We start from the raw sequence: 72,089 nt of genomic DNA on the forward strand, positions 1-72,089 counted from the left end.
TGCAAGTATTTGGTTACAATTTGTTGACCTCTGTTTGTTGTTTTAATCATCGTTGTCGATTAGTATTTTTATTGGACTAAAAATACTACAACAAACATGTCCAGAGCATTTGTGCGGACTGATCGATCGAATTCTTGCTGCTGTAGCCGATGGTGTAAGTCATGCCGCCAATAAAGTTGCTGAAGCTGCCGCAGTTAAGACTTAATACGACCGTTTAAAGACTGTTTTAGAATTATTGGCGGATTAGTCACGCGATTTTCTAGTATTGTAGATGTCGCCGTAGCCAACCCACCGTCCTCCCTCCTCCTTCCTACCCTTTTCGGTGGCCATAACGAGCCGTTAGTCTAGACTCGGCTACAGCTTCATTCATGCCATACCATGCCATGTTGGACGTTATGAAAGTTGACAAATGATTTTATTAAAGTTGAGTTTATTAACTCAAAACTAAAAGTCATGTTCCGGGCTTTGGTTTACACAATTCCAATGTTCTGGCCATGTAGTCGGGCGAATGGAGACAGCAGTCAATGTGTGCGTGTATGTGTGTGAGCCAATAAATATATTGCGGTTCTAGTTTCGTGCGTGGCCTGCACTATTTTTGTAGTTTTATTAATTATGTTGTTAACAAAGGATATTTAATATCTGAGAATGCCAACGACCCAGCCAGCTCTCTTGTCACGAAAGAAATAATAGCAACATCCAGAAGAGGAATGTGATCATGTGTGGGCTACATGTATTAGAGTTTGCTTTGTGGAGTGGGCGGTTAAAAATATACCAAATGATCTTCAATGTTATTTAAGGTGACAATGGATTTTTAAGACTATTTCCACTTTGTGGTGTTTTAATAAGTCCTCCCCCTCTTAACCCTACCTTTGTGATAATGCATGACCCATCCATCCAGACATTTCGCAAAGATGCTTGTCATGCGTAAAAAAGATTTCATGGGAAATTGTCTCACCGATATGGTGTGATGACAAAAGTTTACAAAGTTTTGTGATTCTCGCAACGGACGTGTATCGCATAATTAATTTTTGGATGTGCAACAAACAGTCGAGATCCAGCTTCCAGATGAATGAAGCGACAGATGCAATGATAAGTTTAAACTGCAGTATAAAATGGTCAAGGTCGACCATTTAGAGCCCTTTTAAGTACCACTATATTTCTAGGAGAGATGCGATGAATATTCGGTGTAATACATTATTGGATTATCCGAAGAAATATCATCTGGTTCAAGAATAAGATTTATGAACCGGGAAATGTTTAGGTTTTTGATTGAATATCACCAATTTTAAACATCTGAAAAATTTTGTCTGTTTTTTACACCTTTCAAACTCAAAACTTTGCGACACTTTGCAATTGGGAACTAACGATGTCCATGCTAACTCAGATCGACCAAACATAAACTCTTACCGCACAACCGACACCTAAAGAGGCCAAAATTCTTGCCACAGAATTTCGACATCCCCACATTTTTTCCTCCCAGCAAGATATCACATCACCAAAAAAGCATGGTTGACTTTAAAATATTACATAGCCAGTCAAAATGTTCTACAAAATTTATTTACCTTAAAGTTTGCTATTGATGGCAAAATATAGGGTAAGATAAAAAAAACTGCAACAAAGTCAAATGCCATAATTTTTACATTTCTTTCTAAATTTTATTGAATGCAAGCAAAAAATGTCGGAAATAGCATCAAATTTTAGAATATTTTTAGATTTGTTCGAATTGGTCACCATTGGCACGAATTATGGCCTTCGAAAGGCGAATGAAACAGTGACACGCTGCCCGAATGTTGCTCTGCAGTATTTTGGTCCATTCCCGGCGAAACGCTTGCTTGAGGTGATCGACACTTTGGTATTTTTTAGTGCCAACCTTGCTTTACAAAATACTCCAGACACAATAGTCCAACGGATTGGTATCCGGAGATTTTGGTGGCTGGAAATACAGCTAGGAACCTCATTTTGTAACCATTCTTGGTTGGCTCGTGCTGAGTGCGATGGTGCTGAGTCTTGTTGGAATGTCCAAGGTTTGGCGCCAAAATTGTTGTGTGTCCAAGGCATTACACACCCTCCATAATATATTCGGTTTAATATTCGGAATTTATTCTGATGCCACGGGCGGCCCACACCATCACCGGCGCTTGAGTTCTGGTGGCCAACCGAAGGTGCACACTTTCAGCTGATCTCTTTGGCAAGTAAACAATCATTTTTATACACTCCACCATAGTATGGAGGGTATATAAAGTTTGTCATTCCGTTTGTAACACCTCGAAATACACATTTTAGCGATGTTCGTCCGTCTGTCCGTCTATCCGTCTGTGGGAACCATTCTAGCTTCCGAACGAATTGACGTAGATTGATAAAATTTTACTTAAATGTATGTTATGTCTGCAGGACTTTTGGTATTGAAAACAGTTTGGTATAGCCCCCATATAACGGTACCTCCCGATATTTGGTATTTTGATAATTTTATCGAGACTGTTCACCGGAATTGTTTCAAATTTGGTATTTGGAGTTCGTAATGGATACTACAGCCTAGGACAAAAAATTGTCTATGCAGGTCCAAGTCTTCGTATAGGCCCCATATAATGGTACCTCCTGATAATCGATTTTTTTTATGATTTTAGCGAATTTTTTCACCGGAATTGTTTCAAATTTGTTATTTGAAGTTCGTAATGGATACTACAGCCTAAGACAAAAAATTATCTATGCAGGTCCAAATCTTCGTATAGCCCCTATATAACGGTACCTCCTGATATTCGGTATTTTGATGATTTTAGCGACATTATTCACCGGTATTGTTTCAAATTTGATATTTGAAGTTCGTAATGGACTTTGGAGTTCGTAATGGATACTACAGCCTAGGACAAAAAATTGTCTATGCAGGTCCAAGTCTTCGTATAGGCCCCCATATAATGGTACCTCCTGATAATCGGTATTTTGATGATTTTAGCGAATTTATTCACCGGAATTGTTTCAAATTTGTTATTTGAAGTTCGTAATGGATACTACAGCCTAAGACTAAAAATTGTCTATGCAGGTCCAAGTCTTCGTATAGCCCCTATATAACGGTACCTCCTGATATTCGGTATTTTGATGATTTTAGCGACATTATTCACCGGTATTGTTTCAAATTTGATATTTGAAGTTCGTAATGGATAGTACAGCCTATGACAGGAAATTGTCTATACAGGTCCATGTCTTCGTAGAGGCTCCATTTAACGGTACCTCCCGACATTCGGTATTTTGACGAGTTTAGGTACAATACCCACCGAAATTGTTTGAGATGTCGTATTTGAATTTCGTAATGGATGCTACAGGCTATGACAGAAATTGTTCTATGCTGGTCCAGGTCTTCGCACAGCTCCGATATACCGGTACCTCCCTATATACGATATTTTGATGATTTTAGCTACATTATTCAGCGTTTATTTCAAGTTTCGAATTTGAATATGGTAATGACTTATGACAAACAATGCCTATGTAGGTACATGTCGTATAGACACCAATATAACGGCTATATTCGGTATTTTTAAAATTTTTACAAAAATTTTTAAGGATTTTATTTTTAAATTCGTTCCAAATGGGGGAGGGTATTCAAAGTTCGGCCCGGCCGAACTTACTGCTTTTTAACTTGTTTTTTTTTATAGCATGGTACTGGGTGGACCTTCAATGTGCTGTGTAAATATTTATAATATATTTATATTTTCCTGGAATATCTCTTCTTGTTTCATAGTTGGATATTTCAATACTACATCAAATTCCTATACTGGTGACAATTGAATAAGTATTTGGTTTACTTTAATTCGATCTCTCTTATTTTCCTTATTTATCGATCGGAAAAATCTTCCTAGGGAATGATTAATTTCATAGTGTAGGGTAGTTACGCTTTTACACATATAACCCTCATGTTTCGCTTAGCAAACACGAGCTTAAATAACAATTGTATTGAATACCCAACACAATACAAGTGGAACAAACAACACAATACAAATAACAAGCTACTCGTAGTGATGTACCTTCGTACGAGGAATGCTGGCAACTCCAACAAACATTTCATACAAATACAGCAGAAAACGTGTGGCGTCTGCAATTAAGTATCTAACCTTTATTGGGATGTACAGCCATGGATTTATTCATCACAACACTGGGGAACTAAGGTTTATGCCACTGCCGGTGAGGATGATGATGACGCTGACCAAAAACAAAAAAAAAACAACAAAAAGCGATGGACAATATGTTACGCTGCTGAACTGAACTGAAACGTATGCGACAACAGTAACGAAACATATTAAAACATGACATATAACAACAATTGTCTTTTAGCACATCACTTCTTGCCAGCCAACCAGCCATCCAGCCAACTCCAATAGGACCCAAAAGGAACCCTTGTCTCCAACTCCAAATCGGTGATACTCATCATTATGGTGGAAGTGTGAAGTAAAAGATATCCATAAAGAGATGGAAATGGCAAACCAAGGGGATGTAATGGAAACCAAGACACAGATGAATTGTTACACTCACACAAACGCAGAAAACTTCTCATACCAATGATTTTTCACCAAGGAGTGAACAGGGTGCCAATACATGGGTGTCTTGGAACGGCCTTTGTGCAAAATATGTTACGCACGCTTGTCTATCTCGTAAGTCTATGTGTATGCGTTGTTTTGTCCATCCTGACCATATAGAGAGATGGCTGTGGCACGTAATCAATGCAGCTCAATGCGCGTGCGCATCATCATATCATCCAAATATGACCATGAAAATCTAAGTTTGTTTCGCTGATGGTGGTAATCTTTAATCCACATTAGTTGCAAAACATTTTATTGGGCAGTTTCACCATTTCCAGAGAGAGGAGGAGAGAGAGAGACGAAAGGCCGTGGATCAGTGGCAGAGGCATCCAATGGGTGAGTGTTAAAGGGGAGATGAATTTAACCTGGAAAATCCTTAGAAGGATATGCCTAATTGTTTAGGGAACGCAGATAAAGTATCTATGTTATTTAGAGATTGTAGATAGAGTGTCTACGATATCTGGAGAACATGGATACGATATCTGAAGAACGTAAAATATCTACGTTATGTGAAAAATAGAGATAATGTACCTACGTTATTTAGAGATCGTAGGTTAAGTATCTACGTTGTTTTGGGAACGTTGGTAAAGTATCAACGATATCTTAAGAAGGTGGATAGAATATCTCCTTTATCTGAGAACGTGACTGGAGTATCTAAGGTAGATAAAGTATCTACTTTATCTGGGGAACGTGGATATAGTATCTATGTTATCTGGATAGCGTGGATGAAGTATCTACTTTATCTGGAGCACGTGGATACAATATCTATGCTATCTGGAAAACGTGGATAAAGTATCTTCGTTCTCAGAAAAACGTGGATAAAGTATCTACCCTATCTGGAGAGCGTGGATACAGTATCTACGTTATCTGGAGAACATGGATAGAGTATCTACGTTATCTCGAAAAGGTAGATAAAGTATCTACTTTATCTGGAGCACGTGGATATAATATCTATGTTATCTGGAAAACGTGAATAAGTTATGTCCATCTTCTGGAGAACGTGGATAAAATATCCACGTTATCTGGATAACGTAGATGAAGTATCTTTGTTAGAGTATCTACTTTATCTGGAAAATACGAATAAGGAGTCTACAATACCTGGAGAAAGTGGACAGAGTATCTTCTTTATGCGGAGAGCGTGGAAAAATATCTACGTTATATGGTGAACATTTTCTGCAGAATAAGGAGAACGTATCTATGTTATGTATCTACGTTATCTAGAATACGTGGATAAAGTATCATCGTCATCTGGATAATGTGGATGTAGTATCTACTCTCTCTGAAGATCGTGGATAGAGTATCTACTTTATCTGGAGAGCGTGGATACAATATCTACATTATCTGGAAAACGTAGATAAAGTAACTACGTTATTTAGAGATTACAGATAAAGTATCTACGTTATTTAGAGAAGGTAGATAGAGTATCTACTTTATTTGAGAACGTGGATAAAGTGTCTACTTTATCTGAAGAACTTTGATAAAGTATCTACGTGGATCATGTATATACTCTATCTGGAGAACGTGGATGAAGTATGTACGCCATCTAAAGATGAATTGTCCACATTACCTGAAAAACGTGGATAAAGTATCTACTTTGGATAAAATATCTACTTTATCGGGATAACGTGGATAAATTATCTACGTTATCCAGAAACCGTGGATACATTTCCTACTTATGTGGCTTATGTGTTGTTCCATACCTCTACGCCTCTGCCCATATCCAATATTCCGACTCAGACAGAACCACAGAAGGCGACAGGCCACAAAAGCTAGACCACGACCATCGTCGTCGTCGTCGTCGACATCGTCCGCATCAACGGTTTTGACGCCGTCTCCTGGCTTGGAAAAACAAAACAACAATTGTCGCCTGGCTGTTCCATATTTGTTGCCATTGGCATTTGTGTCAAATTCTCGTCTCCGTATCACCTCCGTTTCCTTGTCCAACACAACGACAGACTGGCATACATACAGAGAGAAAATTGACACAACCATTGGCTACACCTCTAGCCGTCCAGCCATCCATGCATTCGTCCAGGATTTTAATGGTGCTTCCATCATTGTACTTTGGCCGCCGTTGTTTGTTGGTGGCATTATTCGCTTTGGTGTTGATTTGATTATAAATCCCAAATGATCAGCGAGCCAACAAGAAAGTATTGAATTTTCCTGTCGGGCCACTCAAAACATTCGACACGTTTATGGGACTTTTCCCCAGATCATCTTTTCTAAGCCTCATCGTCGTCGTCATTGCAAGTTGTTGGTTGTCCTGATATGCAGCATATTTTTCCAATTAATTGTTCAGCATTGTCAGATGTCGTCGTGGTCGTCTCTATTGTTGTTGTTGTTGCCATTGAGCACAAGTGCGCCAGTGTGTGTTAATTAAATTTAAGGTTAACATGACCGCAACATGTTGGCAACGTTGTTTTACCTTCTGTCTGGGGAGAAATTAAAAACGGTTTTGTGCACTTTGGTCACTCTTTCCGGGATGGTGAAAATGCCCAGTCCAGAAGAAGAAGAAGACGACGCATTAAGACATAGAAGACATGGGCCGATAGATGCCTGAATAATGGATGAACAACAAAGTCTCATTAGAGCTCATATTTTGTGTTTTTTTTTTTCTAAGATTGGCTTAAGTATCGCCAGTGATACCTGGAAGTCCATTTACGTAATGCCATTCATTCGCCAAATAATCGCCACAATTCGAAATTGTGGTATTTCTTGCAACATCACATTTGCATTTGGTATGACTTTAAATGTAGCACCCGAAGGTATTTGGTGGGGTGGGGAGGTTTAATTGAAGTCTCTTAATGCAAAAGAAATGAAAACAAATTTTTGCAGATAATTTGAGATATTTGTTGGCTGGATTTTACAGCAAAATTGTCATTGCTCAATGTAGGAGGGAATTATTGTTCGCACAGTGTTTTGGCGAGAGGATAAAGGAGGAACAACACGAATATCTAATCAATACTTCAATTCCTATGGGAGAATACGGAATAAGCCGAAAGGGAGGTATATTTAAAGATGGATTCATATCGAAATTATTATAAAATGCATGTCCTTCTCGTAATATCCCGACCATTTTGTAACCCTTATGGCTGCTACTCCAAAATGTCCACATTCAAATAGGCATCAATTACCCCATTACATTTAGTCATTGGAAATCTTCTTATGAAAGTTATTATTAAAAATGTTACCCTTTGAGGAAAGGGTACCAGAAGGTAGGAATCGACAAATCACATTTTCATGCGAGATCTTATGTTGTCTAGCCAGGGTATACCGAGTTAGAAGACAATCGGAATTTGATTCACATTTTAATACATATTTAAAATTATAACCTTTTGGGAGAAGGTACTAGAAGCAGTGCGCCAAAACTTTCCATAATTCCCTTCCATCACCATCGGACCTACATCTTATCTAAATGTTATGATGTCCCAAGTTCGAGCATTATCGAGTATTCTCTTTCCTTTTTTTGTGGGATAGGCACCTGAGGACATTCCAACCAAACTCAGCACCCACTACCCAAGAATGGTTACAAAATGCGGTTCCTCGTTTCATTTCCAGCGCAAAATGACCACCAAAATCTCCGCATACCAATCCGTTGGACTATTGTGCCTCGAGTTTTTTGGAAAGCAAGGTTGGCACTAAAAAATATCAAAGTGTCGATCACCTCAAGCATGCGCTTCGCTGGGAAGGGACCAAAATACCGCAGAGCAACATTCGGGAAGCGTGTGACGGTTTCATTGGCCGTCTGAAGGCCATAATTCGTGCCAAAGGAGACCGATTCGAACAAATCTAAACTTATTCTGAAATTTGATGTTATTTCCGACATTTTTTGATTTCATTCAATAAGAACCATTTCTGCTGATGTTGCTGTTTTCTTCTAAAGAAATCAAACTATCACGCTTGAATTCCATCACGAATAACATTATTTCTGAAAATCCTCACCAAAATCCTTTTGTACGCTTGTAAACAACATAATGAGCTGTCACTGGAATAATTTTAACAGCTGTCGGTCGAATGGCTTAGAAATGACAGCAGTCTGAATTTGGTTGCAGTTTTTTCATATCATTTGATACGGCCAAAACGTGCATCATCGAAAAAACGGTTTAAGATCACAGATTTCTTTGGACCAAATCCGTTCCAGTGCATTCTAGTTGATCTAGGAATGTCCGTCTGTCTGTCTTCCTCTCTGGTTGATGCGCACGATAACTCACGAAGGAATTTGATTCAAACTTGTCAAATATCCAGATGGAGGGGACAGATAAAAGGTCAAAATTTTCACAAAAAATAATTTACAGAGTAGAACACGAAAGGATCATCCATTTCTATGTAAACTTTGCAAATTCCAAAAATTTTTATTTGTTCTAGTTCAGGTGCGAAAATTGATAGTATCGGTCCACTCAAGCATGTGCCTTCCACACACGGGGTCAAAAATTTGTAATAATTAGAACTCTCATAAAATACAAATTAAGCATCCGATTCTCTACAATTTTCCCACATCTCAGTATTTAGACTAACATTTTCTGGTGTGAGTATGTAATATGTCGGTCCACTCCTTCTGGTACCTCCCCCACAAGGGGTCAAAATTTTGAAAAATTATATTTAATTTGCGAAATAAGCATTATATTCTCTTCAAATTTTACACATCACAATGTTTCTACGGCACACAATCTGGTGTGAAGGTAGGATATATCGGTCCACTCCTCCTGGTACCCCCCCCCCCCCCCAACAACGTGACAAATTTTTGGATAATAATACCTCATAAAAAGGTATGATGTGTGAATATAGAGGATTTGTCGGCTCACTCCTTAGTGTACCTCACCCACAAAAGGTAAAGTTAAGGTGAAATTATGATTAACAATTATTTCCAAAAAAAAATGGTTTTTTTTTTCAAAATTTGTGCATCTACATATTTTCATCAGTATTATATATAATATAGTCCAAATCGGGCACGATGTAATATATAAATTAGAGTTAGTTCAGATGGAAAGTAGATAATATTGGTCCACTCCTTCGGAACTATATTAATAAATTGACATAGGCTGAGGGTATTCATCTGAGGCTGAGGTGATGCATTTTTAAATTCTTTTTCATAAGAGTTATATAATATCCTTTACTTTTTATTAAATTAACAAAAAAATATCGGTGGAACATGGACAATGTGGCGACAAAACAATCATCGTATTTGAAAAATGAAAACAAATATCATCACGATCTTCTTAAATTCAGTTATTAAATTTTTGGTGATATTTCCAATTGAACAAATGTACACATCGTCTAATTATCACCCAAAGCCAATCGATTGCCATTCATCGCATAATAGTATTTCCAATATTTGAATAAATTGCTTTTTCTAATTCAAACCAAATGACCGAAAAGATTTGCTATTCAATTTCAAAAAATAACCAAACTTGTTTTCGGGCTATAATTGAGAGCAATGATATTTTCTTCTTTCAAATGTTCAAATTCACAAACAGTCAAGCAGTCGGTTTGTCTGACTTTTGGGTTGTTTGGTTTGTTCATCAGTCATTGGGACAAGCTGTTGATTTGCTAACCCAGAGGTGAAGTGTGGAATTATTGACTGTCAGTCAGTCATTCGGACGGCCTCATCAGCGAAAGGCATCTTTATTGCTGTTAGCAGTTGGCTGGTGCTTCAGCCTCTGATACTGTCATTAATGTTTTTGTTGTTGTTGTTGCTGCTGCTGTTAATGTCAAAGTATTTCTCTTACATTGTTCGCAGAGACAATTCGCAATTCAAACTGTCAACAATTGCTACAGATTCCATTCTGGTCCATTCAAGCCACATCAGTTGACAGCCACTGATGTGGAAGAAAACATTTGCTTGTGTCGTCGTCTTCGTCTTGATCGCCGTCGTTAAGTCGATCGTGTCTGCCTTCTTTCGATCATCCGCTGTTGAGCTGCTCTCGATTTACTTACCTCGATGGCATAAGGTTTTGTGTTTTTGGTTTCACTCTGCTCTGATTACTTCTCAGGCTATTCTCCAATAGCTAAAATCAAAGTCAATGTCATGGCGTATTTTTGATGATATAGCCGGCGGGTAAAATATGTGAACGCGTGAAGAGGGCACAGTACTTTGATAGGGAATATAAAACAAGATAAAATATTTTTGGTTCCTATGCATCGCATATGTTTTGATAATTTTATTAATGCATTTTTATAAGCCAGGACAATTAATGAAAATGTACTTCCAAGGGTCCTAAAAATTGGGTTTCCATGATTAAATTCAAAAAGGTTTTTTAGAATATGGGTATCCAAAAATCGCTTATAAGTTGGAGATCCTTAGAGACCCTATGAGGCCTTTTCATTAAAGAAAAGACGTTTTTTTTACAAAATTTCAAATCATTCTACAAAGAAATGGTCGATTCACAGGTTTAATATTTAAATGTTCCCGACATCAGTTTTGAAACAAGAACTTTTTGTTGAAGGACCTTTTTAAAAGTCATTTTTAATAAAAGTTCGAATTTCCAGAAGCCCTTTAGTACATGTATTCAGCTCTTCATCAGTTCAGATTGCTAGTTCATTTCTTTCTTTCAATACAAGATATACAATTATTTGTACATTTTAGTACTTTTCGTAAAAATTTGGAAATTGGTCCTTAAATTTCCAAATTTCTTTAACATATTTTTATTAGAAAATGCCTTTTTGGAAATTCGTCTTTAAAAGGTACGAAAAGTACTAAAATGTACTAAAAGTTGAATACTTTGTATTAAATAAATGGCATGAAATGGAATTCTGAATTGATGGAGTCCAGATTAGATGTATGTATGTAACTTTAACGTTACGAAAAGTTCTGAAAACGTACTAACCTTCTACAATTTGGTATTATGACAACGTGTGGAGCTGGAAACTTGATTTTGGTAGAAGAATTAAGGTTGGAAATTAAGTTATGATATATATAAAGGTAGTTTTGGACATGTGTACTAAATGTGCGAACTATACCAAATGGTACTAAAATTTGGAATAGTTTGGTTTAGGTTAAACAGATGAAGCGGGAATTTTGTATTGGGGTTCCTCTTAGTGGTAGGTTTGTGATAAAGAGGTGGTTTTTGGAAATTTGTACTACAAGTGTACGAAAAGTACTAGATTGTACTATATTTGGTTTGGCTGAAGAAATATTGCCAGAAATCAGAAATTTTTTTCTAGGCTCGCTGTTCATGTGAATCCTGAACATATGGAGGTGGTTTCAGATATGTGTACTATAATTATTCGAAATGAGTAGTATAAACTGATTTGTACTAAATTGTATATTGGGTGAAGGGAAAGAGCTGTAATCCCGAAATTTGATATTGGGGTCTCTGTTGGTATTCGGTTTGGTGGTTTTGCCAATGTGTACTATTGTTGAGCGAAAAGTACTAAATAGTACTAATTTTGGATGCAGAGATGTAAATTGTTTTGGATGTGCGTACTAAATGTTACTAAATTTGGTATTGGGAAGAAGAGATAGAGCCGAAATTCCGAAATTTAACATTGAGGTCACTGTTGGTATCTGGGATGGAAATATGACGGAGGTTTGGAAATGTGTCCTATATTTGTATGAATAGTGCAAAATGGTGCTTTGTTTGGTATTGGGATATGGTTGGAATTCTCAAATTTGATATTGAGATCTCTGTTGGTATCTGAAATTGAGATATGTTTTTTAAAAAAAAAAAGCGTACTATTATTTGGTATTGGGTGAAGGGATGGGGTTGGAATCCTCAAATTTGATATAGAGGTCTCTCTTGGTTTCTGGCATTGAAATATGGAATTGGCTTTGGAAATTGTACTATAATTGTTCGAAAACTAATAATTGGTACAAAATGGGAAGGAATAGAGCTGAAATTCCCGAATTTGATATTGTGCTCCCTCTCTCTCTCTCTTTGAAAGCCTGAAGATTTTTTTCGATGTATGTAGTTCTGCATAAAAAATTTTGTCAAGAAGAAAAAAATATGCATTTTGAGTACTTAGAGGCCTAAAACGAACTCTCAGATTGACTCTAAATTTTAAGGTGGACTTTTCGCTGACAAAGTGGCTGGCACTTGCTAGTGTAAAAACAAGTTAAAAAGCTGTAAGTTCGGCCGCGTCGAACTTTGAATACCCACCACCATTTGCAATGAATTTGGTAATTTTCAAAAAAATAAAATCCGTTAAAATCCTAAAAATACCAAATGGGCTCGTTATGTTAGGGACCTGCATAGGCAACGTCGTGGACCTGCATAGGCAAATTTTGTCATAAGCCATTACAATATTCAAATGCGATACCTGAAATGTGAATAAGGTGACTAAAATCACCAAAATACTGAGAATAGGGAGGTACCGATATATGGGGGCTTTACGAAGACATGCACAGACAATTTTCTGTCATAGGCTGTTATATCCATTAAAAACTTCAAATACCAAATTAGAATCAATTCCGGTGAATAATGTCGCTAAAATCATCAACATACCGAATATCGGGAGAAACCCTTATATGGGGGCTATAAGAAGTCGTGGACCTGCACAGACAATTTTCCGTCGTAGACTGTAGTATTCATAACGAACTCTAAATACCAAGTTTCAAACAATTCCGGTGAATAATGTCGCTAAAGTCATCAAAATACCGAATATAGGTAGGTGCGGTTATATGGGGGCTATTCTAAGTCGTGGACCTGCACAGACAATTTTCTGTCATAGGCTGTAATGTCCATTACGAACTTCAAATACCACATTTGAAACATTTCCGGTGAATAATGTTACTAAAATTATCCAAATTCCGAATATAGGAAGGTGCTATTATATGGGGGCTATAGAAGAAGCAGACCTGCACAGACAATTTTCTGTCTTGGGCTGTAGTATCAATTACGAACTATACCATACCGAATACTAAATTTGAAACAATTCCGGTGAATAATGTCGCGAAAATCATCAAAATACCGTATATCGGGAGGTACCATTATATGGGGGCTATACCAAAACGTGGACCTACATGGCCCCTTTTAAATGCCAAAAGTCCTGCAGACATAATATACATTTGAGTAATTTACTTAATTTCGTTCGGACGCTAGAGTGATTTCTACAGACCGACGGACAGCGCTAAATCGACAAAGATGCCTCCATACTATAGTGGAAAAATTACTTTGCAGGCACTGTTGAGAAAAATAATCGTACTTTTTAAACTAAGTCTACCTTTAATGACCTCTCTACGTTTTAGGATACTTCTATAGAACAAGAAAAAAGTCTTTCTTCTAAAGATGGTAAAGACTTTTTATATAACCAAGGGTTCTTTAGAAGGCAAGTGTTACAAAAAAAGTCACACATCTGTCAACGCACCCTTCACTTCCTTACAAAAAAACCAACTCTTTCCCAAACGAATCAAAGCACTGTGTCCGCTCACTGCTTTTTGGAGAATTTGAACCAATATGAACGATGCTCTGACAACAATCAACTTAAGATGATGACAGTTTTGTTTTCTTGGCGATCAATGAATCTTGGCTGAAAATGATCACTGGAGGAGTATGGATTTGCGAAAAAGCAGCAGCATTGTAATGCTCGCAACTTGACTGGCCTTTATTGTCAACATAATCTGCATATAGAAGTCACCTCCAACCCTCGCGCCTCTCAAGAGAACTGCCTCCTGTTTCTCTTCCCAGTGAAAAAAATTAAGCTCTTGACATTCCAAACTGCAACAGTTCGCTATGGTAATGGTTGCGTGGTTAAAGTCTCATTTCCCAGCAACTTTTCGCTGCCTCGTCCCGTCTCTCCTCTCTTGGCTCAGCTCCTCATACCCTGCTATAAATGTCAACAATGTCAACTGAAATCTGTTTGACATTACAGATGATCGCGCTTATGTTCCCGGCAAAAAGGTAATCATCTTAACATTTTGTTATCGAACCTTAAACGAGAACTTGTACGCAATTCACAGCCCAGCATTAGTCCTTTTCATACTCATATTCATGTTGTTTTGCCTCAGGGCAAAGCTACCACCGATCACCATTGAGCCATGCAGGCAGGTATGGTTCGTACATAAATATCTTCCTGTCTTCGGAATTGTCAAATATAATAACGTATGACTCGTTTAATTCGCTGTTAAACTATCTTAAAGCTAAATTAATTTCTCTCCGAACAAAGAGAAGCAAAAAACTAAAAGATTTAAGGGTCCCATCATGATCTCCTCTCCAATGGAGGGGAGACATTGAATGGTGGAGCTCCTTCTGTTTAGTGGTTGTTGTTTTTTCTAGTGAGGGCTTTATGGCAATTCCTTTTGTTACAATTCTTGGTGATGAGTTCCTGCTTCTTTGTCTTTTCGCCCATTCTTCAAGGCATTGTATTCATGTTTGTTTTTGCGTTTCAATGCTTCTTCTTTCCGGCTGATGGAGACTGGAGGCAGAAGTACTCAGTCCTTTTGTACTGACCATGAGCAGCATCAGCATCAGCCGAACTGTAAGGCAAGATGGATGTATACCTTGAGAGAGAGTGAGAGATCGTGGAATGCCTTAGCTTTTGTGTAAATGTCTGTGTTGACAATGAGTATCATTTTGTCGTTGTCCTGTCAAGCGTTACCATTCACATGACATTCGTACAAGACAGTCACTTATGTTGAAGTGATGTTAAATTAATGGTGGAATGCGTACAATTGCCACAGCCGATAGCCGGACAACGACAATGGATGGATGGATGCAACAGAATAAAATGGACTTGGTGCTTTGTGGCATTGCCAACTTTCGTGAGTAGTTGTTGCTCGCAATCCAGCTAATGAAAGTTTAAATGATCGATTATCTCCTCATCACCGTCGCCGTCGTCTTCATCGTTGCCGGCCATCGATCCTCTAATTTAAGTGGGAAATTGTTTAGCACAGATTTAGATTTAAATACCAGTTAAGGATTAAAACGACAATTTAATGAGAGGGAAACAGAGATAAAGCGGAGGACTAGGAACACGTTTCATTTCCGTTGTCATTGCATGGAAATAGTTTAAAGGGGAAAAATAGATTTAAATCATTTCTACACAGTTGTAAAGAGATCTATAAATAAAAAGGCTAAAAATCGTAGAGAAATAAAGGTATAGACGAAGAAACACTCAACAACTCCACGGTAAAGTGACTCAAAGACAAAAAACTCAGAATTATTTAAAAAACATTTCACGAAAACCTTTCAAGATTTAATATTTTATTTAAGGATGTAGTATCCAGACCTCAAATTTGAGTAAAGAGTGAAAATCGCTCGAATCGGAGCGGAAGCAGATTTCCTCATTTAATAAAGTTCCATAAAACTGTAAAGGGTAATCTTATCAGAGAGAGAGAGAGAGTAGCATTCAAGCAAATGCCAATACAACAGCAACATCGAACGGCTCTTCAATAAGTACAAGTATAAGTTGACGCTTGCCCTTGTAAAGAATTAATTTTCAGGGGGGGATAGGTCACAGTAGAATACAAAATGTCCATAGTTGTTATAAAATAAATGCTTACCAAGAAGGGTTTATATAAGCCCTATTTGAACTCTAAGAGATCGATCTTGGTTAATTTGCGGGCATTCAAATATTTGTTGGGGCTTTCAACCATATGCCTGGAAAAGTATCTCTGAGGCTAACAATGTCATGAAAATCATGGGTTTACGGCTAATCCATTCCCACGAGTTTTAGAGTTTGGTTAAAAAAAATGAAATTTAATTTCAATAATAACCTGCAATGCTTGGCGTACATAGACATAAGCGGGGCCCTGGATGATGAGTTCGTTCTCATCGAAGAACTACCGAAGAGCAACAGTATGATATGATCTCGTATTGTTTTAAATCTAAAAAATATTTAATAAAATAGTCGAAGGAGATTAAAATACATTCCATTTATCTTAGATATTGTGACCTTTATCTTGATTTCAACAGGCAAACGAACCTCGTTAAATCAAATAGGAACTTAATTCTTTATGAGGTTTCCGGCAAAGATTTCGAGGTGGCGGTTATATCTTGTAAATTTTTTAACTCTTTGTAACTCGAATGTCAAAATTGCTCTCTCAGCCCGCTCTCTTTTACTAGACTTTTGAATTGTCCAACTCTAGACGAAGAAATGCTGTAACCGTTTCGAAAAAAATCGGATCACCAGATGTTTCTTTATATCTGAATGAGTGAAAATATTGGATCCCCTTAATTCCAAACTTTAAAAAAAAAAACTACAACTGTAGAATATTTAACAGTTAAAAACTACTCCATAATAAGATAAGATTATACGCCATTAATTCAGTGGAATTCTTGAAAATCGATGAAATGTGTTTTCGAAGTCGAGTGGTTCGACTAAGTTACTCAGCATATTGAATATGCAAAAGTGTACTGAGAGTCACCTGGATATAAAGGCAAAACTAACTTTTCGTTGTCTATATATTCATTATTCAATAGATATGTTTGGCAACTCAATAAATTGTAACAAATTATATTTGATATAGTTGGACCCATGGTAGACAATGAACTGTCAAGGCAATTTTGGAATTGAAAATTTTGAATGAAAAATTATCCAAATTCGTAAAAATTGTTGATTGGCGTTTTATAAGAAATCATGTAGAAATCAACTTATTTTTGAATTTTTTTTGGCAAATCAACATCCTTAAGCGTTGATGTATTCTTCTTCTATGGGTCCAACTATATCGAAAATAATTTGCACTATCTTTTGAGTTGCCAAACACAGTGAATGATTACACCAATGTTGCTATTTGTCACCAGGGGTCGTTAATTATTTCCACTATGGCAATTATCAATAGATGCAAGATTCGGACAGCTAATATTGTAGCACAAATAATTTTAACTTTAAGTAATCCAAAAACTAAATTAATGACTTCAAAGCGTTCTAAAATAAAATGGGGCTCAATTGATTGTCACACTAACTGAACCAACTTTCTTTTTTGACATGATGTTAATGAAACAGAAAAGCCGATAAAAGAGTGATATGTTTCTATACCTTCATATGTTTGGCTACAGAGGGATATATGCAGAAATGGGAGGTCCCTAACTCACAAACTTTAACTTTACCATGTAAAAATGACAAAGAATTGCCAAAAAGTAGCTGTGGAGTGATATAGCCAATATACAGTTTTGTCAAACCTTTTCACATCCTAACATATTTGACGACCCCTAAATATATTTCGAACCTGTCCAATTTTCTCGACCTAAGAATCGAACTGATTCTCTTTAATAATTTCTATAAAAAAGTCATTTGCAAAAAAGTAAGACAAGTAACCACATCTCAAGCTTAAAAATCAAGGGAGAACATTTCAGTCCTTGTTCCGTAACAAATGAACCCCAGCAATTAACCCCCTTTTTTAAATACGTATACGTATCTTAACTATATCATGTCAGTGCGAATTTTGCAATTTGCGGAATTTGAAGTGAACTGGGGATTATGATTGCATTTTATAAAAATTATAATTACATTGTGCGAAAAATAATTACTTGAAAAAAAAAACAGCGGATTACGGAAGTAAAGTTAAAAGAGGGAGACACGTGTTTCGGCGTTTTTAATGTTTACAAGTAACCCTAAATAGAATGGACAGATTACCTCTCCTACAGATTTTTTTTATTTTTGGATCAAGACTTCTTAAAAGACCTTTTATTTTAGGAATACAGTACCTTCGACAATATTATTCTGGTCGAAAATTTTAACATCCAATCGAGTCACACAAGAGGTTTTTTGATCCTTTATTTCAAATATTGTTGAAAATTCTACAAAGTTATTTATCATAAAATTTTACTGTAGATCTCAGAATACATCTGAACTCTAAATCTCAACTAAACAGTAGGAATTCATATTTGCTATTTTTTCCTGAAATTTTCTTCGTGGATTTCAGTGATACAAGAATGTAACATAACATTTCGTTCCAGGCAGAAATTGTTAAAATTTCCAAATTTCTTTAAAATTCTTAGAATAATCTATATATTAAGTGTAGAATTTATATGTCTACGTTTGGGGCAGTTAATTGTTTACGATTCTAATCTCCCATATATCCCATAACACTATTTTTTATTTTTGTGTATTTTTATTCGGTGTTGATCAAATGGAAAAATTGTTATTGGAATGCCAACACTTTTGAAGTTTGTCTAATTTTTTTATATCCTCCACCATACGTAGTATGGAGGGTATATTAAGTTCGTTGTTCCATTTTTAGCTCATCGAAATAATTATTGTACACCTAACAAAGTGCATATATTCTTGATCAGCGTCTGTCCATGTGTTGTAATCACACTAGAGTCAAAACGAATTAAGATGGGAAGCTAACATTTTGTACAGATCAGTCTTTTCTCTGGAGACAAGTCAAGTTCGAAGAGGGAATATATTTGTCCACGAAATCGTATAGCCCCTATACAACGGTATAACCCATTGAAAATGAGATATGTCGGTTCACTTTTAAAAATAGCAGCCATATAATGATACCTCCTGATATTCGGTATTTTTATGATTTTCGACACATTTTTCCATGGATATGTCTAAAAAGTAATATTTGTAGTTTATAATGGGTTCTAGCTCCGGGTTTTCATGTAAAGATCCACGTTTTTGTATAGCCCCCATATAACGGCACCTTCCGATATTCGGTATTTTGAAGATTTTTGTCATATTTTTTACGGATTTGTATAAAAATTGACATATGATCATAATGGGTTCTAGCTCCGGTAGCAGAACATTGAATATTTAGGTCCACATATTACGATACCCAGCGATATTTGGTATTTTGATAATCCTAGTCACATTTACCCACGAAATTGTTTAAAATATGGTTTTTAATAAGATTTGGTAGATGACAATCCCTAAAGTACAAAATTGCCTATATAGGTTCCGATGAAATGTTATAAAAAATAGTTTTCTTTACCCAATGGTGGTGGGTATTAAAAGTTGTTTTGGTGTGGACGGGGGATGTTTACCAGAAGGACTGGACTGACTTTGCTCATCTCCGTATTCAAGCTATGTTTCTTAAAAATCTTATTAGTTTTCAATTTTGGATACAATTGCAAAGAATGATTCCGGATATGACTAGATTGATTCCAAATATTATAAAAGAGATTTCGTCCAAAGAGACCTGGAGCCTAAACCGTTATTTCTGCAGAATCAAGTGCTACATAACCTTTATATCTATAAAGCGGAAATAAAATACCATTTTGCATTAGATCTTGTGACCGGATCCAATTGGTCTCGAATTTCGAAGCTCTAAGTGATATGCGAACGTTTTACTTTGATACAGATATAATTTAATCAGGTTTGAGTTTTATGTTACAAAAAAAACGGAATTCTTCGATAAATATTCCAATATAGAACAGGTCTAATTCTCTCATTCGAATTTTTATATGGCCTAATAAGATTGAAATATTCGGTTGAAACGACTCAATATCGAATGTTAGAGTTGGACACCAGTTATTTCTACAAAAATGTTTACATTTTTTAATATAAAATGAGCAATGAGAAATGCATTTTCATTGAATATTTTTCGATATCGAATGCAAGAATTGGACCCCATTATGCCCAAAATTGCATTCAATCATAAAACTTTGTCCCTACCCATACAAACTAAATTCAAAGCCATTATTTTTTAATTTTATAGAAAATTTTTATTTTTTATATTTGTTTTTTTTTTCGATTTTCTTTTTTTCATTTGTTTTCTTACTTTTTTTCATTCTTCTTCGTCTTCTTCGTCATTTCAAAACTTATCAAAAATAATAATCTTAAACACGATGATGGTACAAAAAAAAAAATACTATACAACCAGAAAAACTAAAGTACTACAAATATAAGTCGGGAGTAATTTAATCAATAAATTATTAATAATAAGCAATTAAAGTAGTTACGATATAAATAAGAATTAGACTTATAAATTAAACATTTATATATAAATATAAATCAGAATGCAAATAATACAAATACACAAAATGCTTCGGGCTTGATATTTGACAAATGCTGTCAAATCAATTATGTTTTTTTTTGTTTAAATTACATTTAAGGGGGGAAATATTTACAGCAAAAAGGAGGGGGAAGAGGGAGATAGAGTAGAGGTTGCTTAATTTAATTATTTGTTTTGTTAATCAAATCAATTTCGCTTCTATTTTTTTCCAACAAAATTCAGTCTTTGTAATTATTATAATATTTATAATTATGTGAAAAAAAAATCAATACAGTGGAACATGGCTACATGTGTTGTTATAAAAAACGTAGTATTTCCAATAAATTCGTGGTAGCCATGTTTTACTGTAATTGATTGTTTTTTTTTTTTTTTTTTTTTTTTTGTGGTTAACCTAACATTTATCTTATTTATCTAATAAACTGGGATTTAAGGTTTCTCATGTGCCTTGCATGGGGTTTGAATGGCCTCAAACCCCATTGCTTCTTCTATATGTATGGGTGTATGTATTTCTATATATATATGTATGTATGTGTGAATGATTTATGTTTCTATTTAATACTGCTAAGAATGTTCTTAAAAAGATCAGCATTGCTTTTTTACAACTATTATTTATATATTTTTGTTTTAATTTATAATTCGATGTTTTGAAAATTTGAGCAATTTTTTTTTCATTTGCGGACGGCTAGCATTTTTCGAGTTTTAAGCAAACAAAGAAACAAAATTTAAAAATTAAACAATGAAACTTAAAATTAAATGCAAAAAATAAATAATTTTGAACCAGCGCTTAGTTAATGAAGCGTTTCTCTTAAATAAAGTTGTATGTATGTAGACCACACACACACGTGAATGTATGTATGTATGTGGCTTATTATTAATTTACAGTGACATTTACAAAGTATGGCAAATTAATTTGTTGTCAAATACAAGACAAGCCAACGAACAACTCTTGTGGGTTTCAATTTCCATTTCGATTTTTTTGCAAAAGTTTATTCGCAGCAAATCCTGCATTTTTGAATACTACAAAGTATGTCGACGATCTAAACAGGCGGGAGGGAGTGGGGATGGCAAGCTGGGGGAATTATTGATACGGGGCAAGGAGGAGGAGAAGTATATTTTATAAAAAAAAAAATAATAATAAACACTACAACAAATAACAAGCCTTGTGCTCTTGGACACAAGGTCTCTTCTCGACATCGTTCTGCTTTGACATGGCCTTACAGACACGTGTGTATCGTCTTTTTCGTTCGACACAATTTACACTTGACTTCACAGCACCAGTGGAATGTACAGGCACAACGCTCCACCACGACCACCTCTTGAGTACGATAGCCACGGCCACAGCACATCAGATCGCAGCCATCAACACCAATCGATGTGTCGTTGCACTGGCGTCCATGGGTGCCCTGAATGCCCAAACGCAGATTCTTTTCACAGAACGATGGTGAGGGCTCCAAGTAGACAATGTCCTTGGTGCCTGGTGGCTTGTGATCCGGATTGTGGGGTTTCAAAACAAAGGAATATCTAAAATGACAAAGAAAATGAAAGGAGGGAAATTAGTAAAGGAATTTTGAAAAAGATTTTAAATTTATAATTAAAAAAAACAAAAATATTTTAAAAAAAATAAAATTTTAAATTATTTTTAAATTTTTACTGCTTTTAATTCTTGTTATAAAAACTCCAATTTATTTAAATTAAAAATTTCAATATTTTCAGTTTTTTATAAAAAAAAAAAATAAAAATTTAAAAAAAAAATAAAAATTTAAAAAATTGAAATTTTAAAATAAAAATTGAAAATTAAAAAAAAATTAAAATTTTAATAAAACTGAAAATTTTAAAAGAAAATTTTAATTTTTTTCGTTTTATAAAAAAAATGAAAATATTGAAAATTTTATTTTTTTTTAATAAAACAAATTAAAAAATTGAAAGTTTTAAAAGAAAATTTTGATTTTTTTTATAAAAAAATGAAAAAATTACAAATTTTAATTAAAATTAAATAAATTTAATTTAAAAAAATCCAAATTATTTCAATATAAATTTATTTATAATTTTTTTTTTCTTTTACGGGTAGGAAATTAGTAAATGAATTTTGAACATGATTTGAAAATTGATGGAAAAAAGAATATTATTAAAGATTAAAAAAAGAATATTTGAAAATTACAAATTAAAAATGAATCAACAATTTTTTTTTAAAAAAATCTAAAAATTTAAATTATTTTTTTTTAATTTTCCACTTTTTTATTTTTTTTTTTATAAAAACTACAAATTATTTCAATTGAAATTTTAAATTTTTTTATTACAAAAATGTAATTTTTTTAATTTTTCACTTTTTTGATTTTATAAAAAATCCAAATTATTTTAATCAAAATGTTTATTTTCCTAAAAACATTTTTTTCTATATTTTTTATTTTAAAATTTTCCAGTTTTTTCTATTTTTTTATATAAATCCAAACTTTTTTAATTTAATTAAATTTGAGTCATTGCCATTTCTTTTTATTTTCTTTTTCAATTTTTTTTTAAATTTTCTAATCTTTTTTATAAAAAATTCAAATTACTTCAATTAAAATTATCAATTTTTCCTACTCCAAACTTTTTTAAATTAAAATTTTTAATTTTTTTCTAATTCAACAAATTTTCAGTCATTGCAATTTTTTTCAATTTTTTATAAATTTTCTATTTTTTTATAAAAAATCCAAATTATTTCAATTCAAAATTTTCAATTTTTTGTTCCAATATATTTTTTTTAAATTAAAAATCAACGAAAATTTAACAACACCTACCTATTGTTTTTACGCCCTTGCCGACCTTGACGACCACGCACACTGTTGCGCGACACACCGCTCTGATTGGGTAGACTATTTGGTGATGGCATATTTGGATGATGCTTGACGACATGTTCATCGTTGAGCATGCGTTCCTCATCATAGGCATTGGGACTGGCGGCATTCGGCGATAAGGCATTTGGCGAGACACCCACAGCATTGGGACTAATATTTGCACCTCCCACAGCATTGGCACTGCCGCTGGCCCTAACGCTATTGCTCATCATTACCCGGGAGGCACCATCGAAACGATCCTTGAGATTATCACCAATCACCCGGAAATTGGCCAAACGCATCCAGCAGGTTTTAACGGTACATGAGCCAGACATGCCGTGACATTTGCACTCTTGACGCATTTCAGCTTGTACATGCTATAATAAGAGAGAGAGAGGGAAGAGAGAAGGGAAAAATTAGTACAAAATGGAAAATAAGTTTATTTAGTTGTCTGTCTATGTGTGTGTGTTTGCTGCAATTCATAATTTATGTGCTGGGCATTTTTGACATTTTATGGCGTATTAAAAGCCACCCTTCTGTGCATTAATATGTTTTCCACTTAATTATTTTTAGCTTTAAAACGTAAAGATTTTTTTTTTTGCTTTTCTGGTCCATGGCCACCAAGAGTTTTTAAATTGAGAGGATATATGATTCCTGTTGGCCATCATGGTCTCTGGGGGATTTTTCTGTTGTTTTTTGTAACCAAACATGATGATGATGATGATCAACATCTTGCCCAACATTTGCAACATTATTAAAAAGCAATAAATGTTTTGTAATACCAGCAAAAAGCCAAAGCCTGGCTTAAACACCCGCCATCTCCATGTAGCCACCATCAATAATAACCCACCACAACGGCCAACGATTGCCAATCGTGTCGAAAAAGGACCCAGCATGAGGTCACAATTCCTATATAAATCTATATATTGATGTTTTGCTGTTGATATTATTACAACGCACCACACAATGGTGCAACATACAACGGCAAGAAATCTGCTTTTTTGTTGTTGTTGTTGCTGTTGTTATTGGCTTTATTGGATTTTTCCCGGTGTGTGCTTTTGGGAAAGCAGAGCTTACGAGGTGGTCGCCTGGCATTGCGTAGCCCCCACCACATGATGTTATGATATAAGCGTAACAAATGCCAGCTACAGAACCACCAACAACGTTAATGATAATCATCATTATCATCATCATGGTGATATTGACGATGATGATAATGACGACGACTCAATTTCTGGACCCCAATAAGGAGTTGAGTTGTTGTTGTTGTTGTTTTTGCTCCGACCATTTTTAATGTAAAGCAAAACGATCTTTGTATTAATTGCTGCTGAATAAAGACATAAGCTTAAGAGGGGCAGCAGCATATATTTTGTGGGAATTTGCGCGGCTCAGTTGGCTGTCTTTGCATGTTGCAGTTTGTTGTTGTTCTTGTTCTTGTTGTTGTAATAAAAATTGAAATTTGTGTTGTTTTGTGGAGCAAACAGGCCAGCAAGCAAGCATTGAGGATTAGTAGCAAATTTATAGACAATTTTCTTTTACTAGCATTAATTGTGCCCACTAACATTAATGGTGTGCCATCGCGTGAAAAGGGGCTATTGGGGGGAAGGAGGGTGGATCAGATTAGTTGTTGATCTGTGTTGTTTGAATTTAGCTGTCAATAGTTTTTAATATATGATTGCATGTAAAGTTAACAACTTGGAGGAAATATTGATGTTCTTAAGGTGGTCTGGGGTGAAATGCAAAATGGACTAAGTCAAAAATTTTCAATTATGGAAAATATTTTTTTTTCTGTTTTGATAAAATAAACTTTAATTATAAATTTAAAACGTTTTGTAACAACTGTGGTGATAAACCTAAGAAAAAAAATTAAAAATTATCAGAAAAAAAAAATATTTAACCCCACAAAGGGGTGAGAATTTTGAATATCCATTGAGCTCATAAAACGCGAAATTAGCATATAATTATTTTAAAACTTGACATAATACAATATTTCTATCAAGACAAGATCTGGTGTGAAAATGGTAGATATCGCTCTACCCCTTCTGGTACCTCCCCCACAACGGGTCAACATTTTGAAAAATTAAAACTCTCATAAAGTGCGAAATAACAATCCAAGTCTTTTCCAACTCGGCATAATACAATATTTCTATCAAGACAAGATCTGGTGTGAAGATGATAGATATCGCTCCACCCCTTCTGGTAACTCCCCCACAATGGGTCAACATTTTTGAAAAATTTAAACTCTCATAAAATGGGAAATAAGCATCCGATTATTTTTAAACTCGGCGTAATACAATATTTCTATCAAAACAATCTCTGATGTAAAAAATCGAAAATATTGGTCCACTCCTTCTGGTAGCTCCCCATACAATGGGTGAAAATTTTTGTAAAATTAAAAATCTCATAAATTGCGATATAAGCATCCGATTCTCTGGAAATGACAATATTTTTGTTAGTTACAGATCTGCAATGAAAATGGAGTATATCGGTCTAGTCCTTCTCGTACCTCCCACGTACTGGGTCAAAATTTTTGAAAAATTAAAATTCTCATAAAATTCGAAATAAGCATTCAACTCTCTTCAAATTTTACACATCTCAATATTTTTACTAACACAAGATCTGATGTGAAGATGGGATATATCGGTCTAGTCCTTCCGGTACCTCCCCCACAAAGTGGTTAAAATTTTAAATAACCAAAACGCTCATAAAACGGGAAATAAGCTTAAAATTTTGCACATCTCAATATTTTTATTAGCAAAAGATCTGATGTGAAGGTGATATATATCGGCCTAATCCTTCTACTACCTCCCCCACAAAGGGACCTCCATTTCCTATATTTATATCTCTGACATCCCAATATTTTTATTTTAAATATTTTTTTTATATTCAATTACTTAGCCCACTTTGCATTTTATTTCCCTATAACATTGTGAATGGCGAAAAAAATAACAACCCACATTAGGTAGTCCCCCTCTCTCAAAACACTGCGGGAGTTTCAATACTTTGCTGTAGATTTTTCTATTTAAGCTAAATGATCAAATGCCCATAAATCGACCACAAAATTGCAATCTAAGGAAGCTCATCAGCGACAGCAGGAGCAGAAACAGAAGAAAAAAATAACATAAAACCACACACAACGTTGTGGGCTAACAACAAATCGCGAAACGATCTTTCTTCAGGCCTTGCCTTAGAGAACAGCCGAGTCATTTGTCTTGACATTAGATTCACAATATTTTATGATCTAATAATGACGACGGCGACTCGGCTTGATTGCCAAAAGTCATAAAAAAACGTCTTACAGCCACATAAATTATTAACTACTTGTAAATTTGTTACCACTACCACTACAGCTACTGCCACTTACCGCTCTTCCTGCCTCATTGTTGTGCAAATTCATTTTCTCTCGCAAATTGCGGCCACGTTCACCGGTATCCACAAATTCACGTGAGAATTTGAAACCGAAACCAATGTTATCGGAACAGCCACCCCATTCCCAGTCGCGTACACCGGCCACACTGCCAGCCTGGGCATTGGCCTGGGGTGAGCGCGTCTGATGGCTATAGTCACAGGTGCAAGACTCAATGGAACCCTCGCTGCAGGCGCGGGCAATGGAATGGGTGACGGCGGCACTGGTTATGGCATAAATGAAACCAGTTTCACGGCATCCTGGAAAAAATAGAAAAAAAGGGAGAAAAAAACAAATTAATATTGTTAAAAAAAAAACATTAAAAAATGGAAAAAAAGTTTACAGCAATGATTGAAATTTGTCTTGAATTATTTGCCACCCATTAAGCCAGATTTTTCAAAATTTTATAAATAAAAATAATCTTTATCATCATCTTTATGAGTAATAACACTTGTCATGAGCTGGACTATTTGTCAAGTCAAGACTAGATGCCTTTTGAAAATGTCGAAGAGAGAGAGAGAGAGAAAGAGAAGGGGGAGCTATGGAAGGGAGTTGGTTTCCCATGTTTCTACATGGCTGGTCAATTATGACACTTCAAGTAATCACTGCCACCAAATGTTGTTCACTCATATTTTATGACAATGAAGATGATCTTGATTATCAAGTGGTCCGCCATCCACAAGAGCTACCAAACCAGCCAAGATCCATTCAAACTATTTATCTCTCTATGGGCAAAAGGATTAAACAATGAAAATTGACTTTTTATGTTTTTTACTCTTTGTGATTGTTCTTTTGTTATTGTCTGTGTATTGTTGTGCATATCGTGTTGCATTGTAGGTCTTCAAGTGGCCAAGATCTGGGAGTTATCAGATATTCTCAAGAGAAGCAAGAACAGAAGCCAGCAGTGATTTAGTTGACATTCTATGAGACATGTCAGGCCATATTTTATGGCAAATGTTAGGTAAATTTTGAACAAAAAAATTATCTTCTTAAAAAATCAAAGGAAAAAAATCGAACAAAAATCCTGGAGAAGGCTTTATGTAAATCCTTATCCTTCTTTTCATTTTTGGAAATAAATCCCAACATGTGCAATAAATTCCATGGCCAATAATTATGAGAGCGTGTGTGTCCGAGTTGAGTGTGGGAGATTTATTTAAATTTAAATCCCTGAGAATGTTAATCAGTCAGCCCAGGCAAAATTCAAAATCCAAAAAAAATACGGAGTCCTTGTCTCAAACAAAAGGGTCAATGGAAACGCAAAAGTAGATGCTCTCGATTGAAAAAGCAATTGTCTTTACACAAACAACACTCAAGGGTGCTCAAACAAAACCCTTCAAATAATTCAACTCAACGATCTGCCCAAAGAAAGAAAGACTGAACAACAAAAAAGATCAATTTCATATTGCACAATACAAGGATTTGTAAGGATCTTGAAAAAAAAGGGATCATTATTAAGACCCAATTCAATTCAAAATCAAACTGACCACGCCTCTTCGGGAACGGAAATCCGTTTGGTGGCAATTGAAAAAATATTAAAGAGATCAAATTTCCAAAAATTCAAAAAAAAAAAAACTCAGCAACGGAAGAAGGCGATATTTTCAACAACTGAAGATGTTTTCTTCTTTTTTTTCTTCTTGCGTTTTTTTTTTTTTTTTTTTTTTTGGTGTTTTAGGCAATGATGATTCACTTAACATACTTGTGATCGTTTCTTATCTTAACACAAAATCAAGCGAGTCTTACACACATCTATATATATTTTTCATATAAAAATATACTTTTTTTGTTAAACACTTCTTTTTAACGCACCCATATTTGTCTGGTTGGAGTATTTCAACTGTTTTGGCAATACCAACGCCCTTCTTTTTTTTGGTGTTGATTTAATGTTGTTAACTGATAACGAACAACAAACGTTGAAATAAAAAAAATCATTATGAAATTGTGTCCAAAATGTAAAACAACTCATAATTTGTTCTCCAAGTCTCCGGCCAAGGCGTGCAGGTATTTTCATACCGCACTTCAAGTGAATAGGTGTTACAGACCTAATTTCCATTCAATTTAGAAGACATTAAGTAAATAAAAATTACATGAAATTCTTATGCCTTATATCTATAGATTTCCTCTACACCTCCTGGGTGTTCTCCCGCTCGCGCGGCTATTTTAAATATTTACATTTTTGTTGTGAGGTTTGATTTCGGGCGAAATTTGTGGTTTTCTAATATTTGTGTGTGAAATGATAGGAATTTCTTCCAGGTTTACCTTAACCTTAGAGTAAACATTTAACTGGAATTTTGTGAGGAAAGTGAAAAGAAAACCCACGCCAAAAAATAAGTACCCTAATTTCCTGGTTTTCTCAAATCTGGAGTATTACATTTCCTGTTTATGGGCAAGTGTGAGATGACAGAAATCCCACTCTCATATGGGAATGACATTTCATCAATTGACACCACCAAACAAAATAATCACAAATTTTGAGTCATTAATCATGAGTAAAATGTCGAAGAAATGAAGAAAAAAATTAAGAATTTTCCACCAAAAATATCGCTTGAAAATTTAGAATTAAAAAATAATGTCAACAAAAAAATCTTTTAAAAAATAAGTAAAAGTCGGTTTTGCCGAATGATATAAAATTTTGAAATGTATGAAGTTTAAAAAGAATCACATGCCTATTTCGTATTTTATGAGCATTTCGGTTATTAAAAAATTTCGACCCCTTTGTGGGGGAGGCACCAGAAGGGGTAAATCGATATATTCCATCTTCACACCAGATCTTGTGTTGATAGAAATATTAAGAAAAAGCGAGTATTAAAGACATTGGATTTTTCTTACGCATTTTATGATAGTTACAATTATTCGAATTTTTTAAACCGCTGTGGGGAGGTGCTAGAAGGAGTGGGTCGATATATTCCATATTCACACGAGATCTTGTGCTAATGGAAATATTGGGATGAGTGAAATTTGAAGAGAACCAGGTGTTTATTTCGCCTTTTATGAGAGTTAAAATTATTAGAAATTTTTGACCCCTTGTGGGGGAGGTACCAGAAGGGGTGAGCCGATATATTTCATATTCATACCAGATCTTGTGCTAATGGAAATATTGGGATGTGTGAAATTTGAAGAGGATAGGATGTTTATTTCACGATTTTATGAGAGTTACAATTATTCAAAAATTTTGACTCGTTGTGGGGCAGGTACTAAAAAGAGGGGGCCGATGCATTCCATCTTTACACCAGGTCTTGTGTTAAGCGAAATATTGTCATGTGTGAAATTTGAAGTGAATCGGATGCTTATTTCAATTATGCAAAATTTTTACCCCTTTGTGGGGGTCTTAAACCATTATTTCGATGAGGCACATTTTGACCTTAGACATATGGCTGAGGGTAGGAAAATAAACCAAAATACTCAAATTTCATAATTATTTTTGATTTCCGGGAAAACATTTTTTGGGGTATTTTCAAAACTTAAATCACTTTTTTCATTGGCCCTGGACTTGCTCTCATTTTCCCCCCATATGTTTTATTCAAACTGACCCTTTTCTGCCCTGACCCTGGCCCCTTGCTGCTGTTCTTCATTCTGGTCTCCTTCTTATCGCACTCTGTTCTCTTATGATATAAAATAACATAATGCACATCTGTCTTTCGATTTATGCCACACATCGATCTTTTGATGGATTTTTATGAATGAGTGTCTTTGTGTGTTTTTTTTTTTTTTTTTTTTTTTTGGTCTTTGGTTTTGCAATTTTCCAGAGAACGCTCATAAACTTGAAATGTGTGGCATATAGTATTTTTTCGTATTTGTTTTTGTTGTTTTCGTATTGTTGCAAATTTAGGCTTATTTGTGGTGGGCCCACCGATTACTTGTTGTTGTATTGACACAATGACAGCCTGTCAAGTGTTGTGTTAATTAAATAAGACATTTTTATATGAAACGAAGAGATATTTTCAAAACAAAAACAAAGGAGATGAAGGAAACTGAAACCCCGTAAAAGGGTTTGTAACAAGTCAAAAATAAACAACAATAATAACAACAAGGAGTTATCAATCATTTTTTTGAATTGGAAAGAAAATATGCAAAAAATATTACCCAGGGAAAGGGGAAGTGCTACCTTATGTCAAAAGGGCCCCTTGAAGAGCCATTGTTTCTCAACAATTTTCAAATAATAATAGAGTTGTCATGAAAAACATATTTCTCTGACAATCTGTTTCCAAAAGGTTATGCGCATGCCCAGAACACTTGAGGGTTTTTATGATCAGGCCATACTTTTTTGTCTCTTAAATGAAAGAGGGAATGTGTGTGCGCGAGCTAAACTCACGCCTGCCTAACAAAAATTATTACAACTACCTGTGTAAGGCATAGTTCTTGTTCTTCTTCTTGATTTTTATTGTTATTATTATCAATAACAATTTGGGGTTTTTTATTTAGTTTCCCCTGGCAGGCCGGCTGACTGACTGAATGAAGCCTTCAAATGTGAATGAATTCAAACGATCATCACATCATATGAAGGCGATAACAGCCGAAACCCAACAAAAAAGAGACAATAACATAAAAAGTCCATAAACTCCAATTTTTATAACTTGTCAAGTAGTGCTGTTTGTTATCAGGCCCACAAAAACCATGAATTCAGGTGATTGATTTTTTTATTAAATTTTTTCGTATTTAAAAATAACGAAAGGAAACCTTTAAGGGAAAGCAAAATTTATGAGTTCTGATTTTGAAATTTTTATGGCCGGTGTTGAATAAATATCTGTTTTGTGTTAATGAAAAAAATACGGTGAGAGAGAGAGAGGGGGAGTTTATGTGATTTTGTTACGATAATTAACACCTTTTAAAAAACAATTAACACCAGAAAGGAGACATTAAATGCCATAACCAGCCAGCCAGCCAACAACCCTCTAGAAAAAGAGAAATCACCATTAAATGTCTTTATTTGTTACGTTTTTTTTTTGCTTGGTAATTCTGGAGAGCAGAGGTCCTTGCTTTCTTTCGTTTTCATGTCGAAGCCAGCAGGACATTTTTGCTGGCCACTTTTGTCTTTGGGGTGTGATCCTTTTTCGGCTTTACAATTTGTTATGCCTCAGACCGTTGTGCAAAACGTTTCAGGTGACATGATTACAAGAGGCTCTTTTGATGGCTCAATTTCTCTTTTTTCGAAAATTTGCCAAAACCATTAATTTCCTTCTTTTTTTTTCCTTTTTGTAATGATTAATTTTTTTCTCTCTCGCTGCAGAGATTACAAATCATGTTATGTATGTTGCCTTGGTAGGCGTTGAGTTTTGTGGTAAATTTGTTGAAAGCCAAAGAAAATTATTCTACCGGTGGCATGACCAATTGGCTTACGAGGTAAAGGGATTTTCAAGGGAAAATGGGATTCAGGGAAATTTTTGGAATCATTTGAATGTAATTTGAAGGAATTTTTAAATTTGAAATAAATCCTAATAGGATTCAATGTATTTTCTAAAAATGTAATCCAAATTTTAAAAAACTTTTTTTTTTTTGTTTTAAAAAATTGTCCTTTATATCCTTTCTTTTACAAAAAAAAAAAATATCTCAAACCACTACGCCAAGAGTTTCTTTCTTTCCCAATTTGATATTTTTGAATTTGAAAAAAGTCTTAATAGGAGTCGAGATAGATTTGAGAGGATTCAAAAAAAAAAAACTGCCCAATTTTAGTCCAAATTGGGCAATATTTCTTTTTCTAGAAAAGAAATCAAATTTTTAAAACTCTTCAATTTTAAAAAAAAAATCAAATTTTAATATTTTTTCAAATTTAAAAATTTCCAAAATATTCCATTTTTTTAAATTTTAAATGTTAAAAACCTTCAACATTTTAAATTTTACAAAACTTTTATTTTTTCTCATTTTTTTTTTCATTTTTTTTTAAATTTCCAATTTTTTTTTTCAAAGTTTCTAATTTTTTCAAAATTTCTAATTTTTTCAAAATTTCTAATTTTTTCAAAATTTCTAATTTTTTCAAAATTTTTAATTTTTTCAAAATTTAAAATTTTTCCAATTTCAAACTTTAGATTTTTTAAATTTTCAATTCTTTTTGGAAAAGAGTCCTGTACAACCCTCCATTCACAGAAGACCAAAAATATCTCAGACCACCACACCCTGCGTTTTTTTCCTAAGACGTAAAAGATGTTTAAACACTTGTCATTATTTGGTTTATGGTTGAGGGCATTCAAAAAAAATGGGAAAAACAACTTAACATGTTATCCTTTTAAATGGCCAGGGCAGACACATAAAACGGACGGACGAACGAACGGACAGACAGTCATACAAACAGATACCCCATTGTATAATAAACATGTAGATATGCATGTATTAATTTGGTTACTTCTTTTTTAGATCATATTACAAAACAAGCCAAGGCACTTGACCCACGGAGGAAATATAACAACAACAAAAAAACAACAACCACAGACATCAGTTATCTCTTACAAATAAAAGAAGAGAATAAAAAAAAAAAACAAAAATAAGACAACACTTGGACACACTATCCTTTTTGAATGGGGGGAACAACCCATTTTTTTGGAAATGGAATATGAACAACAACATTTTCAAGCGCCACTTGTTTTATAAACAGCTACAAAAACAACAACAACAATGTGTCTCCAATTACCAAGTGTGGGAAAACTATATGTTTATATTTTAGGACTTACCTCTATCCACAATTTTTCCAAATAGATTTTTGCCTCTTAGAAAATTACGCGTTGAACAATTCCAACGACGATTTCTAAATTGATGCTGGCATTCGCTAATAGCCAAATTGGCTCCCTTCACCAAGGCACCCAAGACCCCAGGATTGTCACGCACCAGACGACGTTGTTTGCGTCGCAATGTGGTGTGTATGGCCGGATCGACATACATGATACCCGAACTAATGGGTGAAATATTGTTGGGTTCGCCCACCTTGGCAATTCCCCTGGAAGAGAAAAACAAAAACGAAAAATTTTTAAGAAAAATGAAAAATTGTTAGAAAATGTGTTTATGCTTCAATAAGAAAAAGGGGGAGGGGAGAGGGAAAGGGAAAATAACATTACAAGTCATGCAGAAATAGGGGAAAATTATAGGAAATTATTAACAATAAAAAGAAAGGAATTAGAATAATTTAATATTAATAATAATATGAGAAAAAGAAAATAATTGGAGGGAGATCATAAATGCAAGGGGAGGGCTTTGGAATGAGCCCTCCAACTTTGAGGGAATAAAACTTATTTGGCTTGTTATTAACCCCTTTGTCTGAGAGTCTTTTTAATCCCCTTTTTTTCCTCAAAATTTATTTCAGATATTTTTTTAAATTTTTACAAAATTGACAGAGGCTCTTTTCGAATTTATTTTTAAATAAATGATTACAATTTTTTTTAATTTTTATAAAACCTAATTTTAAATTAAATATAAAAATATTAGATTCAATACTGCTGTTTCCATATCTCCTTGATTAATTTATTTATTTTTTTTTTTTTTTTAATTTCCAAACTAGTGGAGATTTTGTTTATAGTTGGCAAAATGTATTGCAATTATTTTTATTTTTGTTTTTTAATTTTACAAAATATAAGTTTAAATGGAATTTAAAAATATTGTCTCTAATTCTCCTCTTTCCATATCTCTCTCATTTTTTTTTAATTTTATATTTTTTCTTAATTTTAAAACTAGTGGAAAATTTATTTCTAGTTGGCCACACACATTGATTTGTATTTATGTCTTGCAATTAATTATTTATTGAAAATAAAATGAGAAAAAACGCCACTGTAATTTATGCCCGCCGCCAAACTTATGTTCATTGTGGTGAACGTTTAACTATTCACAAAACCCCTAAAGCCTGCCAGCCAGCCAGCCAAGCAGTCGGAGACAGCAGGCTGTCAATAAGCATTTTTACAATTCTTGATTATTTTACGTTTATTGCCACAATGAAATGTATGTTACGGCATACGGATTGACACGCTTACGAAACATAACGAACATTACTCGTCTGGTCTACAAAACAACAATGAGGCAAAAATTAATACTCCAGGGAAATGGAATGCAATTCATGATAGTCTAAGAGAGAGAGAGGACCACTTGTCAAAGGAATATATTAGCAATGGAGGTTATTGAGGAGGCTCAGAGAAAAAGAGAAGGTTTTTTTTTTGCTTTGAGTTTCCTGGGGGTCAGAAGGTTTTGTTACCTCTGGCTTAAATGAACTGTTTTAATCTCTAGATCGTCAAAAAAAAAAAATTAGTTCACATTTTCCCTGAACTCTAGGGCAAAGAAATAAAACCAAACTTGTTTTTTCATTTCATTTTAGTTGAATATCATGTGCCACATATAAAAGAAAGCTTTTAATTTTCTTGTGTTTTGTTTTGGCCTTTATTTTACATTAAAACCCAAAACGTTAATAGAATATTTAATTAAACTAAAAAAACTCAACACAACATTTCATAACATCTTCATAAAGAGCCACAAAACAATGACAGCTTCCTACCAAAAACCCAGCAACAACAACTAGAAAATCATGCAAGAAAAAAAAAAGCTGTAAAAGTCACACGTTTCTTGGCCTCTTCCCTTCTTTTTGGGGTTTTTGTTGTCATCTTCATGATCTCCATTGTTTGAACCGCTCGCTTTTAATGATCATGTTTCATGGCGTGCGCTTACAAATGTTTGTTTTTTACTTCTTTTGTTGGTTTTTTTTGGTTTTATTTTTAGATTTAATTTTGTTTTTTGGTTTAATTTCCAGCGTGTTACTCTCTAGCATTTTGTTTATTTGTTCATTTAGACGGAAGTGCTAATTTTTAAAGGAAATATAAATCAATTTTTTCCCACACACCACAAATAAAGGCAGCAGCTTTTGATGGCCAATGAAGTTATTAAATAATGTGTGTGCGGTTTTTTTGGAAGGGGGGATGAACTTGGGATGAACATTTTTGAAGATTACAAAATATTTGTTTATTATTGTTTGGGAGACTCAGAAAAAACATTTTCATTTATTTGAAAATTTTGATGATATTGTTCATATTGACAAGAAAACAAAGAGCACAACAACAACAAATGAAATATATCGAAAAGCCCCACCAGGTCCAAATCCAAATCGATTTCGTTTTTGAAATAATGCCATACCGTTCTGCAAAAATTGTACCTTTGGTTTTTTCATCCTTTGGCTTATATTCTGACTCTAACCCAACCCTCATGAAAAATGCTGTGAGAAAAGTTCCAAATAAAAATATATTTTTTTCGATTTGTGAAAATCGGCTATTGGAAATTTTTGAATATTCGAAAAGAAATTCTCGCTAAATTTTTGTAGCTTTATTCTTTGACACAAAAAATTTTCAAATTTTTTTTTTCAGTTTTTTTTTTGTTTCATTTTTATTTAACCCTTATCACAACCTATATATGATTCATAACTCTCCCTTTCATCAATTTTCTTTATTTAATTTCTATTCCTGAAAAGACTTAAGCAACAAACCCTGGAATTTCTGACCAAACAAAACAAAAGACTTAAGACACAAGAGCTCCCCCACCAAATGAAAGCCCTTCATGGCGTTGTTTTTGCCATAGAGGCACTACAATACACTCTTTACTCATGAGAGCCATTGAAATCATTGTTCATATTAAAATTCTATAAAAATTAAAATTTTGACTAAAAATTATTTTAAAAAATTCCAACTTACCACCACATGGAACCTCTCCCCCGTCCAGGTTTGTGGGTCTTTTCACAGCTAACTTGGGTAATGGTTAGATACATAACCACCCAGTGTAAAATACAACTTAATAATGCTGATAAATCCATTTTTATTGTGTGTTTGTGTGTCTAGGTGTCTTCTTTTTAAATAAGACAAGTCTTCCTCTTCTTCTTTAATATCTTGGACACATGCAGCCTATGGCCACAATTCGGTTTATTTTTATTTTTGAATTTTTTCCTTTTTATTTGTTTTTATTTAAACAAGCAATAAGAAGGGCTTTGTTCGAAACTTGTAAATTTGTATGGCAAACAACAGTTTTAATATGATTTAATTTGTTGAATAAATTCAGAGTAATTTCACGTTCAATTTGCACCAAAAAACACAGAATTTATGTTAATAATTTCCAGAGGCGGAAGAAACACATACATTCATACACCATGGATAGGCTCTAAGTAAACATCACTTTTCTGCTTAATTTTTTGCATGATATTATGGCTATTTTGTTTGGTGTTTGGTCAGGCCGTCGGTTTTGATATTTTTCTGTTATCCAAACTAGTCAGATATTTCACAATTCTAATTTAAGTTTTGCTATATTCTGCCGGTATTTTCACTTGTTCTAATTTCATTTCATCATTATTTTTTCTCAAACATGTTCTAGTTATGCATTTTACAAACTTAGAACCGATAGAATAATAATTATTATTATTGGCAATAGTATTGTTAATAATTTGTTTTATTAGTCACACGAGAAACACACGACGCAAATTTGTAGCTATTATTTTTTTCTGTTTGTTTCTTAGATTTGTTTCAGTTCATGTGCAATAATATTTTGCTGTTGTGTTACCCGGTTCAGTGCTAACAGTAAACTGATTGTGTTCAAGTTCTTTTGCTACACTTCAATATCTGTCGTTTCATGTTTTGTTATGTTCATCATGATGATCATCACACAGAGCAGAGCACAGCACCACCATCGTCGTAGTCGTTGTTGGCGGCGTAGTTGTAGTCGTAGTCGCACAACTCATCTCACATGTTGTTGTTATTGTTGCTATATTGTTGTATGCATATTGTTTCGTTTGTGTGACTGTGTGTTACACCGATGATCATGATCGTCGTTGTCGTCGTCGAAGTCGTAGTCATAGTCGTCCCCTTGAACATAAATAAAACAAACACACACACGCACATGCACACAGAGTATCTCTGACCAACAACATAAGATAGCGGGCGTATACCAACAACATTGATATTACCTATCAGAGAGGCGAGAGTATGTAGTTATTTGCCACAGAGAGTATTAACGCCTACTCTATTGTTGGCCTAAGGAGGGAAAGGGATAAATATAGTTTCATTGGAAGGAGAAAGATAACAAAGAGTAATGATATTAGCAATACTCTCTCCGTTTACTCATTTATATACTTTGCTCAAGTATATAAAGACTTTTTGCTCTCTCTCTCAACGACAGCCAATGGCCAATAAGAAAATATTAACTATTTTGATCATAAAGGTAATAAAGTGATCGCTTTATTTAAATTAATAAATAAAATAGAAATTATTTATAATAATTATAATAATAATTATTATAATAATTGAATGAATATAAATTTAATACATAACTATTTTTAATAAAGAAAATAAGTGTTTTAATTATTTTCATTATTTAAAACTTTAAATGCAAACCAACTCTCCTTGCTCTACACTTACTTTTCGGAGTTAATTTTTTCACACAATTTTTTTCGGAGTTCTCACCTTTGTTGTGGACGCAACCTACCCACTTACCCATACAACCTCGCAAACATTTTATATAAAAAACTTAAAAAAATACATTTGTGTGTGTGTGTTGGAACCTCTTGAACGTTTTCGTTTTCTCTCTTACTCTTCATTGCTGAAACAAAACTACACTGCTACATAAAACTAATTGGATTTTTTGGCTTCTCCTTTCCTTGTCTTTTTGAAAAAAAGCTCGCTCTCTCTCACTCTTTCACACTAGGTTAGCACATTGTCGTTTAGCAAAAGATTTCATAGTCATTCATTCGACTAACCTTTCTTATATACTACTACAATTCATTAATAAATACCCAAATACCTTTTGTTCTATAACAAAAAAAAAAAAAAAAAAAAAACACTTTAAATTGACTCCTAAACATGTCTTCATTGGGGGCAATTAACAATGAAAAGTAATTTTAATTAGGCTCTTCTTTTTCTTATAATATTGAGCTTTTTTCATGCATTTACCTATGGGTATTTTCATATAAATGAACATGTGAATGTTGCTACGAGTTTCCAACCAAGAGTTGTGGTTTTAAAATTAGTTGTAATCAACTTCAGAATTCCATGTTAAAATGCAGAATTTTCTAAATATCAATTATTAACGAAGTTGAATAATTTTATTGTCATAGATAATTATTTTTTCTTACACTACATAAATGTCTGATAGAGATTTTTATATGCGATATGAGATCATAGTCGTACTTGATGAAATATGAATCACAGATCCAGATTTTATTTGAAATAAGTAATGAAGTTATATCAATTGGAAACTGTGATTTATTTACCCCAATATTAATCTGAAAAGGGTTTTTGGATAAATTCAGATAGACAGACAATTAATTTTTGCTAATATCAATACAAGTATTTTGTGAGCATTGAGTTGATGTTAAGAAAATATAAAAACCATCTGAAGTTACATTTATGTGAATTTTTTATTTAAAAAGTTTTTTATTAGAACAGTTTTGACATTATTTTTTGGGATGTCATAGTTATATTGTTGTTTTAAAATAATCATGCTTAATACTTAAAAAAAAATCATTAAAAAATTGAGGATAAACGCTTGAGCTTGATTCTTAAAATGACCAATAACAAATTAAAAAAGTTGTTTTGATTATTGAATAATTTTTCATAACCTAAAAAACTTAGAACAAATAACGAAAAAATTAATACAATGACAGATTTTTCACAATATCGAGTTTTAAATATAATACGGATCATTATCTTACTTAAAATTTTCTTAAAAAAATGCGAGAATACATTTTTTACATTTTATTATAGTGTAAAATACAATTTAACGAAGACAATCAGACAAAATTAACTTTTTTCGGCAGAAAGTTCTTGCAATATTTATAATATTTAATTTTTGATTAAATTAATTTGTTCCAGGAGTTTTTTTTTTTTTTTTTTTTTTTTTTTTTGAATAATATCAGGCTTACAAGTCAAAATTATATAAATTTAAAATGCTCTTGAAAATACATTACTTGGGAAGTCCTTAAACAATAGTTCTACTGGCCCAATTTACTATACCCTTTAATATACGTTTTAAATTGTTGTTTTAGTATTTACTATGAAATATTCTTAAAAAAACCCCAATGTTTGTATTCGAAGTCCTTGTTAAAAATATTTAAAAAAAATCTCTGCCAGAAAGTTTTTCAAAAACAGAAACTTTGTTGAGAAATTCATGATCAAAATATGGCTATAATACTTTCAAAAAATATATTTGAAATATACAATTATTGTCCAGAAATAAAAATAAAATAAATATTGGACAAAGTCGTTCATACTAGACGATATTCAGATTTTTTTCTTCTAAATGTTGACCTTTTTTGTTTCAGAAGGTAATAAACAATTTATATGTATCAAATCTTGATTATTTTACTCAACATAGTTTTTGTCGCGTCACCAAATTTTGGCTTGGACTTAGGAATACAGTCAGAATAGAAGTTTATTGTATCTCGCAAAATATTTAGGGATTGAAATGGACCAAAAACAGAAAAATGTTCATATATCACAGTTGTTCTACGCGTTACAATTTCCCATGAGGAAAGAGTTTAAAAGAGGACAAAATCCTAGCTGGTAAAATGAACCACAACTTTTAAGTGAAAAATATCAAAATTTCCATTGAACCGAGAATATTTTTAACTCTTAGGTCGTTTTTGGCCGTTACTTAAATGCTGATACCCAAAAGATATCGGATATACGGCAAAATATGTACAATCAAGTGATATAACTGAGGAACGAATTGTCTGTTTTTGAAAATTCTCACCAACTCAAAATGGCCTGATGGCAGAAAAAATTATAATATCTATCAAAATGTGCCATGTCATTAAAAGTTTTTTTTTTGCATTTTGAGATTTTTTTTATTTTTATCATATTTTTATTGCATAGTTTTTTTTCAATATGACTTGCAATATTGAATTGGACATTTTGAAATAATTTTTTTAGAGCCAAGAACACTAAGTGTTGGAAGTATTACATACTGGCCGCAATTATTGTCCAATAGAAGAAGAAGCCCATAATAAGAATAGAAGCCCATAATTTTTGGAGACGTTGCAAAATTTTGAAAAACTGAAAATTTTCCTGATTCGCCGTCGTTCTGCAGGTTACAATTAAATACCAATCGACACGGACTTTCGCATGAAGTTATAGTTTAGAGTTAAAAACAGTGCAGATGTCTAGCATTTTGGATGACCTTCGGATAATATTTAGCGGATAAAATTAACCACAACTTTTGGGTGACACTTTTTAATATTTATCAGCACGTCATCGGTCAAAAGCCAAAGGTAACATTTTTGCAGGACTTCATGACATTATTTAAAAAATGAAATCGATCAAATGGGGTTATCCAATATATTATAGTTGGTATCAAATGGTCGACCCTATTTATCAGATTTAATATTTATCAGCACGCCATCGGTCAAAAGCCAATGGTAACATTTTTGCAGGACTGTATGGCATTATTTCAAAAATGAAATCGACCAAATGGGTTTGGACCTAATGGGGTTTTCCAATATATAATTGGTCGACCAATTGATACCCTACAAAGGCTATAGCCTTTGTTTACATGTTTTTTAATGTTGGCCTTAAGAGAAGGAAGAAAGTTCCGCAACCAGGTTTTTTGATTGTTACTATTTCTGGTGGTCTATCCGAGTGGAGGAAAGAGTGAACCAATATATCCCATTTTGAAATTGTGTCTTATATTGACAAAACCATTTGGATGAGTAATTTTTATGTATGTATAGAATAAAATGTCTTGAAATTGATTTTCTCCAAATATGCAATGGATCTTTACAATATAAACGATGGACATTTTGATTTTCGATAGAAACAACAGTATCATAATATGTTCAACTCTTCTAATATTTACTTATACCTTTCATTAAAACAATTTTATAGCAGACAAAGCGTTTTCTCTTTTATAATGATTGCATTCTGTTTAAAAAATCAAATACAGCATTTTTTTGGAATTGGCCTCATTCCACAAGAATAATCTGAATTCAAGATTAAATCGATTGAGATTTCAGCCAATTACATCACAAAGTTTTAAAATATTCCAAATTTTTGCTTATTTATTTTTCCAGCCAATCTTTATGATCCGTGGCTAAAGAACAATTACATCTTTCTTTGACAAAAAAAAAAAAAAATAATAATAGTAATAATAAATAAATAAAATAATAATAAGTAGAATTTAATTGTGCATGGCTAGGCAGATTTTCGTTTTTAGCTCTTGAAGTAATATGCCTATATGTATACATATTCTTATAAATTAAAGCAATTCAGAAAATCTAGTTTCCAGAAACATTATTAGAGGACGAAAGGCTTTTGAAATGGAATTATGTGTTCGCCACTGATATTCTCTGAATATTTTCATATTTTTAGTTGTGACTGTTATATTGACAGGATGGAAAAATTAACTTTTATGATTCGTAAAGTGAGGTCTAGGGTTTTCGATTACTTAATTTTGTTAAATAAATGTAATACAGTTTTGGGATTTAAATATTCCCATTTAAACTGTTCACTCGTTTCTGGGAACATTTAAATCCCAATTTCCAAATTCTAATTTAAAATTTATACCAAAAAATGTTTTTTGTTTTTGATTTTTATTTTAGTTTTGTTGTTAAAATAATTTCAAATTTTTTGATAAAAATGTGTCTAAAAATTTTAAATTATTAATTTTCAAAATCTAATTTTTTAGTTTGTGGTAAAAACATGTGTTTAATTTTTATTTTATTTCGCTTTCACAATTATGTCTAAAAAAATTCAAATTTTTTCAAAGAGTTATACATCCTTTTTTTTTCACAGAAGCAGAGAAATAAGTGCCTTCCTTCTATTTAAATAAAAATCTGCAACTATTTCGATAAATTGATTTTGTATTATGTTTATTTTACTGGCTCGAAAGCTTCTATATTCTTTTTATATTTTAAAAGTTTCTATCCTTACACCTATCAGTACGTGCCCTTCAAAGGCCAAATGTTTACTGGATATAGACACAACAAATTTAAAACAATATAGATCTTATTTATTTTTTTTCTTTCAGCTTGCTCCTTTTCAAAGGATTACGTCTTCCAACTCCAGTGCATCCATTGAGGGTTAAGCCTCAAAATACATCAGACGCCAAGTTGAAGATCGAAAAAAAACCAAAACTCTTTCTTCCTTGAGCGGTAGCAATAAAATACAAAATGTTGTGATTATAGACTTAATTAACGTAGATCTCGATTCCTGGAAATTGCATGAAAATTCCGAAATGCAACAAAAGCAAAAAAAAAAGCGGCAGACTCGTGCAAAGGTTAACTGACCAAGGATGCAACATGTACGCACGCGCATAGCTGAAGGATATGCATATGGAAATGTAAGTGTGAATTTTTTTAATGGTGTTGTTGTTGTAGCATATAGCTTTCTCTTTCACTCGTTACCTTTGAATTACTGTTTTTGTTGTTGTTAACAATTGTAACAATTATGGTAGCCTCATATCTGTCTGTCCGCTCACTAATGTAATACAACTACTGAAAAACTACAATCTCTCAATGCAATCATCGATGACGAAACCTTTGCATTGTCCTTCCTAAATACAATAACAACACTCGGGGTTTGGGTATTGGAAAATAACAACAACATCAATGACAGTTAGCAGTGGACAGACAGAAGACACGTACGGATGTGCGCATGTATGTGCGCAAGTAAAAATGAAATTAGCGGGTTGTTATTAATTTTATTGCCGTGCGAGTTGGCAGCGTTAAGTGATGAGCGAGCGAGCGAGCGAGCAGCAGCAGTTACAGCAGCAGAGTGTTGTTGCATCCGCCTTGAGGAACTATGGAGGAGTTTTTATTTCACATTCATTAGTAGTAGAAAATTGTACAAATAAACCATAAAACCACCGATTGATCGATACTTTTACAACCATTCGAACGAACGTAAGAAACGGGTGAAAGAACAGCCCAGCCCAGCCATGTAGCGATGATACCATTGAAAACCTGAAACAGTAACACCATTTGCTGTGGAACTCCGAAAAAAAAGAGAGCTAGAAATTGGTTTTCTTTTCCTTGGTTTTTATTGATTGTTTGCTTTTCCTTTTAGAGGCCTGTGAATGGGTTAAACATTGAGTCTAGACCTTTTTGTGCTCCCTTTGGGTTTACTTACCTCTGGTTGTCTAGGAACCCTCAAAGTTTACCCAAAAACAAAGTTTGTTTTTCCTACCTTTTCTTGGAAAAAACTGAAGCATGAAGCCTTCCAGGCCTATGTAAATTTTAACGTTACATTACCAAATATGTAGACACTCTGAGGTTTCCACAGATCAAATATTTTCCCCTCTAACCAAATGTAAAGCAAAGAGAGCATGCATTCCGTTCGGTTGGCTAGAGGGGAAATGTATGCTGCATCCCAACCATCCATGTATTTGTTTGATCACTGGAAACCTCAGTGGTTCTATTTGATCAACAAAGCAAATCCACGGAGGACCAGAAAAAAAAAAACAAGAAACCGAAACCCAACAAGTCAGCCTAAGCGAAACCACAGTTTGTCAGAGGAGAGAAGCAGGGAGAGAGAGAAAGCGGGAACCAACCACCGCGTTTGCTACAAACAAACTTCTGTCTAACCAAATTTCAATGTCATTTTTTGGGTTTTGCATTGGACACCGCCAACAAACTTCTGTCTAACCAAAATTCAATGTCAACATTGACATTGCCACGACCTTGAAAGCCCAAGACAATTGTCACTTGGTATTTTTTTATGAGAATTTGCTGGTTGAACAAGTTCATATCTCCTTATCCCAGAGAGGGATCTAAACCCTCTAAAGGATCGGTGACCTTCGATCTATGTTGGCTATGGGCAGGCAATTGTCACCTTGTTCCATGGTGTCACCACTTTGACCACTGTGATGCCAAAACTTACAACCGTTCAATATGTTATGTGGCACCGCAGGACCTCTTCGCTTCCCTCCCATTTTGCCCAGGGGAGGCTCCACGGTCGATGACCTTGTACCTTTCTTTGGCCTAATCTCTTTGTAGCAGGATCGGCAGTTGCAACTCAATTTATTTATTGATACAATGTCCTTGAAGACGCGTTAATGTCTTAATTTATTGCATTCATACTGTTAAATTGCCTCGATGTCCTTGGGCAAGGATAATTCCTCGCACAATTCATTTGGCCTCTGCTATTCATAACACGACAACGGCGTCGTCGTCGTCGTGGCACAACATTCATACATTTGACGAACCTAAATAGAGGCGACAATGAATTTTGTGTATTTCCCGCTTGTCTGTCCGTCCGCCCATCCATCCCAATCAAACAATTCAATTCAGCCAGCACGGGCATTGCAATCCCTGGCCCGCTTACTGTGTTTGTTTTCAGCGTTTATGTGTTTCGTGTTTTTTCGTGTATACCTCGATTTGGCCAAACATTTTGCTTCTGCTCGAACCACCAAATGGCCTCTGGCGGGATGTGCAGTAGTTGGTTGTTATTTGTGAGTGAGAGAGTGACAATTGCTACAACTCTATTTTCTGCCACAGCTTCTTTTTCTTCTTCATATCCGAAAATTTTCGTTTTGGTCTTTCATTTTGAAGGTCACGGCAGTATTGTTGTGTGTGGACTTGTTTCGGTTCGGTTCAAGTTCATTTCGTGGAGACATAAAACGTGGTCAACCGAATATTGCAATTTCTGTTCAAGAACAGACAAAAAATGTCCTTGTACATTTTCCCGATTTTTCCTCTCCCTATTTTGTGGATGCATGGTTGTTTCGATTATGGTTATATGCTGCCCATCCAAAATGACCTTGAAGTGGGCGATATGCTTTAAATTTGACCACAAGAATAGATATGTGCATCGTAATTTGTAAGTCATTCATTTGCAATGGCTGTTAATTCGATAAGGTATTTCTATTGAGAATTTGAGAGATTTATAGGAGAGTGGTAATTCGGAAAGGGGTATCAGGTGTCTGTAAGTTAAAAGTCTATTGTTTTCACATAGTTGTCAAATTATCGTATTAGATGAAAATTGTCCAAATGATAAACCAAAATGTCAAATTAAGCTGCCATTCATTTATGAGTAGAGTAGTAGAAAAAGGGCATACGCTGGGTGGGGACCTACCTCCCTTCGTAGTGGTTCTTTTTGTAAATTTTGTATATTTTAAATGGAACATATAATTTTTTTCATTATGTCCCTGTAGGAGAGGAGTACTAAATTCGTAATATAAAAATAAATAAATTTAAAAAATCGCTGTAAATAAAGATTAAGATGGATCCTTCGACCTCTTTCAAATATATGAGGAATCGATTTCACTTGAATTTGAATCGAGCTCACTGTAAGCTCCAATATCCACGATTTTAGCATTAATACTTTGTGGTAGTTGATTATAAATACCTACAAAGTATAGTAATTTTGAATTCGATTTTCCTGGGCAAATTCCTTTTTTTGTCATCGCCTACATCTAAAAATAAAAAATCAATTTCTTTAAGATGAGAGCGTACTTATTAAAAATGTAAATTTTATCTTTTATAACAGAACTTAATTTTTGTAAATTTCTGCAGAAAGTAATTTTTGAAAACTATTACCGATATAGAGTTCGTTTTGATTCCGTTAGTGAAGTAGTATTATTGTTTTTAGGAAATTGTAAAATAAATTACGAAAGTGTTCACAAGTGATAAGCTATTTAATTTTTCCACAGGAAGGGCATGAAGTAATGTGTTCACAAAAAGATCGACGGGTGAAGGACGTATACACGAGGCCCCTTCCGAAATGGCTACTTTTTCGACATTTTTTACATTTTACATTGAAATGTTGTTTTCATACCCTCAACCATATGTAGCCATATGCGTATATATAATTTGATACGGCCAATATGTGCCTCATCGAAAAAAGCGGGTTTAGACCCTACGTCACTTTGGGCCATTCGAGCTAGGACCATTGGTACGTCCGTATGTCTGTCAAACTGGTGCGCACAATAACTAATCTAATTCAGAAATGGACAATAAAGGACCACTCTTTCTGGTACTTCCCCCACAAGAGTTCAAAATTTTTATAGAAAAATTACCTCATGAAATCAGACAATATCTCCCGATATTGTTAAAACTTTGCAATAAAATATGATGTTTTGTTGGAGAATTTTACACAAACTCATACAAAATAATGTTTTAGCCACTAAGATGTGTTGTAAATATACATGAATTCCTGGCGTTTAAGTAAGATTTAGAATTTTGACGATTTCTAGGACCCATAGTAGAATTTTATAACAAATGACTTTGTACAATATTTTGACTTGAAGAGAGTTTTTAGACCCATTTGTTGATTCGGTTTAAAACATTTCTTGTATTTTTATCTGCAATATTTCCGAAGGACTCTTAATCGGAAATTTTCTAAAAATTTGGAAGGTGGGGGAATTGCCACCTCTATTTTGTTTACATTTTGATGTAACCTTTCAAAACGCTGATTCTTCTATTTTCAGCTCTACTTCCAGAATCTGTATCATTTCCGCGTAGTTTTTTTAATAAATTGACATTTTTTTCGCACAGTGTTATCTCAACTTTAGCTGCGAAGGAGGGACCTTACTATTGTAATCGAACGACTTTATCAAAATTCTTTAATATCATGCGGTTTTATCAGTGATAGCCCTCAAAAGGAAGATAGGCCCTTAGCAACTTATACCTCTAATAGTCCTTATTTATGCACATCCCTGCAATTCTCATGAGATACGACCAAAATGTGTCATGGTTTTAGACATTATGTTTCTTTGGACGAAACTCGTTTCAGGGCATTTGGAACCGATCTATACATGTCTGCTGGCCAGCTGGTATGCACGATATTTTGCGAAAGGTATTACATTTGGTCCAAACTTTATTCATCAAAATATTTTTACATAAATTAAATACTATTCGAAAAAGGTCAATTTGGTTCACTTCCTTCGGTCTCTCCTTCACAAAAAATAAAATTAAAAAAAATTATACCAAGCCAACATAGGATTTGTCAAAAAATCGCATATCATAAGTTTTGCGACAACGTGCAAGATTGGCCCTTTAAGCTCTATTCCTCTACCGCAATTGGTAAAGGTAAATAACTCTGATCGTGGAATATTGCTCTACTCCCCCTGGTATCTTCCCTCCAAATATGTTCAGATAATTACAGTTTGCATAAGATGTTTCATTCAAATTTCACACATTATAATATACCCACCAACACTAGATCAAGAGTCAAAGTAGAATTGTAGGTTAATTTCTTCTTTCCCCCAAAAAATTATATTTATTATACAAAGCGAATTGATATAGTCCAAATTTCAAACATGTAAATATTTTATCACGCTTACATTAGATGCAAAAATTGTCCGCATTGCTTCTTCTCGACTTTCTCTCGGAAGGTGAAATTTATTCTTCGCATATTACAACAAATTTACCTATATTATGACTAGAGCGAAGGTAGGATTTATTGGTCCACTTCTTATAGTACGTTCTTAAAAAATGCCTCAAATTTGTCAATCGTCTTACAAACGAACAACGCTTGCAGAAATCATTGAGTTTTATTATCAAAATGCATGCTCTGTTACGAAATTTCACAGCGCGGTTCTTCAATTTTTTTATTAGTTTAAACTTCGGCTCAATGTGTATGCAAATAAGCAGAATTATCGATTTTAGAGTGAAGATCAGTTTGGAGCATTGCAAAATGGACCACATTCATCCAGAAAAATGGGGGACAATGATGAGCGCTACCATGACATGATATCCAATATTTTTGTCCAAAATGCAAGAGCTTGACAATGGACTTAATGGGAGGCGAGTTCGGTGAAAATTTTATTTCGCCTGCGGGACAGGTAAACTTGCCGCCTAGATCGAGCAATTAAACGCCTTTAGACTATTTGTTGTGGGACTATGTTATAGCTCAGTCTATACGGACGAGCCCACTTCAATCGTCGCATTGGAAGACAAGATTGAAACATTTATTCGTGAGATATCGGCCGAAATATTCCGAAATTTGACTAAGCTGTCGCAGCCAACATTTGCATAAAATAAAATTCAAACATTAATTTATATGGAACGTACCAGACCTTTACTATAGCCTAAAAATCACCCTTTAAAGTGGGCATTGTTAAACTCTACATTATCTTGAAATGCACTATAATAGAGGGGTTTAGGAAGGGACCGTCATATCTATAAGTACTCATTGTGTTTTATCCTCCCGATTGATTTGTCAATTACCGGGACATAATTTTAATAAACAATTCTTATCCAATAAGCTTAAATTTATTTAGAATTGACTAAACCATGAGGTCTGAAATTCATAACTTTTTCTTTTGATATATTTCTGTTCTGAAGAAAAATATTTTTAACAAATTTATTTCCTTCATTTCACATCTTCATAGATTCCAGATATTTGTGTTAGGAATAACAACTATTTCAAATCCCAATAACAACGAAGCGAAATAAAGGGCAGCAGCTACACTTTAAGATTTGTAACGCACAGCGCGAAATTTAAAATTTTCGCTACAATGCTGCCAAAAACGAAAGAAACAAAACAAATACAAATTGTGAAAATAAACCGTGAAAATATCTACTAAAGATCGTATCGGATCGTATACCTAAGCTCTTGCTCTCTCCACTGCCTCACACTGCCCATGCATACAAATTGAAGATGATGATGAACGAACGTCGTTGCGCACCATAGATAGCTAGCTAGCTAGAGCTCGTAATGACTATCGTCTTTTTACAACAACACCAACTATGCATGACAACTGCGATTTTTCTTTAGTTGAGTTGAGCGAACGACGTTCGAACGAACGAGCGAGCGACCGATCATCTTTTGCACACTTTCAAGATGATCATTCGAATTTGCTCTATTGTCTTTGGAGAAGCAGACAGATACCGCGCAAGAGAGCGAGCAGCAAATTAGAAGATTCGTAGGACTCCTCTATTGAAAAGTTGAAAGTAGGTATCGTGTGCGCAAATACACACACAAACTAAGCATGGACACCTTGTTGGGCTAATATTCTGGAAAATGTGCAATGATTGCTCAAATAATGAGCAGCACAAGTTGGAAAATGTTGTTAGGGATTTCGCTTGGCTACGTAGGTGTACAGTGGTTTTCAGAAGGCAAAGTAAGAACAATTTTACAAGGGAAAGGTAATTTGTCGAAAAAAATTACTTTGAGACAGATATCCAGAGGATATGTCTTTTTATGAGAGGAAAAATCTGAAGAATAACATCAATACGAGATATCATTGAGAAGGTCCTCAACTTACAAAAGACATTTTACATGTCTTATGGCTCATAGAAGTTTTATTGGCCTTATGTAAGTCTTTCTATATACCTACCATAAGTAGAGTTCCTTCTATTGGTCTTCCTTTTAGAGGTCTTCAATATGGAGAAAAGAAGGGTTTTCAGAGAGTTTCTATAAAAAGAAAGTCTTCGAGAGGTCCACTCAAGATAAAGAAAAATATGCTATAAGAAGGAGGTGCTTCTAACGGCCCTCCAAAGAAGAAGTTAATCTAAAGAAAAAGTAAAGCTTATCGGAATTTAGAGGACCTTCGAGGGGTTCTCTCAAAAGAGAGGTCCTCTATTAAAAGAAGACCTTCGAGAGCTCGTCTATAGAAGGAAACACTTCTAGGTACTTTTTAAAGTCTTCTATGTATAGAAGACATTCACGACGCCTTTAGAGAACTCCTACATAAAGAAAAACTTGCGGAAAGAAGAACTTATAGAAGTCTTTGATAACAAGTTAAGTTTCAGTCGGTTTTGCCGAGAGATGTATACCCTCACCCAATGTTCGTGTATTTAAATATTGTTTGACTTCTGTTATGATTATTCAAATTGTTGACCCTCTATGGAGTAGATTCCGAAGGAATGGGCCAATATTGTCCATTTCGTATCGGACCTAAATAAATATGATATAAATATTGCGACTTCCTGTGTTGATAAAAATATTCAGTTGTGCCAAGTCTAAATGGAATCAGATGTTAATTTCGCGTTTTATGAGCTTGATGGATATTCAAAATTTCGACCTTTTGTGGAAGAGGTACCAGAAGGAATGGACCGATATATACCAGACCTTGGGTTCATAAAAATATTAGGATGTGTGACATTTTGAAGATAATCGGACTCTTACATCACATTTTGTAGGAGTTGTAATTATTCAAAATGTGTACCCTTTGTGGGGGAGGTACTTGATGGAGTGGACCGATATTATCCATTTTTGTACCTGACCTAGCAGTGATGCAAATATTAGGATTTGCAAAGTTGGAGCAAAATCGGATTATTGTTTCTTTTTTTGTGCAGAAAACATATATTTTTTTAAACTTCGACCATTTGTGGCGGAAGTACCAGAAGGAGTGGACCGATATATTCCACTTAACACCGGACCTGGGTTAACATAAATATTAGGATGTGTGGAATTTGAAGACAATCGGACTCTTACATCACATTCTATAAGAGTTGTAATTATTCGAAACTTCTGCCCTTTGTGGAGGAGGTACTTGATGGACCTAGCACTGACGCAAATATTAGCACTGACGAAAATATTAGGATTTGCAAAGTTGGAGCAAAATCGAATTATTGTTCCTCTTTCTGTGCAGAAAATATATTCTTTAAAAATTTCGAACTTTTGTGGGGGAGGTACCAGAAGAAGTGGACCGATATTGCCCTTCTCCGAACTCAACCTAAGTTTGACAAAAATTTTACGATGTACCAAGTTTGGACCAAATCGGATACTTCCTTCGAGAGTTATCGTGCGCACCTGCCAGACAGACAGACGGACGGAGGATGGACATCGCTAGATCGATGAAACAGATTTGGTCCAAAGACACCTATGGTATAAAACCGTTATTTCGACTAGGCGTGTATAAAAATGTTCTTCTAAAGGTCTTCTGTTAATTTAATGTCTTTTAAAGTCTCTGCAAAAAGCAGACCCTCCGATGTCTTTTACTAAAAGAAGGCCTTTTTTAGTGATTTTCTTTAGAGGGTGACTGAAGTATCTCCAGATGGAACTGAGGGCTTAATACATAGGGTTCTAACCATTCGCATACAGTAGTTCTCTAAGGCAATGGAAAGACACGTTTCGTTTCTAACTCTCACGAAATTCATTTTTGGGTTTCTGTTTCTAGAAAAAACTTGCTATTTTAGCACTCGAACACATGTTGCTATATTTGTGGGTCCTCTGGCTTAGCGACGTAGTTTGAAAGGCATTTCAAACTAATTTTTGGGATCCTCATTCTTATTTTCTATTGACTTTTGGTATCCTTTCGCTTCATGATGGCTATATTTGGAGTAGCTGTCCCAGTGGCGGGTTTTAGGTGTGGTTTATGATTGATAAGTACAAGTGAAATCCCTCAAATAGGGTAAGATTTCCAAAAATAAAAGGTTTTACTCACGGCAAAAAATCATACATTTTCCATTTAAACATATGTATCAACACTGAGGCTAGTAAAACTCATTTGCAACCACTGTGCAAGGATCTGACGATGTACAATACGATCGAATCAAATTCTAAACAGACTGAACCAACCGGCGAACGAGCGTACATTCAAGACAACCAGCAACAATGGAATGCATATTAGACACCCCAACAGCGGAACTGGATGAGTTTTTGCACGGCATATTAGCATTTGACAACGACAAGGGATATTCCATCCTTTACTCGTTCACCAACTTCTCACTGCAGTTCATCTCTCTATCTATGAGCGTTGTTTGTTGTTCTGTGCATTTCTGTTTTTGTAGAATGGCAGAGCCAACAAATTGCCATAGAATATTCACTCTCGTCTGGCGAGTTATTTGGAAGCAATTTTAACACCCTGTGACATTTATGACCTCTACACAGGACACCTTTCTCGTTGACCCCTGAGCGTAGCAATCGTGGGTCAGCGTAACGAACGAGCAACAACAACAACAACCAACGACAGCAGTAATGAACGTTGACATCTTGATGCAAATGTTGCACATTTGCCCGGTAAACGCGTTTCTTCACGCTATCTATGCTCAAAATGTTTGTTGGCTGGGCCTAGCTCGTCTGCTGCTTGTTTTGTTGGCTGGTCAGTTTTTTGGCAAAATATTTGAATAGAATATGGAAGAAAAGGAGATGAGATGTCCTATCTCTCTACCGCCAAGAGAGATAGGTGGGTGATTTGAAAGAGACATGAATTGTCTGTGCCACAGTGTGTTTGGGTATTCTGTGTTCAGCATTCAACTGTGTGTGCGCCCTGCCTGCCTGGTTGGATGCCTGGCTGGCTGGCCGCTTGCAGTAGGGACATAAAGTAGCACACGTTGCCAATGATTTCACATAATTGCTGACCATATAAATTTCGATTGAGCCATTGATTTGGCCTTTTGTTGTTTTTCGGGCGAAAATCGGCAACAGCGGCCGTAAAAGGTTCAATGATGATACGCCTCTGATAGGGACGGGTGAGCAGTGTTAGTTACGCTTTCAGTTGACGTTATCACCAGATTATTTGTCATAATGAGTTTGACTTTTCCATGCAACAAAATCATTAACCATGTGAACCGAATTAGTTTTGCTTGTTTGTTTTCCTTCCAGCATTGTGTTCAGATTTTGCTGGACTTGGAGAAGGAGGGGAGGTAACCTTTATGCTCCCACCTTTTTTTTGGTGAAATGATAATAGGAATTTTGCATACATAGAGGTACATACTGGTTTTTGAAAACCTGCGTTTAATTTTCCAAACAAATGACACTATGATTTGGGTATTTTCCCAACTAAACATGGGATTTTAAACACCTTATTTTTTAGTTTGGAAATTTTGACTTTTGAACAGGTAAATCTGTGGAATTTATGGTGATTATGAGGAAATAATGAGCTTTATTAGGGATAGTTGAGAAATTTTTGCTATTTTATAAGACGGAAGACCCAGGCATAAAACATGTCTTATTTGGACGACTTTTCAGGGCCTTCCATGTATGAGGAACTTACGCAAATAAAGTATTTTCAGGATATATTTTTTATGGATATGACCTAGTATGGAATACCTTTCAAAGGTCTGCGATACATAAAATACCTTTCAGAGAATTTTTGTACAAAAAATACGATCCCGAAGGGACGTCCTAGATTTAGGTTCTAGATTTTCAGAAACCCAGTCTTATCTGACAACTTTGGACCAGGAATGTCCTTCAGGCAAAACTTCAAGATTCTAGCTTCAGCCGTTTCATCTGGGCGTTGATAAGTCAGCCATTCAGTCAATCAATTTCTTTATCGACGTTTAGGGCCTCTTTTAGGAGGTCTTCTGCGTTAAAGATTTTTTTACATGTCTTCTATAGCTAGAAGCCTTGTCACATCTCGTCTCTAGATGGAAAAACTTTAGCAGACCTTCTATGAGCAGAAAACGCAGCACAGACCTTCAATGGAAAGCTGATTTTTCACAGGTCCTTTAAGGGTAGTAGTCTTTTTACCGTCATTTTGTAGATAGACGATATTCGTCAATTAAAAAGGCTACTATATTTAGTACCTTTTACTACTCTTCGTACCGTTCTAGTACGAATTTCAAAACACCCAGCCTTATCTGACACCTTCAGAACCATAGAGACCTTCACCATAAATTTCAAGATTTAATCTTCAGCGATTGTTTATGAATCGTTGGCAGTCAATCAAGCCCAGGACCTCTTTTTTGAGGTCTTCTTCGATCACATCAAATTTCTTCTGTAGATTACCTCCAATGGAAAGCTGATTTTTCACAGGTCCTTTGAGGGCAGTAGTCTTTTCACTGGCATTTTGTAGATAGACGACATTCGTCAATTACGAAGGCTACTATATTTAGTACCTTTTACTAGTTTTCGTACCGTTCTAGTACGAATTTCAAAACACCCAGCCTTATTTGACACCTTCGGAACCATAGAAACCTTCATAATAAATTTCAGGATTCAAGCTTCAGCCGATTTTTTATGAATCGTTGTCAGTCAATCAGGCGCAGGACCTCTTTTTTGAGGTCTTCTCCGATCACATCACATTTCTTCTGTAGATGGGAAACCTTTAGCAAAACTTCTTTGAGCAGAAGACTAGATCTTCAATGAAGAACGTATTTTCCACAGGTCCTCTGTGGGTAGAAGTCCTTTAAAAAGTCCTTTCTAGAAAAAACCTCTCAGTAGTAATTTATAGATAGAAGACATTTTTATTTTCTGAATAGAAGGCCTTCACAGGTCTTCACTGATATTCTCTGGATGGAAGTCCTTCAAATGTCTTCCTGGATGGAAGACCTTCCCCAGGTTGTCTCTGGAAAGAAGGCCCATCACAGCCTTTTTGAGACAGATGGCCATTCAGACGCATTTCATGGATAGGAGCCTTCTATAGATAAAATAACCCTCACAGATCGTAAGTGAGAAACTGCCTTTTAGAGCTCTTAAATATAGAAGACCTTTCCACAGGTTTCCTGTGGATAGAAGACCTTTTAGAGATCTTCAACAGATGTCGAGGGGGTTTTACATGATTTTCGGCTCTAACGATGACAGGGTTCGCGATACAATACGTTGTCCAGAGCTCCTTTAGAATTACCCAGAGTTTTCTTAGAGAGTGGTAGCTCTCCATAGAGTTTTAGGTCTATGCAGAAGGTACGTATTGGAAGATCAGCTATATGAGCCTCACTTCCCTCTTGTTAAGGGGATGAGAACTATTTTACACTTTTGCTGGTCTATAGGTCACAGCACCCGGTTAATAATGCAAATGGAGCCGAAACTCTGGGATAGAAGATTTTTGAAATGTCTTCTGCGGATAGAAGACCTTTGGCAATGTATAGCCTATTTTTACAGATCTTCTGTGAAAAGAAGAATGTTTGCTGGTCTTCTGCTGATAAAAAACCTTTACAGGCAACCTGTGGATAAAAGTCCTTTCACCGATTTTCTATGGATAGATGACTTTTCACGGGTCTGTTTAGGGTAGACGACCTTTTGGGGATGGAAGCTTTTCGGGTAGGGATGATTTCTTCTCCGAATAGTGGAGCTTTGGTTGGCCTTCTTTTCAAAAAAAAGCAACGGCCGGTCCGAACTTTTAATACTCTTCACCGTTTGGAAGGAAGTTTAAAATTTAAATATAAAAAAATCTGATGAAAAATACCGCCTAAATGGAACCCGTTACATGGGGCTATACGAAAACGTGAATCTGCATATGTAATTTAATCATAAAAATGCCGAATATTGGGAAGAACCATTATATGGGGGATTTACGAAGATTTTTTGTCATTGGCTGTTTCACCGATTACGAACCTTAAATACGACATTTGAAACAATTCTGGTTTATAAATACTAAAATCATTGAAATTCCGAATATAAGGAGGGATTGTCATATGGGGGCTATACGAAGACGTGGACCGCCAAAGTAATTTTTTTTCATAGGCTGCTGCAACCATTAAGATCTTCAAATACGAAATTTAAAACAATTCCGGTTTATAATGTCACTAAAATAATAAAAATACCGAATATTAGTAGGTACCGCTCTTTGTGGGATATACGAAAACGTGGACCTAAATATCCCATTTGCAAACTTAACACCTTTACGAAAAATATATATTTGTTGGGTCTGACGGGAATCACAAGCGGAATGACAAAGTTAATATACCCTTCATAGATTGGAGGTAATTGAGAAGATCCTCCACTGGCCTAATTATAACATCTTCTTCTCCAACTTAATTGAAACCTAACAAATATATTCCCACCAAAATCTGAGAGTATAAATTAAGAGCTTCACAACGAAATCAAACATCCTCGCAGCAGGACATCATCGCCACCACCACCACCTTGTCAAGTGGCCACCACTTCTGACAAATTGAGAACACCTTCGATACGAAATTCATTTGTCTTCGAGAAACCGCAATCAGATGCCGCTGAAAGGTGTAATTAATTCCACGCCATATCCCACGGATCGATCCATGAATGGGTTTTTGTGTGTGTGGTCCGGTCCATGAGTGTTCGTTCCTTTTTTGTCGGATGCGGCGTTTGTTGTGTCGGTCTGTTGTGTGGCTTACAAAATATTTCCCAGAATTTGTATAAACTACATATTAATGGCAATTTTCATGGTTAATTAATCTCTCGATTTTTTTTAGCCACAATCTAGATCTGGCCGAAAAAAGTCCTTGAGCCATTGTCCTGCACGCTATTGTTCGGCAGGACAATGGTGAAAACCTTTTCACACTCTTCATAAACGTGAGATTGGCATAATATTTCAATACTCACGGTGTTGCGCTCTCTGAGCATTATCCTGAGAAAGAGAGTTTGTGTGTTTTGATTTCTGAGAATTTTAAGAGGCTTACACAGGACAAAAAGCATCAGCAATAACAAAAAACCCATTAGTCAATGTGCGACAATGTGTTACAACAGCAACAATTTGTAACATAATTGCGGCTATTAACGACTGCATCAACAGCATCGATTGGCTGATGAACTCATTGATTAAATGACAAAAAAAATGCCATACTGCATGACGAAGTGAAACCGGTGCGCACAGACAAAATAACCATGTCACATTCGAAAAAAAAAGGACAGATGGCCTCATGTAATATGCCTTGTAAGTCATTCTGGTACGCGATTCCATACGCCTGCGCCCTGGACATCAGCCGTCATGCAAAGGTGTTGGGCAACAATGACAGATCATGGCCTAGATACAGCAGTGTTAACATATGCATGCCTGAAAGGCTTTTAACAAATTTGTTTCTCCCTCCTTTCCCCTTACCCCGTCCGAGCGTCACAACAATTAGGCAGATGTGTAAATTAAAAAATTCCCTAAAATTTAGAAAGCATTTGGAATTAACCATAATTTCAGGCGCCAGTTTGTTTATGATGACCATAACTCAGATGCATTGTCTGAGATGCTATGCCGGGGGGAAAATGTGAATTTCGATATTCTCTTCATAATGAACATGATTAAATTATGTAATGCAATGCACCACCCACATAACCACAGACTCTCCCAGCGCTCGCTCACTCACCCGTGTGTGGTTATGTTGCAATAACCCCGATTTTAGCACTCCATAAAATTGTGAAATTTACAAATTCCGGATATATTTCAATTATGCATTTTACCAGAAAAGATTTGCTGCTAAACAGACCCCCCAAAAATGTGCTATCGAAAGTGAAAAGATCACAGAGTTAAGTTGAAAATCCCGACTTGGGCGTCAGTTATGGGGAATCATTTATTCACCTCCCAACTTGCCCATAGTCTGGCACAATAATTAAGTAATATTTTTTATTGCATTTAACAAACATCGAAAATAACACAAACTGATTAACACCGCCACCATCACCTAAATATGAACTAAATAGAGTGCAGTGCAGTGCACGCACACACATCACGACACTGCACTCAGTTGCACAGTGGTGGGGAAGGTGATGTCTAGTTTTGATGTGAAAAAGGAAGTGGATGTGATGTGGTTTTCGGCGTTTTTCGGTTTTTTTTGTTAGAATTTAAAATTATATTTTTATAATGGTATAGTCACGATTTGTATTATTTTTATTAAAATTAAGATTCCTCGGAATCCGTGAATTTTAGGTTTATATTGTCCTTGGCATACGAGGTATATTTTGGTCAAAATATTTAACCCTTCTGGTCCTTTTTAAAAATAGGTTAAAAACTCCCGTTTAACAAGATCGTAGCTAGTCAAAATATTTCACAAAATTATTTACCATAAAATTCTACTGTAGGTCCTAGAAGATTTCAAAGTCTAAATTTTACCTAAACGCCAGTAATCCAAACAACAGTGCGATGTAAAAAAAAAAAAATTATATAAATTTTTAAATGTTATTGAATGAAAGCCAAAAATGCCGGAAATAGGAAAAAAATTTAGAATAAGTTTAGATTTGTTCAAATTGGTCACCTTTGGCACCAATTATGGCCTTCAAACGGCCAATGAAACCGTCCCACACTGCCCGATTGTTGCTCTGCGATATTATGGCCCATTCCTGGCGAAGCGCTTGCTTGAAGTGATCCACACTTTGGTATTTTTTAGTGCCAACCTTGCTTTACAAAATGTTCCAGACATAATAGTCCAACGGATTGGTATCCGGAGATTTGGTGATGCGCTGCAAATGAAGTGAGGAACCTCATTTTGCAACCATTCTTGGGTGGCGCGTGCTGAGTCCTGTTGGAATGTCCAAGGTCTGCGGCCCCTCCAGAATATTTTCGCAATAATATTCGGCATTTATTCTGATGAGCGGAGAGCGACCATCGACTGTTATGGCGGTCCACACCATTACCATGGCCGGAGCTTGAGTTCTGTTGGCCAACCGAAGGTGCGCATTTTCAGCTGACCTTTTTAGCAAGTTAACACGATCATTTTGTTTGTTTACAAACTGCTGGACAACGAATGTTTTCTCATCGGAGACAGAGAAAACCAAATGCGGCAGTTCACAACTTTCGGTCAAGCGAGGCAATTCTGTAGCTCTTTTGAGTCTATTTTCTTTCTGTTGCGGTGTAAGTGTAAGAACTTTGCGGTGTAAGTGTAAGAACACCGCAACCTATTTTTCCATATTTGCCGAATGAAATATGTTCAGCTCACGAACCATTTTTCGGCCACTGCGATGCGGGTTTCGATCAAGTCGCTTCTTTACTGTTCGAACCATTTCTGCTGATGTTGCTGGTTTCTTCCGTCCACTTCCTTGACGTCGGACTCTGCTACTTGTATCACGGTAACGATCGATGCTACGAGACAGAGAATATTTATTTACATTTAAATTCTGGAGTGCTCTTACGATAGCCACTTGTGGTTTTCCAGCCAAATATAAAGAAATCACATTATGATGCTTGAATTCTCACCAAAATGCTTTTTTACGCTTGTATTTTAACAGCTGTCGGACGAGTGGCTTATAAATGACAGCAGTCTGAAATTTGTTGTAGTTTATTCATCTCACCCTCATCCAATTTTCGTATATATTTTGACTTGGTTGTTGAATATGTTAAACCTCCATAAAGTAGGCCACTCCGAAGGTGTGGGCTAATATTGTCCACTTCGTATCTGTCCTAAGTCTGATATATCTATTACAAGGTGTCAGATTTCGGCTATATCATTCTTTATATATGAGATATGGATAGAAATATTGGGATGATCAAAATTAAAAAAATGTTCAAATTGAAAATCAGAAGGAGTGGTCCGATATATAATACGATTTACAAACGACAACGAATACTTCCTTCGAGAGTTAAGGACACCTCTAAATCGACTACAAATGCCCTGAAACGGATTTGGTCCAAAGAGGCCTAGGGTCTAAAACCGTTATTTCCATGAGGCACCCTTTGGCCGTATCATATGATATATATCCTTTGTAGCCTCTGCAGTACGCCTGCAGATATTCCGACCTAATAATTTGACTAACTTTATATATCATATTGACTAGCAAGTCTCATAAACAGTTTTGGGATTGGTGATGTCCGAAATTGGGGGTGCGAGGTCTATTTAAGGAGACGTTAAAGGGGAGTTTGCATCAGTCGAGGTATATTACGGTCACGAAGTCTCTACAAATTCTTGAACGTCTTCATGTTTGGTCGTTCGTCAGAAAGTAGTGCTAACAATTTATGATGAAAATATTTCCAATTCTGATGTTGGTCCTTAAACAAATCACGGATTTTGCTATGGAGGTCCGATAAAAACTCCCTTGTCATTCGTTTGGTGGACCTTGAAAAAATCGATAGTTATTGCTATGGCGGAATCCTTTAAGTTTTCCACGATTATGACTCTGGTGATGGATTTTTGAAAACTCCGATGGTATACCCAGGAGGCTCTAAAAAGTTACTGAATTTTTGCTATAATGATCCTTTTAAATACACGATCGTATCCGTTTTTCAAAGATCCTATTTATACCCTACAACACTATGTGTTGGGGGTATTATAAGTTTGATTGGGCCAAAAAATATGTAACACCTCGAAATATTGGTTTCCCACATAAGAAAGTATATATGGATCTTCTTAGCTCGCCGAGCTGAGTCGATCTAGCTATGTATGTCCTTCCGTCCGTCTGTCCATGTTAATTTGTAATCAAGCTACAGGTCGCAATTATGAACCGATCCTCACGAAATTTAAAATGGAGGTGGGGTTAGGATCAGAATAGATCGCACGATATTTAGGGGTTGAAATGGACCAATTTTGCAGTTGCTCTATAGGTCACAATTATAAAACCAATCGACCCGAAAATTGGCATGGAAATGGAGTTTGGGACTGGGCAGAAACCTACCAATTTGAGCGGCCATCGGACAATAATTAGCGGGTAAAATAGATCCTAACTTTTATGTTAGAAAATAGGAAAATTTCCACAAAACGGCGAATATTTTTAATCCCAGCCAAATCACAAATACATTAAAAGATCGCTTCTGACTATTACAGTGATGCTAATAGCCAAGAATAGGTACAATACATATGTAAAAGAATTGATCTTATTTATTCTGCTTATAAATCAAGAACCGCTGGGCCGATTTTCACAACTCACATCAATTCGGAATGGTTTCTTTCCAGAAAAGGATAAAATATAAGAAAATCTCGGGATAATATACCAATAAAAAAGTTATTTTATTTCATTTTTTTCCATTTTTGTCATATTTTTTTATCGCAAGCGATTTTTTTTTCAATTTGACTTACAATTTTGAATTTTAAATTTTCTAAATTTTTACACCCCCCAACACTACGTTTTGAGGATATTATATGTCGCAATTATCGTCCGATCCTCACGAAATTTGGCATGGGGGTGGGTCGGAATTGAAGCCTATTGTTCTTAGGATGTGCATTTAGAGGTTTAAATGGCTAAAAAAAAATTAAATTATACTAATTTTGTAGTCGTTCTATAGGCCACAATTGGAAACTAATCGACACAGAATTTCGCATCGAAAGAGAGTTGAGGACAGAGAAGAAGTCTAACATTTTGGATGACCATTGGATTATATTTAGCTTTAAAATGGACCACAACTTTCGTGTGCAATTGTTTTGAATACTTCACAATACTACGGAGTGCGTAATTCAAAACAAATTCTCCTGGTCAAAAACCTAAGGGTAACCTCTGGGCTGGGCTCTTTGGCATTATTTCAAAACGAAATCTTCCAAAATGGATTTGCATATATAGCGACTTCGAACATATTGTAGTGTTGTAGAGGGTATCACATGGTCGGCCCTGCACGACTATAGCCTTTGCTTACTTGTTTTTTAATAAATTCTGATAATTTTTAAATGATCCATTATCGTACTCTGATGTTCATTAAAAAATGTGAAACATTACCATAAAACCTCACAATCTTGCTAGAATTAACGAAATACCCCCCAATTCCCTTCCAAAACACTGTGCCTTCCCACTTCGTTCATGTCGCAACATTTTACTGCACATGTCACAAACACTTTAGGGAAAATCGTATAATAACAAAACACTTTCCTCCGACAGAATTCTTCTGCTGGGAAAAATGCAATCTTGAGAAAACGGTTTTCATTCAACCTCTGGTCGAGGCAAAGGAGCCGACGACGACGACGACGTCATCGTTTCTTTTACAACAGCCGCCTTGTGAATTGACTTCATTGACATGTCGTTATAGCGTCCGCTGCAGAGGAGCAGTAGTGTACTGAAGGAAAATCAAACAACTCACACGCAAGGGAAACACACACACGCACGCACGAGAGGAGAATGTCAGTCAGTCGCTGTCAATATTTTCATTTTCATTATTTTTATTATTTTTGTTTTCCAATAATCTTTTGCGTGGCTGACTTTGGTGTGGTTTCTCCTTTATTTGTTTTTAAATGATTTTTTATTTTGTCGTCATCATCATCATCGTCAACAGCAGAATTACCATTAACAACAACCACAGCTAAATCACAGGCATTAGCTGGCTTATTGGCTGGTCGGCGGTTGGTTGGCTGGATGGTTGTTGTGCAGGTTGTTTGTTTAGACAATTTATTAATCCGAAAGTGTTGAATAAATAAAGTCGTCATCATCATTGACTTCGGATACCGCCTAAACGGCACGGCCGGCACTCGCACGTAAAATACTGAATGGGATGCAGGCAGTCAACCAGCCTGCTAGCGGCACCATGCCAATGGGATTTATATAAAAATATCAATCTGTGGTGACATGTGTGGACCACATATCCAGGCCAGTGCCATGGTCTCCTTGCGGAGAACATTTTCATAAGCCTGCATGTGTGGTTGTGTGTTTTTCCAATATCTTCGTATGTGTTTGTACCAAAGGATTTCCACTCATCACAGATGTAAATGAGGTGTTTTCCCACTCAAGTGTGTTTGTGTTGAGCCTGACTTTTTCTCCAGCCGATCGAATGTTTTCTTTAGTGGAATAAAAATTTAAATGGTTTTTCATTTGTTTTCATTGCGGGAATTGGGTAATTTGGAAAAAGTCAAGTCAATTTTTGGACTTGGACAAAAACAAACAAGCAATGCGAACAACAACAACAGCCATTGTTGACAACAAACAGATCGTGATCATAATTTTCCAATTTTTATGTAAGTGTTGGGAAATTTGAATAAGAAATTATGAAAGTGTTAACATAATCTCCCACACACACACACACATACGCTCTCAAAATTACACATATTTTAATCAGTGCTTATATGGTGCTGATGACGACGACGATATTCGGAGTGGTTGTGGTTAATGTTAGTTTACTTTTCTATAGGATTTTTAATGTTGACTTATTAAATCCCCTAATTCGGCAACCATAAAGTCATCATTGGATAGGTCGTTACTAATCAGAATATTAGGCACGTAGGGATGTTTTGGTGGCATATTTTACTTACCAACCGGAAGTATTATTTTCATGTAAATGGAGAGGCTATGAAAGGATGTATATCTTTACAGAATCGGCTACTAGAATCGATGAATTTATCACAGGAAATCAGAAAATTTCAGTAAAGTACTTGAATACAAAGATAGTCAGCATGTAACTCCTCGAAGTACTCACGTTAGACCCTACAGAGTATATATTCTTGATCAGCGTGCAATTCTAAGACAACTTATCGATGCCCATCTGTCTGTTGTTGCTATCTTTAGCACGAAGCGAGATAGAAGGCTAAAATGGTCCATGTCAGTCAACATTTTTGTATAGCCTTCATGTATAAATACCTCCCAATATTCGCAATTTTGACGGATTTGTTTAAAATTCGGTCCGTTATTGATTCTCTACCTCCAGTGCAGAACATTGGCTAAACGTTTGCATATAACCCACACATGAATATTAAACGTCCCGTTTTATTGTTTGTTCATTCAGATTAAGAAACATAGCAAAGCCCAGAACATTGTTAAATTGAAAATCGGCCTTAGAACTCAAAAATCGTAAGGATTTCTAACACCATTACATCTGACAAATTTTGTGTGAAAGGTTTTGAAAATTTCCTGAATGAAAATATTCATTTACCAAGACATTCTAGGGCTTTACCTAAGTGACTGATATAATCAATTTTTAAATGTTTCTAGAATAATTATAAAGTCTTTGCAGGTTTTAAAATTCCACTTTGTCGTTAATAATTTTTATATATAAAAAAAAAAAACTGCAACAAAATCAAACGCCATAATTTTTACATTTTTTTAATCCCATTGAATGAAAGCAAAAAATGTCGGAAAAAGCATCACATTTTAGAATAAGGTTAGAATTGTTCGAATTGGTCACATTTGGCACGAATTATGTCCTTCATACGGCCAATGAAACCCTCACACGCTGCCCGAATGTTGCTCTGCGGTATTTTGGTCCATTCCCGGCGAAACGCTTGCTTGAGGTGATCGAGACTTTGGTATTTTTTAATGCCAACCTTGCTTTCCAAAATACTCCAGACATAATAGTCAAACGGATTGTTATCCGGAGATTCTGGTGGCCATTGTGCGCTGGAAATGAAGTGAGGAACTTCATTTTGTAACTATTCTTGGGCGGCGCGTGCTGAGTGCTATGGTGCTGAGTCTTGTTGAAATGTCCAAGGTCTGCGGCCAAAATGTTTGCGTACCCAAGGCTTTAATGCACCCTCCAGAATATTTTCGCGATAATATTCGGAATTTATTCTGATGCCACGGTCGATTAATACGAGCGGAGAGCGACCATCGGCTGTTATGGCGGCCCACACCATCACCATAGCCGGTGCTTGAGTTCTGGTGGCCAACCGAAGGTGCACATTTTCAGTTGACCTCTTTGGCAAGTAAACACGACCATTTTGTTTACAAACTGCTAGACAACGTATGTTTTCTCATCGGAGAAAACGAAATTCGCCAATTCACCACTTTCGGTGAAGCGAGGCAAATCTTTAGCTCTTTTGAGTCTATTTTCTTTCTGTTGCGGTGTAAGTTCTTGCAATTTTTGGCATTTCAATGGCTTTACACCGAGCTCATTTTTCAATATTTGTCGAATGGAATATTGCGATATGTTCAGCTCACGAGTCATTTTTCGGCCACTGTGACGCGGGTCTCGATCAAGTCGCTTCTCGAAGAATTTCTGCTGATTTTGCTGTTTTCTTCCGTCCATTTCCTTGACGCCGGGCTACGCTACCAGTAACGGCAGCACGGTAACGAGCGACGGTACGAGACACAAAAGATTAATTTACATTAAAATGCTGGAGTGGTCTAACGATATCCACTTGTGGTTTTTCAGCCAAATATAAAGAAATCACACTATCTCGCTTCAACTCCATCACGAATAACTTTTTTCTGGAAAATTCTTACCAAAATGCTTTTGTACGTTTGTAAACAATATAATGAGCTATCACTGGAGCAATGACTGCAGTCTGAAATTGGTTGCAGTTTTTTCATCTCTCCCTGTATAAATTAAGTATCAAATATCAATAACATACACAGTAATGCATTTCGAAACTATTTCGAGAGGTCTCAACAGGTATAAAGTTAATGTACAAAAAATTACAGAAAGGTAACCATTCTGGAGGAAGCCCTAAAACTTGGAACTAAATGCATTTGTTTTATGTAGCAAATAAAACCCATTCAGGTGAAATTTTAGGTAAGGCCTCTATTTGTCTGAGACCTAAGTTAAAATGCGGTTCAATATTATTACGAAGAAGTGTTTATAACCATTGATTTCCAAAAATCCCATATTACAGCCACTAAAGTTTTTTTTAGCAAAATCTGTCATAAAATAGGGTTATATGGGTGCTATTCTATAACGTGTATGCCCTGTTTTCAATGCCAAACGTAGACGTCTGTGCTAGATGGGGAAACAAGACTGTTGCTTTTCTCAATAAAATATTTCCCTGAAGACAGACAGTAGACATTCGAAATATTGGAAAATAAAAATAAAAATTATATAAATTAAAAACTGACGTTTCAATGAATATCAAGCCAAAATTAAATTATTAAAAATTCAATTTCACCAAACTTCACTTTTTATATAGTTATTTTACTATATAAAAAGTGAAGTTCGGTGAAATTCAACTCTAGCTTTCTAAAAATATAACGATTTTTTTTAACCTATAACCTGACAAGGCTCTAGCAATAAACAGGGAGGCGCTGAATATATAACTAAAATGGGCGTGTTGCTGATTTGTCAAACTCGAAAAAAAGGAAAAAAAAAAAGGAAAAGGAAGGCAAGGAAAAAGGAGTAAAGACTAATAAGGGATACAGGATATTCTTATTGCTGTTCATTTGTTTAGACATTTCACTATTTGACTCTCTGGAAAATATTTTAATTTTTCCAGCAGCCTCCATCATCTGGACCTCAAAGAATCAGACTTTTTTAAAGAGAATATTTGAACATTCCATTTTTAAATTAAAGCTCCTTCTTGATTAAGAAATTACCTTACCTTTAAAATCGTATTCAAATCTGAATACATTTAAATATTAGTAATTTTTCAATAATATGAAAAATAAAGAAACAATATCATATATTTTCAGTTCTGATAAGTAATTAAATGATAAAGTAATTAGTTGCTCAAATTTTGCAAATGAAAAAAAATCATAAAATTCAATATTTAATTTTATTTAACTTATTATTATTTGCATACAACAATCAATTTATATACTGGCTAAACGATATGCTTCGTTTACACTAACAACATAATAAATGATATTTCACAATCATTTGAAATATTGAATTTTTTCCCCAATTTTCACACCTCCAGGTGAATAAAATTCAAATCAATGAATTGATTGGCTATTTGAAAGCGGAACATGCCATATTTATTTTTTCTTCAACAGAATTCCAACACATGCTCTCTCGCACATAATGGTGCTATGTAATTCGTTTATAGAAAAAAGGAAGGTAAAAAAATAAACATGGCATATGGACCTTAACAATTTAGTTTTTTTTTTTGGTTGGGAGTAACAGACCTTCAAAATGGCGTTTTTAAAGTCGAGTTGGTCTTGGTCTTGGCCTGTATCTAAAACAACATGACTAAACAAAAATATGTTTTTTTTGTTTTCCAAGAATAAATGGAAATAAGCCATAATCATCACCAGCTACAGCAGCAGCAACAGCGGCTCACAAAGAGGAGAGTTATGCGGTATTAAATGGCCCTATCAAGCGTCAGAAGTAGCAGCAGCAGTTGTAGTATTGGCCAACAGCCTGGCCAGCTATCATGGTGGCCAATATCGAGCAGAATAAAACAAAACAAAAAACGAGCAGACCAACAAAAACTCCATGTACAATGCAACAAAACCAAAAAAAGGCACAGTTTACCAACCACCGGCCAACAAACAAACGGCCAAGCGAGAAAAAGTCAAATCAACACCATCATATTAAGAAAAGTTGCCATTTTGGGTAGTTTTTTCTAATTTGGTCGGAAATCTTTTGCAAAGTGAAGTCTTTGCATTATGGGGCTATTTATACGCTCAGCCGTATGGCTACATAGGCTATATACTATTTGATACGACCAAAACAGGACTCATGGGAATAACGGTTTAAGATCCTAGGTCTCTTTGGAACAAATCCATTTCAGGACATTTTGAGCCGATCTAGCTGGCTTAGTTCGATTTCGGAGATGAGCAATATCGGTCCACTTCTAGTACCTCTCCTATAAATGGTCAACATTTTCAAAAAAACAAGTAAAAAATCTCTGTCGATATGGCCGACATATGTAAACGCTCAGGAAATGATCGAATCTTTAAATATATATTGACTTCTGTTAAGATTATTCAAATTGTATATTGTCTATTTCGAATCGAACCTAAATAAATATCATATAAATATTGCAACGTGCCAGGTTTGGACTATATTGATTATTTCCTTCACTTTATATCGGGAGGGTACAGATTTTGCGTTGATGGAAATATTAAGATGTAGCAAGTCTGAATGGAATCGGATGTTAAATTTTAATTAAAAATTTTGACACTTTGTGTGGGAGGTATCAGAGGGAGAGGACCGATATATCCCATCTTCACAGCAAATCTTTTGTAAGTAGAAATAATTGGATGTATACTTCAGATTTTATAATCGTTTTGGTTATTAAAAATTTTGACTCTTTGTGGGAGAGGTACCAGAAGAACTGGTCCGATTTCTACCATCTTTATAATAGATCTTGTCTTGGTAGAAATATTGAGATGTGCCAAGTCTGAATGGAATTGGATGTTAATTTCGTGTTTTAAGAGCTTCATGGACATTAAAAATGTTGACCCTTTTGTGAGGGAGGTACCAGAAGGAGTGGACCGATATATTCCATCTTCACAGCAGACCTTGGTTTAATAAAAATATTGTGATGTGTGTAATTTGAAGATAATCGGTCTCTTACATGTGCCGATATTGCCCATCTCTGAACTCGATCTTGACAATAATATTACGATGTACCAAGTTTGGACCAAATCGGATACTGCCTTCCAAAGTTAACCTTTACCGAAAAATGGCTGATCATATCGCAATATTCCATTCGGCAAATATTGAAAACTGAGCTGGGGTAAAGCCATTGAAATTCCAAAAAGTGCAAGAACTTACACCGCAACAGCAAGAAAATAGACTCAAAAGAGCTAAAGAGTTGCTTCGCTTGGCCCAAAGTTGTGAACTGCCGAATTTGGGTTTCTCCGTTGAGAAAACAATCGTTGTCCAGCAGTTTGGAAACAAAATTGTTTACTTGCCAAAGAGGTCAGGTGAAAAAGTGCACCCTCGGTTGGCCACCAGAGCTTAAGCGCCGGCCATGGTGATGGTGTGGGCCACCATAACAGCCGAGTGTCGCTCTCCGCTCGTATTAATCGACCGTGGCAACAGACTAAATGCCGAATATTCTTGCGAAAATATTCTGGAGGGTGCATTTAAACCTTGGACACGCAAACATTTTGGCCGCAGACCTTGGACATTCCAACAGGACTCAGCAAGGGCCACCCAAGAATGCTTACAAAGTGAGGTTCCTCGCTTCATTTCCAGCACACAATGGCCACCAAAATCTCCGGATACCAATCCGTTGGACTATTGTGTCTGAAGTATTTTGGAAAGCAAGGTTGGCACTAAGAAATACCAACGTGTCGATCACCTCAAGCAAGCGCTTCGCCGGGAATGTACCAAAATACCGTACACTAGGGCAGCGTGTGACGGTTTCATTGGCCGTTTGAAGGTCATAATTCGTACCAAAGGTGACCAATTCGAACAAATCTAAACTTATTATAAAGCATAACAAGTGGAGAAAGATGAAAATGTTTATAAGTGTGGTTGTAAGATTTACAAGATTTTACAAAAGAATTTTAGTTTTATTTAATTCTTTGGTTCCCCTTCTATTGAGCTTACGACCTCATCACTTGGGTAAAAAATGTTTTTTGTCACAGAAGTTATTTTTAAAATAATTTCTGGGGAGAATATTCCAGACAAAAAACAAGGAAACTGATGAGGATTGGTGGCTCTTTCCGAAACCTTGGTATTCCCTGCCTTACGCCCTGGTAAACATTACTATCGTTCTCCACTAATAAACAAGCAAAAGCCTAACAATTTTGCAAAAACAAAAAATTGTTAAAATTATGGCGTTTGACTTTGTTGCAGCTTTTTTAATCTCACTCTGTGTTGTTGACCATGTTTAACTATGTTAGAAAACCAGAAAACTTACGTAAGATTTGTGCTAAACTCATATCAAGTTCCCAAAATTTGCTATATGGGTTTAGTCCTACTTTCTGGGAAAATATTTAGTCCTATTAGTGCTTGCTTCACATGACACCTCTAAGAGAACCCCATTTGTCTTCAAAACCAATGCATCTTTCTTACTTGCGAAATACTACGAAATTTCCAACCTCCAATTGTATGTCCCCTTAATTCCTCGGATAAATCCTGGCGTCTATTTCTTGCCCTCTTAATTTTGCATGTCATCAACTTTTTGGTCAATTTTAATAAAATCCTCTAAAAAATGAGAATCCAACATGGTAACCCTGCTACCACACTACAACAACATCACCAGCAATTTGGCCACCATCATTTCACTGACAAACAAAAACAGATATTAATAACCAAAAATAATATACACATAACGCCTGAAGCGTTTTTATAGCCATTAACACAGAATACACGGCAAATTATCCACCACCACCACCAGGCAGATACAGAGAGAGAGGCAAAAAGAAGTGTTACATAGGAGGTCCATTTTTTCGGCTATAGCGTCAAGGTTCACGCACTTAACGTGACAGCAACAAAAATAAATAACAACAAAAAAAATAAATGAACTCCCAAAAAACCAAAAAAATGGGAAGTAACCAACAAAAACAAGACAGACATGGTCGCCGATCACATTCTGATCGGCCTTTTTTTGTTAATAACAAACTGTATTTACACCACCTACTCTCGCTGGATCACGTTGTCTCTCCATCTCCATCTTGACCGAAAACCAGGAACAGGCTAAGAGAATTGGTGGTATTTAGTTACGCTTAGATGACATTGTAGAATATAAATCCGTCCGTCCATTTAGCCTTTCCTTTGCCACACACACACTCCTCACTCACATATTTTAGAGTATGGCTGTCTTTATAACTGGGAATGATATTTAATTTATGTTTCCTGGTTCCAAAGGTGGTAGTAGTTGTTGTTGTTAATTTCGTTACGTATACCCTAAATGCACAAATAATTGATTTGTTGGCCCTTTCTCATAGAAAGTGCAGCAGCAGCGAGCCGCAAAGAATTATCATTATTCCCCATCATTAGTCAAAAAAGAGGTGTTAAGTCTTAGCGACAGCAGCAGAAATTCACTTCGGAACGCAAAAGGGATCAACTTCCAGGTGTTAGACATGCTTAAATTAATTCATATTTGATTTTTTCACTTTGGTTACTAGCCATAATTGTTTCTAATTATTGGGTATTTGAGTGTCGGGTGGAGAATGATTCTGAAAAAAAAATGAAAATAACATGAACTTAATGGATAGCAATTCTTGGAAATTCCCAGGAGCTAAAAAGTATTTAATTCTTAGAGATCGCCATACTGATTCATGTTGCGATGGAATCTACAAATGCACAGTGAAGATTTTGTGATCGGAAAATTTTATATTGCAGATCTGAAATATTTTTTTTTCACGTATTTTTATTTCCATCTTTATATGTACAGGGTGAGATAAAAAAAACTGCAACAAAGTCAAACCCCATAATTTTTACATTTTTTTTTAAATTGTGGTGTGCAAAAAATATCGGAAATAGCATTAAATTTTAGAATAAGTTTAGATTTGTTCGAATTGGTCACCTTTGGTACGAATTATGGCCTTCAAACGGCTAATGAAACCGTCACACGCTGCCCGAATATTGCTCTACGGTATTTTGGCCCACTCCCAGCGCTTGCTTGAGGAGATCGACACATTGGTATTTTTAAGTGTCAACATTGCTTTCCAAAATACTCCAGACACAATAGTTCAACGGATTGGTATCCGGAGATTTTGGTGGTCATTGTGCGCTGGAAATGAAGCCAAGAACCTCATTTTGTAACCATTCTTGGGTGGGCGTGCTAAGTGCGATGGTGCAGAGTCCTATTGGAATGTCCAAGGTCTGCGGCCAAAATGTTTGCGTGAGGGCTTGTAATTTTGAAGGTGAATGTTTGGTTTCCCAATAAAGAGGAAGATAAGCCGTATTTAATACACTGTGCGACAAGAATATTTTTTATACCCTTCACCATAGTATGAAAGGTATATTAAGTTTGTCATTCCGTTTGTAACACCTCGAAATATACATTTTAGACCCCACAAAGAATATATATTCTTGATCAGCATTAAATTCTATGCCGATTTAGCAATGTCCGTCCGTCTGTGGAAATCACTCTAGCTTCCGAACGAAATTAAATAAGTTGATAAAAATTTATTTAAATGTGTGTTATGTCTGCAGGACTTTTGGTATTGAAAATGGGCCATGTAGGTCCACGTCTTCGTATATCCCCCATATAACGGTAATCCCGATAACCGGTGTTTTGATGATTTTAGCGACACTTTTTACCGGAATTGTTTCAAATACGGTATTTGAAGTTCGTAAAAATTTACTACAGCATAAGACAGAAAATGGAAGGCACGTTTGTTGGCGTTTTGAAATTTTATATCGCAAAATAACCTGACATCAATACGAGAAGTTTCACCGAAAAGCCTAGGCCAGTAAGTCAACAAAGAGGTCTTATCGGCCCTTTTGGATTTTCAAAATTTTGACACGGTCAAAATTTGCCTCTGACTGACAGGTGCGCACAATAACTATCGAGGTCCATGCTTGCTACATGGTAATATTATTATCACACTTAGATCGCAATTGGA

General features: G+C 35.2%; 1 protein-coding gene across 1 annotated transcript; it reads right to left on the minus strand.

The window, feature by feature from the left end:
• Positions 1–21,525: 21,525 nt before the first annotated feature.
• On the minus strand, positions 21,526–37,207 carry LOC101888781 (protein wingless). Its single transcript, XM_059121206.1, has 5 exons — positions 36,270–37,207; positions 33,285–33,547; positions 26,584–26,885; positions 23,184–23,596; positions 21,526–21,927 (listed from the first exon to the last, which is right to left on the minus strand). Exons 1-5 carry the CDS (start codon positions 36,386–36,388, stop codon positions 21,621–21,623), a joined length of 1,404 nt encoding a protein of 467 aa, XP_058977189.1. The 5' UTR covers positions 36,389–37,207; the 3' UTR covers positions 21,526–21,620.
• Positions 37,208–72,089: the final 34,882 nt, after the last annotated feature.

The sequence above is a fragment of the Musca domestica genome, unplaced genomic scaffold, assembly GCF_030504385.1.
Source record: "Musca domestica strain aabys unplaced genomic scaffold, Musca_domestica.polishedcontigs.V.1.1 19, whole genome shotgun sequence".
Lineage (NCBI taxonomy): Eukaryota > Metazoa > Arthropoda > Insecta > Diptera > Muscidae > Musca > Musca domestica.

Excerpts from the sequence above, each read along its gene's own strand:
- LOC101888781 (XM_059121206.1), bottom strand. The coding sequence starts at position 36,388 with ATGGATTTATCAGCATTATTAAGTTGTATTTTACACTGGGTGGTTATG. Across the intron at positions 33,548-36,269 it reads GGGAGAGGTTCCATGTGGTG|GGGAATTGCCAAGGTGGGCG; the intron begins GTAAGTTGGAAT and ends TTTCTCTTCCAG. Across the intron at positions 21,928-23,183 it reads CAAGGGCGTAAAAACAATAG|ATATTCCTTTGTTTTGAAAC; the intron begins GTAGGTGTTGTT and ends TTGTCATTTTAG.